The sequence below is a fragment of the Phascolarctos cinereus genome, unplaced genomic scaffold (genome assembly GCF_003287225.1).
Source record: "Phascolarctos cinereus isolate Bilbo 61053 unplaced genomic scaffold, phaCin_HiC Scaffold_1;HRSCAF=81, whole genome shotgun sequence".
In the NCBI taxonomy this organism is placed as follows: domain Eukaryota; kingdom Metazoa; phylum Chordata; class Mammalia; order Diprotodontia; family Phascolarctidae; genus Phascolarctos; species Phascolarctos cinereus.
In genome coordinates this window covers 205,809,391-205,881,479 of record NW_027555514.1, presented here as the reverse complement: position 1 = coordinate 205,881,479, position 72,089 = coordinate 205,809,391, and the positions used below count along the sequence as shown (strand labels likewise).

The window sequence follows — 72,089 nt, the reverse complement described above, 5'->3', positions numbered from 1 at the left end:
GTTAATTCACCCTTTACATTTCCCAACTTGATCACAATTCAGGACTGTGAAAAGAAAGGAAAGATCTGAACGATGAAGGCTGTGTGTAAACTCTCTCACTAGCACAGGCTTAGATCTACAAATCAAGTTTAAAATGTGCATCTGATTAAAATAACCAAGATCCCATCTCTTATCTGGCCAAAATATGTATTTTTTTCCTACAGTTTTTTCCAGTTTTTACCTAGCCTCATCTCTCAGGATTTTACTAGGGTCTTAAGGTTTGATTCCCAAGAGTTCTGCTCCCTCTATGTGTTCCCATGCAAATGCATTCAAGGACTTTACTCACCTGCCTTACACTGACACTGGCTTTTCCTTTTGTCTTCCTTTCTTTATGGACAAAAAAAAAAATCCCTTTTGCCAAGTGACTTTAAGTGGCTATTTAATTTCACTTTAGATGGTAATTTGCCAAAAATCAAAGGTAGCTTTCTCTCATCAGCCCATGCAGGCTATAGCTCTGGGCCTCTTGGTTGGTTGACTTAAGGAAAACTTATTTCAAGGAAGTGCTCAGAGAAAAAGAATCCCTTCTTTGATTCCGTTGATGGGGTATAGGCCCTGGAACTCTCCACCCCCACCCCCCAATTTCCCCATAACTCTCCCATGTGGCCCTGGCATTTACCTGAGGCTCATCTCAGTATAATCCTTTCAACTGTCTTTGCTTTGTGGCTTTGACCCTGCCTAATCTCCAATTCTCGGTTACAACCTCTAATGCAGCCCAGCCCTCATCATTGCATCATTCCTTAATTCCATCTAGATCCCTTTCCAGATCCCTGGAATTAGCCTGGGCACCGGGCCCTTCAGGTCCTTCTCGGTTACCTCCCACTCACCCAAGCTATTGGTCACCTCTTGATCACATCCATATCTTCCCAGTCTTTCTGTATAAGAGGTCCATCTTGCCTCCACTAAATTGCTCAGATACCTTAAGAGGCTGGCCCGGTTGTATTCTCATTACAAAGGACCAGATTCTTAAAAACTCGTCCACCTCAAGTAGTGTTTTAATAAACCTTGTTTAATAAGGAAACTGAAAGAGGCTGAAAGAGGGCTTGGGTCAAATTCATTCAAGGCAGGACCTACATAGGTTTGCCCTTGAATTTTGGGGTTCCCATGCCCATCAATTGGTGAATGGCTGAACAAATTGTGGTATATGAATATAATGGAATACTATTGTGCTGTAAAAAATGATGAGCAGGCAGAGTTCAGAAAAACCTGGAAAGACTTGTATGGACTGATGCTGAGTGAAGTGAGCAGAACCAGGAGAACATTGTACACAGCCACACTGTGCAATCACTAACTTTGATAGACTTAGTTCTCAGCAATGTAAGGATCTAAGACATCTCTGAAAGTCTCATAATGGAAAATGCCATCCATACTCAAAGAAAAGAACTATGGAATTTGAATGTAGATCAAAGCATACTATTTGCTCTTTTTTTTCTCTTCTGTTTTGTTTTATTTCTTCTTGTGGTTCCTCTTATTGGTTCTAATTCATGTATATGTAGTGTGTATATCAGATTGCATGCTGTCTTGGGGAGGGAGGTATACATAGGGAGGGGGAGAAAATTCAAAACTCAAGCTTATGGAAGTGAATGTTGAAAACTAAAAATAAATTTTAAAAACTTTGAAAAAAAGGGACAAGAATTTTGGGGTTCCCAGCACCCCTAGATCTCAACACCACCTCCAAAACTCACAATCAAAAGAGAGAAAGAGAACTCTTTAAAATTAAAATTACCCATTTTAAACTTCAAACACAGAGAGTCTGAAGGGGTCCTCACCCTCCTATATAGTGAATGCAGGCTATATCTTAAAGACAAAGACAGAAAAAAAAGGCAAAAACATAAAGAAATCAAAGTTGAGATGTAAAAGCTATGTTCCTAGTTTGGAAAACATGATCCCCAGGACTAGTAGCTTTTACGAGAGTTGGTACCCTCCCAGCTGGCTTCAGTTTAAACTCTACCTGCAAGAAGCTTCCAAGTCATGCCTACTTATATTAGGACTGAGGTACCTAGGTCATGACCCCAAAATGAACTCTGGACTTCCCAGGCAGTCACTTCTCTGCTGGATTACCCCATTCCCTCCTCCCTCAAAAAACTAGAGCTTCTCTCAGGGTCCTCTTTGGCAGAGGCTTCCCACAACTTGTGTGTACCTCAATTCACCCCGTTAAGCCTGGCTTGTCCTATCTTGGCTTAACTTCTCTGCTAACCTCCAATTTTGCATCTCCAACTGTCTTTCACACATCTCAAAATGGATATCCAGTAGACATCTTAAACTCAGTATGTCCAAAGATGGAACTTATCTTTGCCCCTAAATTTTCTCCCATTCCTAACTTCCCTATTATTATAGAAGGCAACATCCTCCTTCTAGTCCCTCAGTCTGGCAACTTAGATATCATCCACAACTCCTTGCTATCCAATCTGTCCCTTAAGCCTATTTTATTTTTACAACATCTTTCAAGTACACCTTCTTCTCTCCTCTGACACTGCCACCATTGTGGTAAAGGCCAATATTGATGAGGTAGAAAAGAGTACTTGAGGCAAATGGAGCAGACAGACCGTGAGCTAGGACAGATAAGATGCAGGATGTGACCAGCCAGAAAAGTCATCAAAGAAGACTACACACTGAAGTTCCTATGGTGGACTTCTCTGTATACTTTCACAAAGCACCCTCAGTTCCAGAAGAACAACTCCTCCCCTTCCCTTTCCTGTTCTCTTTGTTTATCTGTATGATAAAGGCACCTTCAGACAACCTGATAATCCCAGGCATTTTGGAGCCGTGCTTGCTCTTCCCATTCTCTTGTCCCCTTTCTCCTGTACCATAGAATTGTATTTAAACCACACTTTTAACCTGGCCAACCACCGTTGCCTATTATGGGAAGCAGGTGCTGCTCTGCTCCCTTAGAGGAGCAGGGCTTGTGGCCTATGCTCTGCTTTCCACATGGAATAGAGCCCACTGGGGCTCTGCCTCATGGGAAGCAGGCCAGCTTGGGTGCCTCACCCCAACAAATGCCCTTAACTTGGAGACTGAGTGAATTCTCATAATTTCAGGTCGCACGCCGACATTCTTGAGGTCCACCCTGAACTCATCACCAATGTCTACAGAGAAGATCTAAGTGAATTCTTTCATACCCAAACCGCTCTCCCGAAACTGACCTTAACAGTATCACCTTATACTTGGACTACTGCCATAGTATGCCTCAAATCTATCTTCATTCCAATCCATCCTCCATTCAGCCACCAAAGTAATTTTCCTAATGTATTGGTCTGACCATGTTACACACCCCCTACTCAATAAACTCTAGTGGTTTCCTATTGCCTCCAGGATCAAACACAAAATCATCTATGTTTGGCACTCAAAGCCCCCTCCTACTTTTCCAGACTTCTTACATCTTACTAGCTGCCATGTACTCTTTGTTCCAGTGACACTGGCCTCTGTACTATTCCACAAACAAAACACTTCATCTCGGCTCTAGGAAATATCTCTGGCTGTCCCTCATGCATGGAATACTCTCCCTCTTCATTTCCACTTCCTATCTTCCTTGGCTTCCTTCAAGTCCTAACTAAAATCTGACTTTCTACAGGAAGCCCTTCCCAACCCTCTTAATTCTAGTTCCTTCTCTCTCTAAATTATTTCCTTTTTATCCTGCATATAGTTTGTACATATTTGTTTGCTTGTTGTCTCCCCCATTAGATTGTAAGCTCCTTGATGGCAAGAACTGTCTTTTGCATCTTTTTGTATCCCTAGCACTTAGCACATTGCCAGACAGAGAAGATGTTTACTAAATATTTATTGACTGACTATAACACTGGGAAGAGGAGGGAATTAGACTCACAGTTTCACTCCATTCCTATATGGCATAAATCCCACCAAGTTCAAGTCCAACCTAACTCAAATGAAACAGACCAAAACTTCAAGCCTGTTTTTTGAGGGGGTACTACTTGGTCTAGGAAGAGGGAGAGTCAGCCCTTAGGTACTCTCCTCTCCCCATTACTACGTGGCATTACTTGATGTGACTGAATGAGTCCTTTATTCATGGGTACACTGGAAAAGTATACATATACACATGTGAGTATACACATTTTTCAAACACATACTCCACTCATTCTTTTCTGTGTGGATGGTCAGGCCAAACTCTTTTAAGTGGTTACAGATCTCTTTCAGGCTTTACAATATTCCAAGGCTTGATGTAACCCATCTCATCCTGGGCCATCACCAGTTCTCCTGACCTATGTCCTGCCATTTGCAAATCAAGATATCACTCTCCTGATGTCACTGGTCCTCTTCAAAAACTAAGGACAAACAACAACAACAACAACAACAAAACAACGTCATCTGCTGATCCTCAGGAGAAGACTTATACCCTAAGGTTTGGATTCCTTGAGATAGTTCTGATTTCAAGAAAATAAAAATATGCTTTTAATGATGATGTAGAAAAAATAGCATCCTTTGTCAGACCAAACATTCCAGTTTTAGTTTGGTAAACGGGTCTCATTTGTTTCTCCATTTGCAAACCATTCATTTTTTACCCGGTTGAATTCTCAGACTTCTACATCATGACCCAGGAAGCTCTTCATCCTGCAAGTTCATTTCATTCCTGTAACTCACACCTTTGTCTCTGGGGCTCCTTCTTTGCTCTCATTTGGAGGGCAGAAGCCTCTGGCTCCTCCCAGAACCTCCATTTAAGGAGCAGGCCAGGTCAGCCACCTATTTATCCAGACAGCTGCACTCTTTGGAACTCAGCAACCTCTTTTCTTCTTTCTTTTGTGTGTTGTCTTCCCCCATTAGATTGTTAAGTTCCTGAAGGAAAGGGACTCTATCTTTCTTTGCATTTCCAGGCTTAGCCCAGTGCCTAACACATAGTAGATGCTTTTGTAAGTGTTTATTGACTATTAGTTATTTTGTAAGATACCATACTAATATTCTACAATATAGTGAATCATACATAAGTCATAGCCTGTAATATAAGGAAAGGAGGACAACTGGGAGTCAAGACAGTGTCTGGAAATATGGAAAGTTCAGGAAAAAAGGAATTCTCAGGTAAAAGATGCAGGAGCATATTTGGCTGAGATTGTTTTCATATCCAGAGTTGCTGGACTCAGTCTTCCTAGTGGAATTTGGGGTAAATTAGTGATATTATAGACAAAGATAAAATTGAGCAAAGAACGATATAAAAAGATTTATGACAGCCATGAAAATATGCACCCAGGACTTATACAGTGGCCAATGCTGAGATAGTACCTTAAAAAAATGTATACACTCTAACTTGCAAATACGTTGTATTCTAAAATTCACAACACTCCAGAAGAAACCATACATATTCCTATAGAAAAAAATATTACCACTTGTAGTTAAGTTCTCAGGCCAGTCTACTAAAGCCTATTTATACTGTACATATACAGGGAGAAATAAGTTTTTCCCCTGCCAAAAGTTTTCCTGCTTATAGATATACATAACAGAGGAAAATACATGGACCACTATGGGCAGACAATATTAATCTTCTCTTCTTTCTTGACCTTTAGTTCAATCAATTGATTAACCTGAATTAAAGATTTTAGGCCAGGCACTGAGTATACAAATAAAAGCAAAACAATCCCTACTCAAAGAATTTACACCAGAAAGAGAGGAAAAGAGTTGAGTATTTGTTTTGGATAAAATTTATTCTGGGTAAAATTCAAAGCAAAGAAGATTTTGTGAATTTCTTAACCAGAATGAGCTTTCATTTTTTATTACATCATTTGGTATTCTCTATGTCTAACACTTTTCCATTCAGCTTCTTTTTGAGGAAAGTATTCCTTATGTGGATTCAGAAATGCTTCTGAGTGGATTACAAGCTTTTGGCTCCTTTCAATTTTTGGTACCAACATCACACCTATCAGATTGGCCAACATGACAAAACAGGAAAATGATAAATCTTGGAGAAGATGTGGGAAAATTGGAACACTAATACATTGTCGGTGGAGTTGTGAAATGATCCAACCATTTTGGAGAATAATTTGGAACTATGCCCAAAGGGCTACAAAAATGTGCATACCCTTTGATCCAGCAATAGCACGTCTAAGGCTGTATCCCAAAGAGATCAAACAAATGGGAAAAGGACCCACATGTACAAAAATATTCATAGCAACTCTTTTTGTGGTGGCAAAGAATTGGAAATTGAAAGGATGCCCATCAATTGGGGAATGGCTGAGCAAGTTGTGGTATAAGAATGTAATGGAATACTATTGTGCTATAAGAAATGATGAACAGGCTGACTTCAGAAAAACCTGGAAAGACTTCTATGGTCTGATGCTGAGTGAAGTGAGTAGAACCAAGAGGACTTTGTACACAATAACAGCCATGTCATGCAATGACTAAAATTGTTAAACTGAACCTTTCTCAGCATTATGAGGATCTAAGACATCGTTCCAGAGGCCTCAGGATGGAAAATGCTGTCCACATCCAAAGAAAGAACTATGGAAGTTGAATCGCTATAACTTTTTTTACCTTCTGTTGAGTTTTGTTTCCTCTTTCTGATGGTTCCTCCTATTGGTTTTAATTTTTACTTACAACTTCACTAATGTGACAATATGTTTAATAGGAATGTAAATGTAAAGCCTATGTCAGACTGTCCACTGTCTTGGGGAGGGTGGGGGAGAAAAATTTTCAACTCAAAAGCATATGGAAGTGATTGTTGATAAATCAAAATAAATTAATAAAATTTTTTAAAAATTTCAGTACAAAATCATGTTTCCCAACATAATTTTCACTTTTGCATTCAATTTACTTAGTTGTCAAGTTGTTGGGTGTTTTTTAAATTCAATTTGACATAAGCAATTGGTGGCAAAGTGGAAACCTGGGATCAGGAAGATCTGAGTTCAAATAACCCTGAATAAGTCGCTTAATTTTAACAGTTTTGTCAACTGTAAAATTTGGATTTTTTTTATGAGGCAATCAAGGTTAAGTGACTTACCCAGGGTCACACAGCTAGTAAGTGTCAAAGGCTAGATTTGAACTCAGGTCCTCCTGACTCCGGGGCAGAGCTCTATCCACTGCACCACCTAGCTGTCACCTAAAATGAAGATATTAATGGCACCTTCCTTACATATTTGTTGCAAGGATCAAATGAAATACTATTTCTAAAACTCCTTAGCACTCCTTACCTCGAACATAGTAGGTGTTATACTTTCCCCTACACCCTTGTTTCTGACTTTCTGGACTTCGAAACCATGCCCCTCATTCCAACTTCTCTCTCTTCCTCTCCCTCTTTAAATACAAATATAGAATTCAGTAAACTAAATGTAAGGACCTAGAAGGTATAAGTGCTGGAGATAAAAAGAAAAAAAGTCTATTTTCACCCTCTGTAGCAGATATTGGTGCATAAGCTGCAATTATCTGTACCTATTTTGCATCATGAGCACAAGGAAAGATTACCAAATATCCTATGTAATGATGTTTCTTTTTTTGCATTGGGTAGACAATGAAACCAACTAGAAAAATTGTCATACTGTGTTACACAAAGAGAACCTGTGAACCATCTTTCCATTTGGTCTATTTAAAAATGTCTTCTGGTTTCATTTATTGCTAAATATTGTAGTTGTTGAGCACTTTCTTTTTCTTTCTTTTTTCTTTCATTCCAAAGGAATATAAATTTTGATCTCTGAAATCTCACAAGATTTCTTTTTTTAAGGACCATGCCTTAAACCCAAATCACTCTGGCTCTCATTGACTGGCCAATAATAGGTTCTAGCTCAAGCCTCACTTGGCCATTGTTTGGGCCCAATTGCTTCAGAGTGAACGTAAATAGCAATTGTTTCTGTTTTCTGGGTGGGTCTTTCCCTCCCAGGTTGATTGTTTTGTTTTGTTTTCAGTTTTTGTTTTTTGATTAGCTAAAGAGGCCATTCTCTGCCTCATTTTTTAACCTAGTCTTAATCACTAAATGGGTGTTGCCTCAGTCAAACTGAGATCAGTTAAAGACCTTAGCTTAAAAAGGCCAAGGTCTCCCACTGCATCCAGGGCCATTTTTGGTTGTTCTGATCTATATTTAGCCACTGGACCCTGATTGCTCTGGAGGAGAAAGTAAGGCTGGTGATTTTGCACAGCCTCCCTTACTTAAATCCAATTCACTTGCATGTCATGGCATCACTTCCCTGATGTCATGGTCCTCTTTGAGAATGAAAGACAAGCCACAATTTCTAAATAAATATTGGTGTTTTTATTTTTACATTATAGTCTAGTTTCATTTATAGCAAGAATGTCAGTGCAGATGGAGTTTAAGTTATTTCATTAGTATGTTAACTTGTTAACATTGGGAAAAGATGAAACATTAAGAAAAATGGAAGTTTTTGTTATTGCTGAAGGGGACCAGGAGATTGAGGAGGGTTTTATATTTTTTTGTTCATTGCACAGGTAGCTGTGGTCACCCTTCTGGTAATGAACATCTTCACAACTGGCTAGGATACTAACTGAACTGAAAGGTAGTGGAAGGTGCTCACTCCCCTGTCCATATTTCCTAAATTACTAAATGCCCACTATGTACATGGCACTGGGATATGTTTGTTTGTTTGTTTGTTTATGGTTTTGTATATAAGACAAATCTAAGAGACATTTTCTCTCCTCACAAAAATGAAACAAAAAAGTCTTTGTCCTTACACTGTTGGGCAGAATGTTAAGGGTAAGGCGAACTGAAATCAAGTGAAGAATCATTTATTAAGCACTTATTAGGTGCTAAGCACTGTGCTAAGCTCAGGGGGTACAAAGACAGGCAAAAAACCCCCCAAACCAACACATTCCTTGTTCTCAATGAATGGGATGTCCCAGTGAAGACTTCTCAGTGTAATTAAGGTAATGAGTTCAGAAGGTAGTGTGAGAAATGAACTCTCAGAAGTGAAGGCTCCTCAAAGGGTCAAATAATTCTTGATTACAACTTTCAAAATCCTCCCCCACTCAGACCCTGTTTTTAAGCACTTAACAGAAAGAATAAGCCCTGCCCTTGGCGTCTGGCCTCTTTCCTTCTCTTAGAATGTAAGCCCCACCTCCCAGTTAGAATGTAAGCCCACCCCCAGTTAAGGGGGTAAGGGATAGTGGTGGGTGGAGACTTTTCATGGTGGGCGGAGAATTGCTTTCATAAGGTGGCCCCTGTTAATCTGTCTCTCTCTCTCTCTCTCCACCTGTATAGGAGGAGCAGACAGCCATCTCGGGAGATTGTAATAAAGGTAACCTTTGCTTTCCACCTTGAGAAGTCTCTGAGTTTAATTTGGGTTGGGGTCGCTGTCCCACACATCAAGGAGCTCACAAGTAAAATGGAAGAGCCAATATGCAAATAGTTATGAACAAACTATACAGATATATATAGATATATGGAGAGAGTGAGAAAGAATAATAAAAAAGAGGATAGAAATATGTAAAAGAGAAATAGAACAAAGAAATAACAGAAAAAGAAAAAATAGAAAGAATATCCAGAATGTCACAGTCAAATTCCAGAGTTTCTAAGTAAAAAAAAGAAATAATAATTATATATATATATATATATATATATATATATATATATATATATATATATATATTGCAAGTAGCCTCCCTCTCGCTGCTACCCTCTCCAATCAAAAATGTTCAAGTACCAGGGGACCAATAGTCAATATCACAAATAATATTTAAAAAGCAAAGGAAAAAAGTTTATAACAAAGAGAAACTTATTTGCAAAACTGCATATAATCATACAGGAGGAAAATAAACCTTCAATAAATACAGGACTTTGAAGCATTCCTGATCAAAAGACTAGAGCTTAGAAGAAAATCTGAAATGTCATGATAGGAGTCATGAGAAACCTAGAAAAGTAATTACACTCAAATAATTGTAAGGGTCCAACAACAACAATAACAATAATAAACTAGCTAACATTTATATAGTGCCTACTACATGCCAGGCAAGCCAATCTAATCCAATAAATATTTATTAAGCACCTACTATGTTTCAAGCACTGTGCTAAGAACTAGGGGTCCAATTAATAGAAAGGTAGCTTAATAAAGGTTTATTAAATTGAATTGTCACTTGATGCTAGATGATGTAATGACTTCAAGTCATATAAGGTAGTACTGTAAGTCAGGACTGTATATGTTTCCTTGGAAAGGGAGGTAGGAAATTTACTATCAGTAAATTTATAATATATAATAGGTCTTCTTGGTCTGTTGCTTACAGAGACAATTAGGTACTCATTTTGAGGAAGTAGTATGGGGTGATGTCTCCAGATGCTGTCTGGTAGGGACAAAATGAGCCAAATACTAAATCCTAGGGTAGCATTGTAGATTAGGAAGAAAAAAAATAAGTTACTTGGGCAGGTGAGGAATGCTGTAAGGGAAGATTGCTTGACCCTTTGACTTTTCTTGGGGAGGAAGCAGTGTTTCAGAGAGGGCACCACTATAAACCAGGATTCTATAGCCTACGGGAAAGGTGTGAGCTGTGGAGAAAGAGAATAAGTTTCCTAACTAGTGGTGAGATATTTAATGTCTCCGTTAGATCCTCTACAATTAGAGGCCATGTCTTTTGGGAAGGTGCCAAAATGCTAATATTCTCAAGCATTACTAGTGAAATTCTCAAGGTTTTCCTAAGTGGAAGCATAAGCCATAGGGATTTTGTGAGAAGCCTTCCCAATGATAAGTGGGACTGAAATCAGGTGTGGTGGACCAGGTTTGATCCATGCTGGTCTGGTGCTTCAGGTTTGGAATTGGAATGAAATAAGATACTTGTTGACCATCTTATAATTAACAAAAGCAGGTCTTACTTAGCATAGCATAGAAAGGATTTTCAACATTTATGTCAAATAGACGTAGGCCCCTTCAGCTCGATACAGAAATGTTTCTGGTCAGCAGGGCAGAGCAACTTGGCTGACTAAGGGAAATCTGCCAAGTCTGAAGGGCCCCTAGCTGCCCTGGTCAGGCCTCTTTTATGCCCTTAAGTGACCAGGAAACAGCCTACAACTTGTTCCCTCGAGCCAATTGATTCTCTTGGACAATTTCAATACCTTTTAATTAAAAGAACTATCTCAGCCCACATGGTGGGGTATGCTAGTAGATATTTCTTCTCCTGTACCCAAACTCCTGGTTGCAAGGTCTGAAAAGTATTCTAAGGAACAGTTTATCACCCAAATAGCTATAGAGCCATTACTGGATAAACAATATCAAGGAAAAGAGAAACCTGGCTTAGAAATCACTGGAGAAGGAAAAGAAAACTAAACCACAAAAAAGCAGAGCAAAACAAAACAAAACACCAGCCCCCCCGAAAGTCACTGAATGTGGAAGAAAATGAAAACCAGAAACAACAAGGTTTACGTCCCAGTTTTAGAAGTACCAAATCCTAGATCTCAACAATCTCATCCATGTGTTAGGTAATAATAAATCTTTTTCATTCATATGGGGTCTCCCAGTGTAAAGTAGTGACAGTCCTGTAAAGTAGGAACATTAGGACCATATTACATAATGAACTTCTAGCACTGTCACCATTTCTTTATCATGGGTTAGCTTTCCCAGAGCCAAGAACTGCCCTTGACCACCATTCATCAATATTCTCTGATTCACCAAATAGACATCCCAATCTGCCTATTTAGAGGCCTCTGCTGAAGGTCTACCCCCTTTTTCAAGGTCTGGATAAGGACTCTTCCCTCACCTTCATCCAGGAACTTATGATTATCACTAAGTCAGCTATGGGATCATAGTTCTACCCCTGGAACCCACTCAATGATTATATGCCCTTGGAAGAGTGGATGTTCCTGAGGGTGGCAATCAACTCTGAATGGTTAATTAATGAGAAAAATGAATATTATAATGATAGGTGGACCCATTTTAATGAGAGGCTGAGGGACTTTGATCTCTCTTGCTCCCAGACCATCATCAGCCTCAGACAATCTAGACAAAGGCTCTACTTCTACTCAAACCTGGCTGGTGGAACACCATGGGCTAGAATTCACCTTAGATTAAATTCTTTGTAAGGTTCTCTAGTTGGGTGGGGCAACAATTCCCATCTAGGATCAAAGGCAGGTACCCCAGGGACTTGGACAATCTCATCCATTAACAATGTCCTTCAGCTTGGCCTAGTAGAGAAATAAGAATGTAGAGGGGGGAAAAAAAACAAACCTGGATCTCCCCAATAATTGATTATTTAATAATCATTTCTCTCACAATCTAGGGCCTGCTTTGAGTTGAAGGGGGTGATTTTATCAGAAACAATGGTATAGGTAGGTTAGGGAATAAAAAAGGGTATGTTCTCCGAGAGTTTAGATGTCTGCTGTGGTAGTATACTAAACTGATACAGCAATGTCATATCCTGAATTAGCACCAACTGTAGAAATGATGGGGTGATGGAGCATGAACCCTGAATTTTCCATACATTTCAGTAGCTCAGCTCACTGGTGCCTCCACCCCAGCCCACCTTGATTACTTAATTAGCTTACTTGATACTCCTTTATCCTATCTAGATCTTTTCCATGTTGCCCAGGCCTACCCCAGGGTATTTACCATTCCTTAATCCCATCCAGATTTTCTCACTGTCTTTATATAAGTACCAATCTCATCCCTATTAAATTTCAGATTCATTAGAAACTCTGCTTGCTCCTATTGGTGATAACAATAGCAGATCCACTTAGAATCTAGCCCACTTCTATTGCAGTCACAAATAAACCTTGATATTTTGACTGAAAGAAGGCTTGAGTGGTTGAATTCTTTAGAGGCAGACTGCCCCTGTACCCTTGCACCCCAAACCACAGCAGAAAGTACAAACTTCTTCCTATAATATGTCAGAAGAGGACTAACATAATCAATTTTCTGGTCAAACTCAGATCAGGAATCACATGGGACCATGCCATACTGACCATTCAGAAGTGGGTGCTCCAAATGGAATTCATTTTAATTCTCTGTGAATTTCTGGTGTAATATATGTTTCTTATAATCAACAATTGTTTTACTCGACTTTCTAATCCATTGTACAACCCTCCTGTTTTATGGGTGAATTCATCCCACTTCCATTAATGATTATGCTCATTTTGTGTTTTCCTCTACCATTTCCTTTTATGCATTTGTCTTTTTCCTCCACCCCATTCTAAGAAGGAGGTCAGTAGCCAATAAACATTTATTGAATACCTACTATGTTCCCAGGCACTGTGCTAAGCACTAGGGAATAAAAGGCAAAAGCTAGTACCTATTCTTGAAGAGCTCACAATCTAGTAGGGGAGATGACATGTAAGCAACTATATATGACCAAAATATATATAGGATAAATTGGAAACAATGGACAGGAGAAAGGCAATAGCATTAAGAGGAATCATTAAAGACTTCCTATAGCTGGGACTTGAAGAAAGCCAAGGAAGCCAAGAAGAGGAGATTAAGAGAGAGATTATTCCAGGCACAGGAGACAGCCAATGAAAATGTCTAGAGATGGAGCGTCTTGTTTAAGGACACCAGTGTCACTGGATCACAAAGTATGTATGTATTTGGGTAATGATATATGATGTAAGAGGACTGGAAAGGTAGCTGGGGGCCAGGTTATCAAAGGCTTTGAATGCCAAACAGAAAATCTTCTGTTTGATCCTCGAGGTGATAGGGAGTATACTGGATAATAAAACTGGAGTTTATTGAGTAAGGGGGGGGGAAGCTGGGGGGCAGGAGGGGTAACATGGTAAGACCTATGTGTTAAGAAGATCTCTTTGATAGCTGAGTGAAGGATATAGACAGGAGTGTATATATAGACTTGTGGCAGGGAGGCTAACCAGAAGGTTATTATAATAGTCCACATATGAAGTGATGAAGGCCTGCATGGGGAAAAGGAATTTGTTGAACATTAGTATTTTATAATTGGAGTCATCCATTCCTACTCCTTTGCCCCTTCTCATCAACCACAGACCTTAATCACTATTTTTTATACTTTCTTTCTCTCTTTTTGGTCCTTTTCTTTATACTCGTCCATTTGAAGCTGATGTTTTGACTGTCTCTCTCCAAATTCACCCTCTTTTCTTTTTTCCCCTGACTTTATTTTCTGGTTGGTTAATGTATTTCTACACCAAATTGTGTTTGTGTGTGTTCAACCCCCTTTTATATGGTTCAGATAAAAGTAAGGGTCATGTGATATCTGTTCTCTCCAATCTTTCATTAAGGTCTTCTTCCTCTTCTCTAAAATATTCCTTGCCCTCCCTTCTCCTTTCTTTTCTTAAAACCAATAAAATAGAACAATGCCACCCCTGGTTCCTCTGTGTTTTTTTTTTAAACTAATTCTGTGACTCTTTGTGGTGGGAATAAGAATTTAGAATGAGCAACTTCATTTTGTTTTAAGCTTCCATTTTATGACTAGTTGTTATGACTAGTTGTTTTTTCTGTAAGAAGGTAAGCACTTGAGGTGTATAGTTTGTTAATAACATATGGTTCCCCTAAATATTTTAAACAACTACTAGTACGTGTCCCTCAAATCTGTAAACAACAGCATTCTTGTGTGTTGTGCCAGAACTGGCCTTACTCAGTACTGAGAGATTGAAGCATCTTAAGTTCACTTGAGGGAAGTTACTTATTGACCAAGATTTGCCAGAATGCCACCCCAGAGAGAGACTGAGCCTCCAGTTAGGCAAAGAAGAAACTTTGTTAAGCACGAGTATGAGATATATTTAATAGGACTTTTAGGAATTAGGTTGGTGGTTTGTTCCTAGTGGGGTTGATATTTAAATTGTTGAATAGATAATTACATACTAGAGATTCATAAATTTTGATAATATGCAATGATGATTGAAAGTCTTATTAGTGTATGGTCAACTTTAATTAGCATGGTAAATTTGTTTTGAGTGTGCCCCTCCACTGTAAGTTAAAAAGGACATCAATCTTTTCTCCATCATTAGAATGTAATACTTCATTGTTTGCCTCAATTTTCTCATCTATAAAATGGGGATAATATCACCTACCTCTCAGGATTGTTGTGAGGATCAAATGAAATTAATCCTTGTAAAAGCACTTAGCATAGTGCTGATGCATCCTCCTTGGCATCTGCATGTCTGCCTGGTTTCAACTCCATGAAACAAGATACCCCCTCCAGGTACACCCTAGTGTCCCATCTCTCCCCAACCTGCTTTCCTGCCTCCTTTTGTGTTATCTCCCCTTTTAGAGTGTAAGATACTTGAGGAAAGAGACTATCTTTCTATTAATTGGTTTTTTTCAAGGCAATGGGGGTTAAGTGACTCGCCCAGGGTCACACAGCTGGTAAGTCTCAAGTGGTTCGTCTGAGGCCGAATTTGAACTCAGGTCCTCCTTACTACAGGGCCAGTGCTCTAACCACTGTGCCACCTAGCTGCCCCCCATTTTCTCTTTTATGATTTTCTATCCCTTATTTCACCATGAACTTTTTCCTTATGTATAGATCTGCAAGGTAACCTTTTTTGTGTTCTTTTGGTTTTAATGTGATATTTATATTTAGGTCACATTTAAATCTTATCTTGGTATAAAGTGTGAGGTGTAGGTCTGATGAAATTTCTGACAGACTGCTCCCCATTTCTTTCAACAGATTTTTGTCAAAAAAGACCCCAGTAGCTGGAGTCTTGGGGTTTAGCCCATCAGGCTTCTTTGCTTTGGTACACTGTACATCTGATCTGTTCCTTAACCAATACTAAATTGTTTTGACAATAACTTTTATGAGGTACTTCATTTCCCAAGTGCACGCTTTTGGAATTCTGTGCACACCCCCAAGAACCTCATTATTCTGCATGATCACACCAGCCCTGATACAAAACCTTATCAGTACCCTCAGCTGTAGGGGCCCCTACTTCTCTTTGATTGGGGAGTGGAGATTGACAAGCTCCTCTCAGAACCTCCATTTCATGGGGGTGCCTAGATAAGCCATTTCCCATTCTGCTGTACTTCTTCGGTTTTCTCCATCATGCCAACTCCTCTTTTCAGCTTCTTTTTCTTTCCCCACTTAGATCACTGGCTCCTTATGACTAGGGACTGTTTTTGTCGAATTTGCAACCCCAATGCTTAACACAGTGCCTGACATTATAGTAGATGCTTAATAAATGTTTAATGACTGATTTCAGCTAGGTCTTCTTTCTTCCTAATTTTTCCCCCATTGAGATTCTTGAACTTTTGTTCCTTCAGATTTTCCCCTTAGCTCTATAGAGTAAGCCTTTGCATAGTGATTGACATGGCATTGAATGAGGCAATTAAAGTATTTTTTAAAATTGTATTAGCTCGGGGGCAGCTAGGTGGCATAGTGGATAGAGCACCGGCCCTGAAGTCAGGAGGACCTGAGTTCAAATCCACCCTCAGACCAAACACTTGACACTACGTGTGTGACTCTGGGCAAATCACTTAACCTTAATTGCCTTAAAAATAATAATAATAATAAAATTGTATTAGCTTGGCCTATGACTAACTTAATATTTCTCCAATTATTTAGGTCTGTCTTTAGTCCCACAAAATGTTTCATAGTTGTAGTCACATAATTCTTATATTTGTCTTGGTTAACTCCCAAGCATTTTATGTTTTGTAGTTTTTTTAAAGGGGATTTTTTTTTCTATCTGCTGTTGAGTTTTGTTGGTATATCTTGCAACTTTACTGAAGTCATACAGTATTTCAATTAAATTTTTTACTTCCTAGTATTTGCTAAGTAAATCATATCATCTGCAAAAAGTTATCATTTTGGTTGTTTTTTGCCTTTGCTTATTATATCAATTTCTTTTTCTTGTCTCATCTCTATAGCTAACATATCTAGTAATATATTAAGTATTAATAGTGGCAATAGAGATTCTTATATTATCCCTGATTTTATTACAAAAGCCTGTACATAATTTTGACTCTTAGAGACACTATTTATCTTTCCTAGTGCTTTAAAAAATGGAAATGGCTTAAGGTATTTTATCAAAAGACTCTTCTGTGTCTACTGACATTTTTTTGTTCCATTAAATTTATAATTTTCTTCATATTAAAACAATCCTGCACGGCTGGTATAAACTATATTTGGTCATAGAACATAAACCTTCATAATATAGATTATAGTAGCATTTTTGATAACATTTTGCTTAAAATTTTTGCAACAGTATTCATGAGGGATCTAGAATTTTCTTCGACCCTTGTTTTAGGTATCAAGACCATATTTGTATTACAGAATTAATTTCATAGGATCCCTTCTTGTCTTATCTTTGCAAGCAGTTTGTGTAATACTGGGATTAATTGTTCTTTGAATGTTCAACAGAGTTTGCTTATAAATCCAGCTGATCAAGGTTTTTTTCTTCGGGAGTTCCATTTTATTGCTTGTTCATTTGTCCCACCCCACCCCACCCCTGAAATTAGATTTAAATGTTTTTTTGTTCTGTTCATCTAAGTAATTTATATTTTTTCAAACTTGTCCTTTTTATTGGCATGCAGTTGTGCAAAAGTTTCACATTGTGTATTTTTAAATTTTTGATACTGGTAATTTGGTTTTTTAATTTCTTTTTAATCAAATTGGCTAATGATTTATCTATTTGATTGGCTTTTTCAAAACACTAGCTGCTATTTTTATTAACTTAATGGGCTATTTAAGCTTTCAATTTTATTCACTTCATTTTTCAAAAAATTAAGCTTTTAAGATTTATTGGTTTTCTAGTTTTTTAGTTGATTTGTCTAGTTTTGTGTTGATCTTCCATTCTCTTTTCTTGGTAAGTCTTTATGAATTGGTTCTATGATTTATTCTTCGGGTGACCAAGTCTTTAAGATAAAGCTATTTGGTCTCCAATTAATTTTTTAAAAATTTATTATTAATTTATTAACAATCACTTCCATAAGCTTTTGAGTTTTAATTTTTTTTCCCCCTCACTCTCCTCAACAGCGTGAAGTCTGATATAGGCTATACATATACATTACTACTAAACACATTTTCACATTAGTAGGGAAGAATTAGAACCAATAGCAGGAACCACAAGAGGAAACAAAACAAAAAAGAAGACAAAAAAAGCAAATAGTATGCTTCAATCTGCATTCAAACTTCAGAGTTCTTTCTTTGGCTGTGGGTAGCATTTTCTATAATGAGACGTTTGGAGCTGTCTTAGATCCTTGCATTGCTGAGAAGAGCTAAGTCTATGTCATCCCACAATGTGGCTGTTACTATGTACATACAACTTTCTCCTGGTTCTGCTCACTTCACTCAGCATCAAACCATACAAGTCTTTCCGGTTTTTCTAAAGTCTGCCTGCTCATCATTTCTTACAGCACAATAGTATTCCATTACATTCATATACCACAACTTGTTCAGCCATTCCCCAGTTGATGGGCATTCCTTCAATTTCCAATTCTTTGCCACCACAAAAAGAGCTGCTATAAAGGTTTTTGTACATGTAGGTCCTTTTCCCATTTGTATGATCTCTTTGGGATACAGCCTTAGAAGTGCTATTGCTGGGTCAAAGGCTATGCACATTTTTATAGCCCTTTGGGCATAGTTGCAAATTGCTCTCCAAAATGGTTGGATTAGTTCACAACTCCACCAACAATGCATTAGTGCTCCAATTTCCCCACATCTTTCCCAACATTTATAATTTTCCTGTTTTGCCATGTTGGCCAATCTGACAGATGTGATACGGTACCTCAGAGTTGTTTTGATTTGCATTTCTCTAATCAATAGTGACTTAGAACATTTTTTCATGACTATAGATGTCTTTAATTTCTTCATCTGAGAACTCCCTGTTCATATCCTTTGACTATTTATCAATTGGGGAATGACTTGTATTCTCATAAATTTGACTTAATTCTCTATTTTAGAAATGAGGCCCTTATCAGAGACACTGGTTGTAATCCAATTAATTTTTAATCCTTCCTTAGTGGCCCTTTCTCGTATGATGGGTTTTCTGTATTTGCTTGTAAAGTTTTTATTCCCTAAAACCTGGTAAAATTTTGTGAAGTACATATAGTTAAATGGAAATAGAAAAGAATACATACATGTGTATACACATATAGTTTCCATACACACATGTATCTATATATTCTTTTCCATTTCCATTCAATCATCACTAGCTATCTCCCATATCTAACATTTCTACAATTCTGTTCAGAGCCTTAATTTTAGATTTGTCTAGTTCTGAAAGGAACACATTTATGTCTACTATAGCTTTTTTTTTATAACTTTACTGATTTCTCCCTGTAATCAGATTAGCCCCTTCCCCCTGACACCTCAATTGGTTTAGGGTTATCACAAGAAAATGAATCAATTACACCTACCCCACCCCCACAAGATCACCACTAGTACCTTCATTTGCTTCTGCCCCTAGGACTATAGGGTGAAGGCAAAAACTCCTACTCTATTGCCTCCTTCATATTGTAGAGCTCAAAATCCCAGCCATCTCATTTGCCAACAGTTTGGCTTGGTTTTAACTCCATTATCATGCTCCACTTCCCTTTCAGCTTCCTTTGTAAATTCCTTGAGGGAAAGAACTTTTTCCTTTTAAAATTCGTATCCTTAGCAGTTCAGTGTCTGGTACATAATCAAGTACCTAAAATCTTTCTACACAACGCCATCCTGTGCACTTATGTTTAATCAATTTATATCTTGATGATGTTACTAGAAACATACTAAGAATGAAATAAATTGTGTAGTATACTCTAAATTTAATTTCACTTTCTTTTTTTAGGCAGTTGGGGTTAAATGACTGGCCTAGGGTCACACAGATAGTTGAATGTCAAGTGTTTGGTCTGAGGCTGGATTTGAACTCAGGTCCCCAACTTCAGAACTGGTGATCTATCCACTGCACCACCTAGCTGCCCCGCACTGTTTATCTTTTGTCTGTTTTTGATGTTGCCTCTTCTGAGATCATAATTGTTACTTTGCCCCACCCTTTCATCTGTGGCAAAATAATTTTAATCTCCAATTTCTTATTTATAACTGTCTTTACATTCTATTTGTTTCTTGTAAACAAGTGTTGGATTCTACTTTCCAATTCATTCTGCCATCTTTCACTTTACAACTCATTTATGATTACCGTATATTTCTTATTCTAAGTTTTCTTTATCCCTACTCTCTTTCTTTCCTCTTAAACCCCTTTTAGCAATCCCCTTTCCCTCTCCCCATTTCCTGGCTGTTGAATGTATGTTTACAGCTAACTCTTTACATGTTTGTGTTCTACCTTTTTTTTTTAGTTCAGATGAAAGTGAAGCTCAAGTGACCCCTTCTCCCTTTACCCTTTCTTTTTACTTGCATATCACAAGTGTGTCAATTAAGTTCCCCCCCTTCTTCCTAGTATGTGCTTTCCCCCTCCTTTTTCTTTTGACATAACCTCTGATGAGAGTTTTAAATAGACTTCTATAACATACCCCACTTCCCCAACCCCATTACAATGTTAACAGCTCATCCTTGCCAAGGTCCTGCGTGTTTATCTATATTTACCTTTTCATGTTAAATTTGACTCCTGAATTTTAAGCTGTTGTGAATGTAATGTGGTATACATAGTGTAACCCATGCTTGAAATTCCTTTATTTCACTAACAATCCACTTTCCCCTATTACATTCAGTTTTTTAGGGTAAATTCTTCTCGGCTGCAGTCATTGTATCTTTTACGTTTTGGAGTATTACATTCCATGGTCTCCACTACTATGATGGCAGCTACTAGCTTTTGTGTGATCCTGGTTCCTTGGTACTTGAACTCTTATCTGGCTGTTTGAAGTATTTTTCTTTGACCTGGAAGCTCTAAATTGTGGGATTTCTTTCAAGAGGTGACCGATGAACTCTTTTTTTTTGACCTCTTGTTTCAGTATGTTTGGGTAGTTTTCTTTCATTTTTTGAAATACGTTTTTTTTTTCATGACATTCAGGTAGTCCAGGTATCTTTTATCAACATTATAGAGGACAACTTTTAAAGTCTTTGAAAACTCTAATGAATGCAATGATAAACAGAGTCTGAAGGAATAAGAAATAAAAAATGTCTCTCACCTCTCTGCTAGAATTTAATTTTTTAAAAAGAAATCTGAATTGTGTGCAGAAAACAGCACAGCATGAATTATATCCCAGGATGACCTTATAGACAACATTGCTCACTTTTATTTTTTGGGAAATCATGGACAAATGTTAAAAAATGGGGTACTGGGGGCAGTTAGGTGGTGCAGTGGATAGAGCACCGGCCCTGGAGTCAGGACAACCTGAGTTCAAATCCAGCCTCAGACATATAACACTCACTAGCTGTGTGACTCTGGGCAAGACACCTAACCCCAACTGCCTCACCAAAAAAACAATAAATTTAAAAAAAAATGGGGGACTGGCAAATATCATGATTTTCAAAAAATGTGTAAGAACTATGATTCAATGACTTTGATGTTGATCTTTTTTGAAGTTCTAGAATATTAATACTGCCTTAATGACATTCCTCTACTACCAGTGTTTTTGTGAGGGACATCCTTCTGTTCTACCATAACTGGTATGATATACATAAACACACACACCCCCAAACAGAAATTTATGTTGGGTAGATTCTTAACTAGTCAAGCACTAGTCTGAGTACTGATTAATGGGATTACAGGAGAAAAGTAACTAAGAAAATGGTTCAGCAGGAGAACACTGCCTAGTAACAGCAAACTGTGTGATGATCAACTATGATTGACTTAGCTTTTCTCAGTAATACAGTTCCAAAGGACTCAAGTTGGAAAATGCTGTCCACACCTACAGAAAGTTCTGATGGAGTCTGAATGCAGATTGAGGCATATTATTTTTACTTTCTTTATTTTGTGTGTTTTCCCCCTTTTGTTCTTTTTCTTCTTTCACAACATTGACTTATATGGAAATATTTTCCATGATTGCACACATATAACCTATATCAAATTGCTTACTGTTTTAGGGACAGGGGAGGGGAGTGAGCAACGGAGGAAATTTGGAACTCAAAATTTTATTAAAAAATGAATGTTAAAAATTATACTTACACGTAACTAAACAAATACTTCTACTTTAAAAGAAAAAAAACCTGAATGTGCATTTCAAGCAATTCTGCCATTGGTTACATTAAAAAACATATGCTTCATTCTATACTGAAATCATGGTTGGTTGTCTTTATAATGGTTTTGTTATTGTGCAAATAGTTTGCCTGTTCTGCTCAGTTCTCACTCTGTATTAGTTTGCGGAAATCTTCCTAAGTTTTCCCCAAATTGTCCCTTTTATAATCTGGATAGCATAATTTGTTCAGTTATCCCTAACTGATCTGTACCCTGCCTTATATTGTTATCTTTTGATGTGCATGTGTCTTATTCCCTCAATTAGACTATACGACCCTGTAACCATGCACCATACAGCACCTAGCATGGTATTTTGCAGTAATGGCCACTGAATAATTGTTTCCTCTAAAATAAGACAAAACAAAACAAAAATAAAGAAATGGTTCTATCCTAGTCTGTGCCCCATTTAACAATTTCATAAACCCAAATGAGATAACTGACTTAGATGAAGACATATTTACCAATTTTGTGGGTAACAGTGCTGGGAGGGATAGCTAATGTGTTAGATAACAAAATCGAAATCCCAAATCCAAGTTATGCTAAAACAATGTTTTGCTAAAACAAAATTCTGAGCTCAAATTTTTGAAAAGTCAATTGCATAAGTATAGGGAGGGGAGAAATATCCTGACAGTAGTTCTCAAAAAAAACCAACCAAACAAACAAAGAAAACCTTAGGGATTTAAATTGACTGCAATTTCAAATTAGTGGAAGAAGAATGCCAAGAAGTTAGTACAATCCTAGGCTGCATTAATGAATCATCAATAAATATATAAGATGTGTTAATAGATATGTAATATATAGCCCTAGTGTACTTTGGTCACACCATATATGGAACATCATTTTCAGTTTTGAGTGCCACATTTTAAGAGGGACATTGACAAACTCAAGTGTGTCCAGAGGAAGGTGTGAAAGGCCTTTAAACTTATGTGAGAAATGGTTGAAGACACTTGTGTTTTGCTCGGGGATGAAAAAAACCAAAAATATTTCTGCAGCTAGAAGGAACCTTAGAGATCATCTAGGACAATCAATCCCCTGTTTGATAGATGAGAAAACCAGGGCAGTAAGAAGTTTAATGACAGAAATTTTCAAATATTAGGAGGAGTCTCACATAGAAGGAAAAGATTTAAGACCACACAACACAAAGAATGATTTTTTAAACAAAGTGATCCAAATAGTAAAATATGTTGCCTTTTCTTGCCTATCTTTCCTCTCTAAATAGAATCCTTCCATTTATACAGAATATAAGGTCCCCTCCACCTCTAAGATTCCATAGTTCTATGAATTCAGTGGTTAATTCCACTTCTGTTAAATCTAAAATGGAAATGACCATGGGACAAAAAGGATGAATAGCATATTCTTCAAAAATTCCAAGTATATATTTCTTAAATTGGTTGAAATTCTAAATCAAGAGGGAAAAGAAGTTCTTCCCAAGACAACATGTTCAGTAGTGTGTGAAAACAGTACCATCTTGTGGACAGTCATGAAGTAACAATGTACCCTGAAAATTTCACACAGCAAAAACTTTCTAGTTCCATGGTAACTTTCTTTATAAACTTTCCCTTCTCCAATCACATCAGCACCCCTCCCTCCCTCATTCACTTTCCTATGGAATGAATAGTAGATATATGTCCAATACTTTTCACCTCATCAGAAGAATTAAAATCTTCATTAAAATTTGGCTTTTGTGCTTATATTGCAGATCTCAGAGGTACAGGAAAGGCTATAAGACATACTCCAAGAGTTATTCCAATTGCTATCCCATTTGGAACCACATAAACTGGGTTTATTTGGCAAAGACTTTGGCTTGGCATTTAAAACCCCTACCCCACCATGGCCCTCACCCTACCTTTCATTTCCTATTTCTCTCCATGTATTTTCTGTTTTAGCTAAATAGATCTGCTGGCTATGACATCTATTTCTCCTCCAAGAGGTTCCCTTGGAACCCAGTCTCCCTCATTACCTCAATCCCTTAACTTCCTTCAAAGCATAGCTTAGATGACATATCCTATATGAACCCCAAAGTTGTTACTGCCCCCCCACCATGCCTTATCTGTATACATACTGTATTATCCCAGTGGAATGTAAGCTCTTGAAGGCAGATATTACTTCATTTTTGTCTTTCTATCTATTCTTAGCACCTAGCACACAGGAGGTATTTAATGTATATTTAATTGAATTGAAAGATAAGGGGCAAAAACAAACCTAACTGATCTTCACAAATCAATCTGATTCAAGTTGCTAAATTTGAAAAAGGTATTGGGCTTGACATAAACTTCATAAAGTTTGAAGAAAGTAAACCTGGCTAACTTCCTAGGTTTTGGTGATTCCCTAAATTGTAATACATGCATATAAATGCAGACATTTCTAGTTGTCCAAAATACTTTCCACTGCATCCAACGGATTCTCATGCCTCTGGAAGTACTGACGTTGAGGACATTAGCTAAAAATTTAATTCCCCCTCTACTTAATTTTTGCCAATTTATTTTTAGGTGGAGATGCACACAAAGAACAAATCAATACAAGGAAAATAATTTCCAATTAAACACAAGCATAGATTTCCAATTAAATATAAAACTAGAGTGTAAATTTGAATTGCCATAGATACAGAGCTGGAAGAGACTTCAGAGGTCATGGTCCAACCCCATCACTTTACATGTGAGGAAGTCACAGAGGCAGTAACTATCAGATGAGAAATATGAATCCAGTTCCTCTGACTCCAGTTATGGCTTTTCCCAGTGAACCACACTGCCTCCCAGGGACTATCATCACACACTTGTCTTCCATAGAGAAGTTATACATAATAACTTAAAACTTTCAAAGCCCTAGTCTTGAATCTATCAGTGACGTTTCAAAGGTCTTGTCTTCCATAGAGAAGTTATACATAATAACTTAAAACTTTCAAAGCCCTAGTCTTGAATCTATCAGTGACGTTTCGAAGGTCCTGAAGTGTATTCGAGTCAATGCTTACTCACATACAAAGCTCTAATGTTGAAGTTGCTAGGATAAGAACACCAGGCTGAGTCAGAAGACCTGGGTTCAAAACTGGCTTCAGACACTTACTAGCTGTGTGACCCTGGGTAAGTCACTTCACCTCTGTTTGCCTCAGTTTCTTCAACTGTAAAATGGAGATAACAGCACCCACCTCACAGGGTTGTTGTGAAGATCAAATGAGATAGTAATTGCAAAGCACTTACCACAATGCCTGGCACATAGTAAGCCCTATATAAATGTTAGCTGCTGCTGCTACTGCTACATAAAGATATGCTAAATACTCTTCCTCATAAGGTCTGTTCTTGAACAAATTAAGAGAACTTTGAGAATCATTCTGCTTTGCTTAGCTGAACAAAAAGAAATGCAACTCTGAGCTGAACGAATATTCTTTCTATCTGAGAACAGAACAAATAGCAGACTTTGAAAATAAATGCTCTCCAACCCACTAAGTATAAGTTAAAGCTCTTTACTTGTAAGCCGGCAGTATGAACCTTGTGTGAGTTATAATAATGGAGTTCCTACTCAGAGTGTGAGGCATTTGATCCCAAGGTTTTTTTGCTCACAATAAAAAACCCAGCTCCATATACAGAGATACTGTAAGAAAAAAAAAACTTTAGGTCTTTTTTGGAGAGAAAGCAAACAAAATTACCCATTAATGATATATCTATGTTTAATCCCAAAGAATCTCTTTCTCATTCTTTCCCAGTTCACTAAACATCATACACTGATGATCATCAAGATACTATCCTGCAAGCCTGGAGTATTAGGAAACTGTTGTAAGGCCACAAAGCAGATTGGTTTCACTGAGGACTTGAGCAATAAATCCTTGCTTCTGCCTTGAGTTCCTGTTTCACAACACTCCAGTGCCTTCTAAATCAAAAACTATACTTTACAAAATTACTGACGGATTCTAAATCTGAAAGGCCTTAGAAATCATTTAATCCATCTACTACTTTCATTTTATAGAGGAGAAAACTGTCTGACAGCAGTTAAGTGATTTGCTTAAAATACTACAGCTAAACAGTGGGGTCCTTCTCACTGGAGGTCTTCAAGCAAAGGCTGAATGGACACTTGTCAGGTGTGCTATAGAGGGGATTCTTGTCCATCTCAGATATAGGATGGACAAGTTAAACTGCTAAGTTCCCTTCTGTTATAGCAGAAGGAACTTCCAATGACCTGAGTCTTTGATTCAGGATGATTGAGTCCTGGCCTATTATCACTTAGTAGCAGTGTGAACTGATAGAGTTATTGAATTTTTCTGGGCTTGAATTTCCTTGTCTATAAAATAAGCATGGCAACACTTTAAACTAAAATGGAGCCAAAAAAGATGACACATACCAGCTTCCTCTAGGTAACACTGCCAGATACAGTGACTTAAAACAAAGTAATGGCCCCATCATTTGCATATAATAGTTGAGAGGGACTGCAGGAGACAAAAGAATTATTTTTCATAAAGTCAATTTCAAAGTTTGTATTTCTCCCATGGCTTGATATATATACTGTGAAGACCAAGAATACTAGTTGTTGTGTTTTCTAAATAAGACTAAATTTATTCAATATCCTAGGAAAAGTTTTGATTATAAGTATATGAACAGTATAAAAAGTACAAAACAGATTGGAAGGTTTCTAATACATTAATACAAAGTGCATGACTACATACATTACATCCTACAGGCAAAGGAATAGGTGGAGGAGGGTGAAAATGACTGTGGTTGAGGTTCAGCAATAAATAAATAAATACAGAAGTAGAGATGATCTATATTATAGTATATTCTACCATACTGCAGCCATTAAAAATGTACAAAAAAACCCATTTCAAAATAACTCAGGAAGAAAATGACAATGGCTAGGACTCATGCATGCACTTCAAATACTGTAGCTCCACACAGATAATATATCCATTTTATCATATAGTAACGTGCATGGAGTGAAGTATGTATCTTTTTCTTCAAAATGAGGAGTGTATTGACTAATGTAGGACATCTAAAAAACTATAGGGGGCCCGTAAAAATGGCTCACTCCTCATTCTTATGTCGTTTATACTATCAAACTTACAAAATCCAGTCTTAAAAATAAGCACCACATCATGGTACAAGATAAACAAAACACTCCTCTTCTTATCTTCACTTTCTGCACTGATTTGGTAGAACATGTCGAATTTTACCCTCAAAATTTGGAACACTCTCAAAAAGGTTTTTGTCAGTGTGATGAACATGCAGTGGATTCAAACAGGAAATGTTTTTCTTGAAACCATTTTAGAACCGAAGGACATCATGTGCAGCATTTATTTTATCCTTAACATCGCAATGTTTGGAAAGTTTGAATTAGAAACAAAAAACAAACCCATTCTACATCCCAACACCTTTTCCTTCCTAATGGAAGTTAATATTAAACATAAAAAAAAAAAGACAAACTTGTAGCAGTGCACTGCAGTACATCCCAAGAGGTTAAAACAAGTTAAATGCCCACCTATGTAGGTGAAACCTTCACAAAGGTCAACTGAAATAATCCAGAGCTAAAACTGAATCATGCAGGTCTTTGATGTAGTCACTAAGCAACCTATAGATAAGAGTTATATATATATAATATAGAAGAAAAATGTCAATTATTTACAGATGTGAAATTCCCTAGGAAATGTGCCCAGAAGCATTAACCCTTGTGTTTTGCATAATCCTGGAGATATGCATAATTGTTTCATTAAGGTGGATCACTACTTTTAATAATCAGTATATACAGTGTATTCTCTACCCATGCAGTGATGCCTCCATAGTAAGATACAGGAAGAATAAGAGCCTAGTCATTCTTCCCAAAGACTCGCTACATCTCCAGGAGGACCTGTGGCTTTATTTTTAGCAATTCCATATAAATTACTATTTTCTTAGACTACTAAAAGAGGGAGGAAGCAATACACATAAAAAAGGTCTCTCTCTGTCTTAAATTTAAGGAATGCTTACTCCTCCAAATTATCTGCACTAGAAGGTACAGTCTGTCCTGCTTAATCACTCAGTAGTACAGGTTTGAATCATCATAACCTTTGCAAGACTTTTACATTTCAGAATTGTTTTCAAATGCCTCTCTGGTATTTAAGTCCTTTTCACTGATCTGTCAGATTTCCCTTCACAAAGGAAAACAAATGTTATCACTCACTTAAAAATGCCTAATCACTGTTTTTCAAAAGAGAAAGACTAAACTACATATTGTTTAATGTACAAAAAAAAATCCCATTTCTGCCTTCTACACCACCCTCAATGTTCATTAAGAAGGGATTAAAAAAAAAAACACAACTCAAAGAGCATTTTACAGCAGCATTCAGCTTTCCTATCAAATACGTAGTATCTTAAATATTATGTACAATCTTTTTAGTAAGATAGACACTGGCTTCAGAGTTTGTTGAAGTAGAGAAAAAAATGAAAACAAATAAAACCCACTTAAAACCATTCTAGAAATTGTCTTTTGGCAGGATAGCAAGTGTCCAAGTGAAATAAAGAGGGTCATTTTGTTGCCTTTCCTATACTAATTTTCAGTCCCCCTTCTCAAGAAACATTAGAGTCACCATTCCTCCTGATTGGAGACAGGCAGAGATTCTGGTCCCTGCTCCTCTGGTTTTTCTGCAGCTGCTTTCTTATTTCCACAACAGGGCTTGAATAGATGTGTGTCTATTAGAACTTCCCCAAAACGCCCTTTGTAGATAATCCCACAGCATACTTTCTGTCTGAGGGGAAAAAAAAACCAAACCCAAAATCATAATTAATCTGGGAACATACGTACACAGAAGAACAATTTGCCAATAACCAGCACCATAAGCCCACAAGGTCCCACTTCCTCAGTCTAATTATAATTCAGGAGAGTCTTTCAGCAGTATCAATTGGCTAAGTAAAAGGTTATAATAGTTATAAGTTTTGGTTTTCCTTTTTCAGATGGAAAACCATACAAAATCCCAAATTTCTACTTTATTCACGGATTCCTATATAAGCTCTAGCTATTAGCCAAAAGCCACTTTGTTGCTAAGAAAGTAGGAAATAGCGGCTTATAATTTAGATGGTGTGCAAGTTGAGATAAACGTTTCACCTGGCTCTTTACCTTTTCCAGTATGTGAGATCTAAAAAGGAAAAGACTGGTGTTCTGCTAGACCCAGAGCCGATCTCCATATCTGAGCCATCATCAGATTGATTACTGTAACAAGGGGACTGAGCTGGGGAGGCACTTGAGGTGGTGCTATGAGCATCAGAATCTATAAAGGAGAAGGAAAAGTTACAATTAGAGAACAGTGCCATCCTTCCCAAAGAAAAACGGTACATAATTTCAGTATGAACACTATGAAGAAGTTGGCAAGGTAACAACTGCTTAAAAAATAAACAGAAAAAAAAATTTCATAAGACTTATTCCCAAGAAATTTCCTAATCAATGTCCCATCCATCTCATTTGTTAACACAATAAAGAAACTACTGACTGTACTAAACATTTAACTTCCAAAAATTCCAGGAACTACTATTACATTTTGATTCAGCAATTCAGAATGCTGCATTCTTTCCTCATGCTTTTCATTCACGGAGCACTTTTATTTGTGCAACTCAAATCCTCTACCTCCACTAGGGATGGCTTGGGTCACACTGTCCTATGATTTTTCACATTTGTGATTCTCCAGGAAATTACACCTTCAGAAAGAAAATCCTTAGTGACCAGGATTAGAAAAGGTATACCACTACCCTTAATAATTAGGGTACTAAACTGTTTGTATAGGTTAAAGAGGTGCAGGAAAAGCCATTTTTCCCTAGCCCAACTATCCTATGCTGGACCTTAGAGTGTGCTGTTATTTCACAGTCAAAAGGGGAACCAGTTCCACAGAGCTCTATCTCACTAAGCCTCAGCCTGCCATACATCAACAATGAACCTGTTCTCTTATCTATACTGTAAATACCTGGCTTTGCTACTTCTGATAGGGTTATTATGAAGCTCAACTGAGATATCATTATTGTATTAATTAGTAATAAAAAGCAGTAAATGACTAGTGCTAAATTAATGCTAAGAGGAGAGCTTATTTCCAAATAGAACTGTCTAGGGTTTCAAATGGAAAGAAAGATATCTGTCCCAGCTAGCCTTTATAATACAGCCAAAATAATTTCTAAAACTCTGCTCAAAAAAGTTAAGAAGGCGCCGATTGCCTACAACAAGTAAAGTCTAAACTCTTGGCTTGGCAGTCAAAACCCTCCATGATACAGTTTCCATCTATAGTGTGACATGGTGGACTTTTTCTCAGATGATCTGGGTAGGTTACAAGCCATGTGACCTTGAACAAATCACTTAGTTTTCTTCATCTGCAAAATCAGTGTGTGGCAGGGAGAAGAGGTGGGGATCCAGGGTGCGCAGGAGTTGGACTAAAATCTGCCAGTACCTTTCTATCTCTAAATCCTATGATCCTACCTTCCTCAACTCCCCATTACACTGCTCCATGTATCATGTACCATATATTCTAGTCACAGGCACCCTGCATTTTCCCACCTAGCTGTTACTTCTGCTAAGAAGGCCCTCAACCACATGCACAAATCTCACCCATTATTTCAAAATCTGAAGAGTACTCATTTTTTCCTTCTCTTAACTCTCAGAGCATATTCTCCCTTGTATTAGAATTATTTATGTAAATGCTTTACTCATCTACCATATTCAACACACAGTAGGGACTGATGTTCGTGAATGAAAAGAATACACAGGGAATAAAAAAAAATCAAGAATAAATGCATCAGGCTTCAAATTTCATATAAGTAAAATATTTTCTCTACCATCTTTGGATACTAGTAAGTTTAATGGATTACACTAAAAGGGTAATTCATCCATTTCAAACTTACTGTGGCGCTTGAATTCCTTTTGCAATTTGTTGATCTGGTTACTCTTTATTCTACTTCCAGAAAGAGTTTTCACTTTCTTTGGCTTTAATGTAGTCTTTAGACTGGGTCCAGCCCTTGCATCTACCACCTGAAAGAAAATGTTGTATTTTTACTACCATCTTTAAAAGGAGCTCCTTGTTTTCCTAGACTTCTGTCCCATGTACTCAGGAAAGTGACTTTAAACACCTAAAGCATGACTCCCAAATCGGAGTATACATCTGAGCACAAAGTAACTCTTTTATTATTTCTGAAGCAAGGAAGGAAAACTCAATCACAGAATGTTAGCAGTCACATTATATTTCTACTTCTTTACATCGTGGTTAATGAAGGTTTCTGAAGATCTACAATCTAGACAAGTGCAAAATGAGTTTGGATAAATATGGAGGATTAACAATAGGCTACTGAGAAAAGTCAGACACGCCTGGGGTCAACGATTCCACCTTTGATGCTTACCATCTCTGTGATGTTAACAATGTATGTTGAGGGTCAACTACTATGTTGTTCCAAAGACACCTGGTACAAAGATAACAACTGATATTCTACTGTTCTGAGACAAAATACTAATTTCTTATATTTAACGTTCCCCAAACAATGACTGATGGAAAAATAAGCAGTGCTTTCAAATATTTAAGTCCAAAGTTAACCTGCCTCAAGAAAAGACCTCATAAAAAGAAACTCTGAGTTCTAGAATAGATACACAATTTCAAGTCCAGTTCTGGAATATGTAGCAAGACAGTGATAACAATATACCTTGTCTCCCCAGAGAAATTGAGGGTGTTGGTGAATAGAGGCAGTAAACAAAGCTTCGCAAACAAAATTTCTCCCTACTTTAAAAGGAGTTTTTTTTAATATCCTATAAGTGTTCTACAATTTATAACAGCTATAAAAGAAGAAAATCAAACAAGCCTCAATAGCATCACTCTGAAGAACTGTAAAAGAACAATAACTAGGAGAAGGAAAGGAACTAACATGATTCCAGTTTTTTTTTGATCCTGCTGGTAGCTTTTTCCATCTTTTCACCAGAAGCACACAAGCATTACAGATGTCTCCTGAACGAGTCTCATGCAACCTGATAATAGGGAAAAAAAATAACACCTTGATTTTACTTCTTTAAGAATGTAAAAACATTTATTAAAGGACAGTCTACATATATCCCCTTAAATTGCAATTCCAGACAATCTCTACTTTCTTTGCCCCACAGAATCTACATTTCTAGAATTCACATTTAATAAACATTCTGGAAAGCCTACAACATATGTCAACAGGTAGCCAATTACCAAGTGCAGCCCAAACCAGATTCAAATGTGATTGGGAAATGTTTAACACAATAAATAAAAACAATATAGATAATGTTACTTTGTGATTTCTAATTTAATGTGACCTGCAGAGATACATTTCTATTTCAGTTTGACACCACTGGTCTACAACATATTCTATAATTTAGGAATTACATAAAATGAAGTTTTAAAAAAAAAGGCAATAATAAAAATATCACTTTGAGATTCACTGATGTTATTATTCAAAAATGTCTGCTGTCAATGAATTTTACTATAGTTTTATAAGCGATTAAAATTCAACATATAAGTATCGTATAAAGTTTCACATAAACAACACAATTAAAACAACATAATAAAAAATAGAGGGACTATCAACAGAAAATACAGAAAGCATAATGTTAATACAATCCCAGGTGGATGAATCAGCTTTATCCTAACCTTTTTGAGAAACTTATTTCTGTCTCTATTTTAATGTACATGGGTTGAGAGAGGAATGGAGAGGCAGGGAAAAAGTTTATACAATGAAACAAAGAAGTAAGAGAAGACACTAAGCCTGGCTCTGATCAGGATAAATGAAAAATCCACTAGCTCAGTGTTTCCTAAACTCATTTGGCTACTTAACACTTTAGGGGTTGGAAACACAATCCACAAGTACTAGTTAGTCTAGGAAGCATAGAATAGCTCTGGGATAAAGTGGGCAATCAGGTATGGAAGAAAGACAAGTGCGTAAAAAGAGAAAATCCAGGGTTTAAAAAAAATACAGAAAAGTTACTGTACCTAATCTGACTTCAAATTTAATATGGGTGTAGGGTGGGTAATATTACCAGAATAAAAATCTTCTCACTTTTTCAGAATGCATGGAATATGAAATAACAGGGCTCTACACCAATTTAAGAAACACTGTTTCAGCAATTCCCAAGTCACTTCAACTATGGCTTAACAATAAACGGCAAATGTGTTAAGGAACAAGCCCACACAATTAATTACTAGCATGAGAACTGGAACCATACTGTTAAAGTAAATACTTAAAACTCTGAAGATTTTTGATGTCAGTACTTCTTCCACTGATGCTAACCAAACCATAATTTTCATGAACTATGGTAGTCAAAAATATTGTCACTCCCATCTTCCACGAGGCAGTACAATTTAAGAGAGATTGTGAAATAGTTCTTGAAAAGTCTAATAATAATAATAATAATAGCTAACATTTTGTATAGTGCTTACTATGTATGACACTGCAGTAAGACTTTGCAATTATCATCTCATTTGAGCCTCACAATAACCCTAAGATTAGATCTTTCTGAAACAATAATGACGAGTTTCCTTGACCTTTTATTCCTACTCCCAAAGACCTAGCTTACCAGGCAATGAGGAAATGTCTCTCCATCACATTTATGCCCTATACTTGTCTACTGACTCTAGCAGCATGGTGTGAGGGCTAGTAACTCACTAATATTGCCTTAGGTCTTAACCATTATCTTCCACTCACCAATCAGAGTGGAGAGCACTTACATCTCTGGGAACCCAATAACATCTCAGTGAAGTTGTTTTTTGTTTGTCTGTTTCTTTTGGTTAAAATCCACTGGTGACATCATTGTGAAATAATGAGTACCCTCATATAGGGTATATGAGCAGCTAGGTGGCTTAGTGGATACAGTGCTGGGCTTGGACTCAGTAAGACTTATTTTCCTGACTTCAAATCTGGCCTCAGATACTTACTAAACTATGACCTTTAGCAAGTCATTTAACTCTGCTTGCCTCAGTTTCCTCATCTGTAAAATGAGCTGGAAAAGGAAATGGTAAAACACTCTGGTATTTTTGCCAGGAAATCTCCAAGTGGGGTCACAAAGAGTTGGACATGACTGAAAAACAACAAAATACAGGCTATGTAGCATTCTTAATACCATTCTGTTACATAAACAAAAAAACAATAAAAGGAAAAATATGAGAAGTCCAAATAATGCAAAAAAGGAAAAATATGGTTGAAAACTTTCAGAAGTGACATGGATTTGAATGTCACATTCTGACAATCACATGCTGCATGAGCAAGGAAAGGCAAGTCACCTAACCACACTGATCCTCAGTTTCTTTATCTTGAATATCTCCCTCAAACTCTGGTAGTGAGGATCAAATGGGAAAGTAGAAGTACTATAGAAATGTGAATGATTATTAATTATTTGACAAGGTAGAAAGAGTCTTGACTCTTCAGAGTAAAGAACTTTAAAAACTCTTTCCACACCTTTTCAAATAATTGATTATCCAGCATTTCTAGTGCTTATGATTTTTCATATGAATTTCTAATAATGCTATGAAAACAGATTCAGTACTATTAGTAGCACATTAATCAGAGGCTCACTGCGAGGTTTTATTGCTGTATTCATTTCATAATGTGGGAATTTTCATTCAATGAAGAAATTTACAAACTGTCATTCACTTTCAGATGATCTTACCCAAAGCAACTCTGGAAATCCTTCTCATAACGCTTACTGTCAGTGAAACGAGAACTGGAAGACTTGGCTCTGCAAATACAGCAGCCTTCTATACTTCTGTACATCTTTGGTTTGTGGAAACCAAACATTTTGTCTTCTTTGTGGTAGCCTGTAAAACAAACAGGAATTGACATAGCTCTGTCAAGGTATCAAGCTGCTCAGACAGGAAGAACAAACTAACTTGTCACTGGACTAACATATTCTCAAATATCAAAAAGCATTTAAAGCCATAACTACGTGTAATATATTGTACTAAGGATTGTGAATAAAAACTGCAAAAATAGTTCCTGCCCGTAAGGGCATACATACTAATAAGTGTGTGTACAATACATCCTGAGTGGAAGGAAAGTAACCTAAGAGAGGAAGTGGTCAAATGGCTGGGGGGACAAAGAAGGCTTCCTGCAGCAGGTAACACTACAGCTGAATCTACAGAGAACCCATGGATGTCAAGATATGGAGGTGAGTATGGAGAGCATTCCATTCCATATTGCCATTCCTAAACACAAATACATTTTACGGGAATACATTTATGCATTTTCACTTTCCACTGCCAGTTCAATGACAAGTAGTATGTCACTTGAGGACATTTAAGATATATCTTCATTACTTTACTTCTCCACTAGGAAAGACTTAGGCAAAGTAGGTGAAAAGTAGGAGATAAAAGGACAAAAGAATATTTAACAAAATATTGATGATACACAAAACCATAGGTTTAGAGTTATATATAAAAGGGACCTTAGAGTTTATCTAGTCTAATCCCTGTATTTTATATAGAAGGCAACTTTGATCAACTGCAATAAAGTGACTTGCCCAGAATATTGAGCCTAGATTAACCTGGGTGTTGTGAATTCAGAATATCCCACTCTTTAGCAGAACCACTAAGTCTACTCATTATTCAGGCTGAATATGTCCTAACAAACATGAATTAGAGTTATAAAAGCAAAGTAAGCCTTTTAAAATAGACCTAGATATCTTTTTAACAGCAATTTACAATAATGAGCTCATTCTTAATGGTTTTCAGATACTTGCTGTTACAACCATTATTAGGGATGGGGGATTTTTTTTTTACAAGGTGGCAAATATGTCTAGATCAATACACCCATGTGCATGCTGGGAAAATTGAAGTGATTTTTAAAATGATAAATAGGAAATTCTAAGCTGACAAGTTCTTCACTTAATTGAAAGGACTAAAAAAAGTTTATAAAGATTAAGAAAAACTCAGGTTTGTGTTTTTTGTTTTGTTTTGTTTTTTTGGGCTAGGCAATGGGGTTAAGTGACTTGCCCAGGGTCACACAGCTAGTAAGTGTCAAGTGTCTAAGGTCATGTTTGAACTCAGACCCTCCTGACTCTAGGGCTGGCATTCTATCCATTGTGCCACCTAGCTGCCCCAGTTTCAGTTCTTCTTAAGTGTTAAACCAAATAAAGAATAAGATCAATTCATCCACCATTCTGCTCCTTTGACATTCTATGTCTCTGTGGCTATTCTGCAAACTTATTTCACAAAAATTTATTTAGTACATTCTCTGAGAAAGCAAAAGAAACACATTCTAGTCAAAGAAGAACAAAAGCACAGGAGGTAAAAAGCATAGAGAATATCCAGAAACCCAGTTCAGCCAGAATATAGGGCTGGTGAAGAACAAGGATAAAGACTACTCAGGAGGTATGATGGAGTCAGAATGCGGAGGGATTTAAATGCCAGATTAAGGAGTTTGTGCCTTATTCCATAGGCAATGGGAGCCTGTGGAAGTTTTCTGAACTGGGGTATAGAACTGTGCAAATGTATGAATAAAGGATTGGTCAGAAGAAAGTGGTGGCTCATAGGCTCAGAACCAGAAGGGACTAATCTAGCCTAATCTAATCCAAAATCCTAACTTTATGCAAGAATAACTTGTTCAAGGTCACACAAGTGGTAAATGGCAGTGCAGAGATTAGAAAAGCCCTTTGACTCTAAATTCTGCATTCTTTTTCTTGTACTTGCCTTCATCTCAGAAAGGGAGAAACAGGGTGGGGGAAATATGAATAAAAACATACTTCTGGTTAAGATGGCAAGGTGAAAGGTCAAAGGAGCCCAACTCCCCCAAGAAAAGATCTAAAAGGAGCATCAGATTGAATAAGGATCAAGAAATTCACAGAGAAACAGTAGTTAGTGTCTTCAGTCAGCCTGGCACTGAGCAAAAACCTGTAGGCACCTAGAGAAGGCACTGAAGAAGAGCCTTCCAGTGTTCTGATATGAGAGGACGCAGGGGAACTGGAAACAAACCAGAGCTCCAAGTGTGGACACATCAAAGGATATGGAAGCTAGTGGAAGGAGTCAGGGTCTAGCCACAGCACAAAGTCCAAACCAGGAACTGATGCTGTAGACACAAGTAAACAGAAGATATCAAATAAAATAAATCATTACTACAGGTCTAGAGAAGCACAAACAAAAGGTAAAACCAGAAGAGTAACTTTACATCAACTACAAAAAACCGAAAAACATAAGAGAAAAAGAGACTTAGCCATGAAGATTACAAGAATGGATGAAAGATTTATAACAGAATTCTATCAAATATTACATAAACTGCAAAAATAAGAAGTGTTCCTATTAAGTTCCTCCCATAATACAAATATGACCATAATATATAAACCAGAGTTAATATTAAAATAGAGAAAGAAAACCAATGATTAACATCCTTAATGCAATCTGATGAAAATATTTTAAATGAAATATCAGCAAAGAAGCTACAGCAATATATCATAAAGATTATACATTATGACCAAGCTGGATTTATGCCAGGGAGGCAGGGTTGCATTAAAAAATTAAACATATAGCCAGCAAAGTTGGGGATATAAAATAAACACACAAATCATTAGCATTTCTGTATATTACCAACTAAACTCCCAAGAAATAGAAAGGAATATACTAATACAACTACAAAACTGTAGAAAAACAAGAGTTGAATAATTAGAGAAATATTAGCTGCTTGTGGGTAGAATGAGCCAATATAATAAAAATGACAATATAATCTAAATTAATTTCTTTCAGTGCCTCACCAACCAAACTTACTAAAAATATTATAGAGCTAAAAAAACAATTGCAAGAAAATTCAAGAGAAATAAAAAGTTGAGAAGTGTAAGTGAAGTAATGGAAAAAACAAAACAAAACAAAACAAAACACAACCCCAAAGTGAGAAGGAGACCTAGCATTACCAGATTTCAAACTATGCTACAAAGCAGTAATCATCAAAAACAATTTAGTACGGGTTAAGAAACAGAGAGGTCAATCAATTAGAATATATTAAGTACATATGATATAGAAGTAAACAAACCTATCAACCTGGTGATAAACTCCAAGAACCCAAAGACTAGGTAAAGAGTATTTGACAAACACTACTTGGAAAACCGTTCAGCAATACGATAGAAATATGATTTAAACCAACGGTCAGTCCATACCATATACAAAAATAAGCTCCAAATGGACACACGACCTAGTATAAACATCATAATATCATATGGCAAACACCAACAAATCAGAGGAAGAAGTAAGAATTTACCTTTTGGATCTAGGTATAACATAAAAGTTCATGACCAAACAAGAAACAGAGAGGACTGCAGAAATAAAAATGGACAATTTTAACTAAATAAAATTAACAAGCTTTGCACAAATTCAATGCAGCTAAGAGCAGAAGAAAAACAGTTAAATGTGACAAAAGTCTTTACAACAAGCTTCTCTGATGAATGTCTAATATAAGGAACTAATTCAAATGTATAAGAAGAGCTATTCCCCAAATAATGGTCAAAGGATGTAAATACATAATATACATTTATATTTAATATATCTTTAGATAAAATTCATGCTATTGATATCTATATTTTAAAATGTTCCAAATCACTAATAAAGAAATACAAATTAAGGCAACTTTGAGGTTTATCTCATATTAATCAGATTAGCAAAGTTGAAAAAAAGTAAAATGACAAATGTCAAAGGAACTGTGAATTCATTCAGGCAATTGGAAAGCAATTTGGAACTATGCCCTCAAAGCCAGTAAGCTATGAATACTATTTGACCCAGCATTACCACTAGTAGGCTCATATTCTAAAGAAATCAGAAGAAGGGCAGGTAGGTGGTGAAGTGGATAGAGCACCAGCCCTGGAGTCAGGAGGACCTGAGTTCAAATCAGGCCTCAGAAACTGGCTAGCTGTGTGATCCTGGGCAAATCACTTAACCCCCATTGCCTCAAAAAAAAAATTCAAAATAAAGAGGGTAAAGACTCACATAATACAAAAATATGGCAGTTTTTGTTATAGCACAGGAAATTAAGAGGGTACCCTTCAATTGGGAAATAAGCAAATTATAGTACAAAAATGTAATGGAATACCATGTTATAAGAAATGATCAAAGAGAAGTTTTCAAAGAAACTAGAGAAAACATGAATTGATAGAGAAACAGGGCCTGGAGAACAATTTATAATATAACAGCACTGTAAACACAACCAACTTTTAAAGACTGAAGAACTCTGATTGATGAAATAACCAAACATAATTCCTGAGGATCAAAGACAAAGCATACTACTCAGCTCCGGCAAAAAAAAGTGATGGATGGAGTCAGGATACAATGCACAAATTTGTTTTTGCTTAACTTTGCATGGTTACGATGAAGTTTTTGTTTTTTTTGTTTCTTTTGTTCAATGGAGGGATGAGGAAGAGAAGAAAGGGAAATGGAGAGAAAATGTTTTTATTGAAAAGAGAGAGAGATCTCTTTGCCCTCTCCCTGCTATTATTTGATTTAATTCTAGAAATGCTAGCAATAGCAATGAGAGAACTAAAGTCATGAAGATGGGTAAACACAAAACTATCTTTATTTGGGGACCTGGTGATTTACTTAGAAAAACAGGAAATCAGACAAGAAACTAATTTAGACAATTTAGAACTTTGGAAATGCTGCAGGCTACAAAATAAAACAATTCTAGAGCAGATCTATATTAAAGAACAAGTTTCAGGAGGCAATAATAGAAAGGGAAGTCCCATAACTATAAAATGCATAAAAAGACTCAATCTACCAAAGCACATTTAATACTAGTATAGATTCAATTAAAAAATGCTGCAAATAAAGAAAAATATAAATAGCTGGAGAAACATTCAACGTTCATAGATGGACATATCAATATAATAACAGCGACAATGCTACCAAAGTTATCTAACAAGATTTAATGCCATACCAATAAAACCACTAAAGAGATCCTTAATAGGGCCTGAGAAAATAATAACAAAATTCATTTGGAGGAGCAAAAGATCTAGACTATCAATGGAAATGATGAAAAAAGGGGTTGATATATAAGATAAATAATAGAATAATATATTTATAAATATACAAAACAATGCAATAGATATACTACATTCTTTCCAATTTTTAAAAAAAATTATTCCCTTGATATTTTTATTATACTGGCTTAGTCTACCCACAAATATTTCTCCAATTACTATGTTTATAGTTGTCCTAATATTGAACCAACCCTGAATTTCTGGTATAAATCCGGACTGGTCAAAGTGTATGATCTTCATTATATGTTGTTACAATCGCCTTCCTATTTATTGATTTTAAAATTTTGCATCAATATTCACTATGGATATTGCTCTACAATTTTCTTTTATTTGACAGTTCTTGGTTTAGGTATCAAGACCATATTTGTGCCATAGAAAGAATTACCCTTCTTTACCTATTTTTTTCCAAACAGTTTATGTAGTATTAGAATTAAATGTCCTTTAAATGACAGAATTCATTTGTGAATTTATCTGAACACCTGGGTCCCCCCTCCCTCTTTTGAGAATCATTTATAGCTTATTCAACTTATTTTTCTAAGATAAGGTTTTTAAGTACTCTACTTCCTGTTCTATTAATCTGGACAATTTCTATTTTTGTAAATATTCATCCATTTAATTTAGATTGTCACTTTTACTGTCATAGAGATGGGTAAAATAGTTGCTAATTACTTTTATTTCTTCTTCATTGATTTGGATTCACCTTTTTCAATTTTAGAGCCATTTTTTACAGGTATTTTGGAGGGGTTTGGGGGAGTAAATAAACTTCTATAACTAGAGAATGTAAACTCAGGTCCTACTGACTCCAGGGCTGGTGCTCTATCCACTGTCCCACCTAGCTGCCCCACCTTTTTCATTTTTGTTACTGGAAGTTTGTTTTCTTTCTCTAATCAAATTGGCTAATACCTAATCTATTTTATTTTCCCCCCTTCCCCCAAAACAAACAAGCTTCTACTTTTATTTTTTTTCTTGTAATTTTGTTAATCTCTCCTTTGATTTTCAAGACTTCTATTTTGGTGTTTAATTGAATGTTTTTAATTTGTTAGTCAGTTTTCTAAGGTTTTTTTTTTCAGTTGTATGCCCTATTCATTGATATTATTTCTCTTTTATTGATAAAAGTTTAGAGAAATAAAATTTCCCCTAAATACTGCTTTGATTAGATCCCTCAAGTATTGGTACATTGTCACACTGTTGTCACTACCTTTAATGAAATTTTTTCTTTGAGTTGTTTTTTGACTTTTTTCTTTGCTTCAAAGACCTTTTACAAAATGTAATTTTTATTGCAATACATTATTTCTACTTTTATGCATTTGTCTGTACAAAAACCATTCCACAATAAATAGTGAAAAGAAAGGAACAGTTCTCAAAAAAAGAATTGCAAACTATTAACAACCACATGAAAGAATGCTCCAAATGACCAGTAATTGGAGAAATGCAAATTGAAACCCTAAGGTTTTTACCTCCTGCAGCAAACTGGCAAAAATGACAAAAGAAGGGAACAGGCAGTGTTGGAGAGAGCACGGAAATACAGGCACTGCGATGCACTGTTGGTGGAGTTGTGAATTGATACAACCTTTCCGAGAGGCAATTTGGGTTTTTAAAAAAATTTTATTAATTTATTTTGATTTATCAACAATCACTTCCATATGCTTTTGAGTTGAAAATTTTTCTCCCCTTTCCTCCCCCTCACCTTCCCCAAGATGCACAGTCTGATATAGGCTTTACGTTTACATACCCAATAAACATATTTTCACATTAGTGAAGTTGTAAGTAAATTAAAACCAATAGGAGGAACCATCAGAAAGATGAAACAAAACTCAACAGAAGATAAAAATAAAAGATAGCGATTCGACTTCCATAGTTCTTTCTCTGGATGTGGACAGCATTTTCCATCCTGAGGCCTCTGGAGATGTCTTAGATCCTTGTAATGCTGAGAAGGGTTCAGTTTAACAATCTTAGTCATTGCATAACATGGCTGTTATTGTGTACAAAGTCCTCTTGGTTCTGCTCACTTCACTCAGCATCAGACCATATGAGTCTTTCCAGGTTTTTCTGAAGTCAGCCTGTTCATCATTTCTTATAGCACATATACCACAACTTGCTCAGCCATTCCCCCAATTGATGGGCATGCTTCCGAGAGGCAATTTGGAAGGAATTAAGTAATTGAAATGCCCATGGCTTCTGACCCAACGATTCCACTGTTAGGTATATATCCCAAAGGGTATATACACTGACAAAAAGAAAGGCTTCATGTGGAACCAAATATTTACAGCATTATTTTTTGTAGTATCAAAGAATTAGAAACAAATTAATTGCCTACTGAATGAGGACTCATTAAGCAAATTGTGATATATGAATGAAATAGCCTATTACTGCTATAAGAAAGTGGTGAGCATAATGAATACAAAGAATCGTGGGAAACTTATATGACCTGCAAAGTGAAGTAAGCAGAGTCACGAAGATAATAAATATAATGACTATAAATGAAAAGGAACAACTACCACAAAACAATCAAGAGACCGATTTGTAGAAGTAGGGAGTCCACAGGTACGGAATATTGAATGTGTCAGATTTTGCTAAATTTTTCTTTTTCTTTGGAAAAAAAAATTCTTGGTTATAAAGGATGGGGGACAGGGAAGAACATTAAGAGGAAATGTGTAGGTGCTGTAAAAACAAAAATGTTAAATGTAAACTATTTTTAAAATAAAGTTACATGTTGAATTTAATACTTCAAAGGAAAAATAAGCTCCACATAACAGATTTACACTTTCACATATAATCCTTTCCTGTTCTACTTGGCATAAGAAAAAACTTATTTTATTTGGTGTTGGTTAACTTTAGGATAACCGTCATCAACAATAATAAAAGGAAGGTAGGGAACAAAGAGAAAAAAGTGTAAGGGAATACAATCATAATCAAAATTATAAATATGAAGAGAGAAAGGCTGAGCAGTGATCATAGAAAGCAGAATCTAATAGTGCTATTTACAAGACACATTTGAAACACATTCATGACAAAGCTAAAATGAAGGGCTAGGGCAGAATTTATTATAATTCAAATGAATAAAAAGTACAAGGAGGGAGAGGAAGGCCAGTTTGTCTCATTCATACAGAGTATGATTCAAATATGGTTACAATAATATTTCATTTCAGTGAACATCAATGTTACATACACTGGAGATAGACAAAAACAAGTAATCCCTGAATGTCAAGAAGCTTACAATACTACCATCTTCCTCAAATAAAACAAACAAAAAAGCAAAACGTTTTTGATTTGAGCCACAGTTAAAATAGTCCACAAAAATTCCAAAAGAAGCAGGGGAAATCAGATGGTTCCTACCATATGTCACAACCTCTAAAGTTCACTGTGACAAAAAGATTTGACTCCACCCCAAGCTGAGAGGAGCTCTGTGACTTTTACATAATTTGCTTACAATCCCCCTCCTTTAGGGCATCCTTCAACTGGGAGTAAACTCTTTCTTTCTTTCCTAACTCAAAGCAAATAGGATACCTTTTAATAGTAACTATGTTAATCTCTTTCCTGACACAAAAATTCTTGTCTACTAGAGATGAACCAAGGGGGAGGAGAGAGGGGGGGAAAGGAAGAGAGGAAGAGAGAGAGAGAGAGAGAGAGAGAGAGAGAGAGCACGAGTGAGAGAGAGCGCGTGCTCATAGAAACAGTTTCAAACAATATACTTATTCCTATAGCTATTCTCTATCCATAGTAGAAAGGACAGTCAAATGTGATTATATACAGATCATAAACAACCCTAAATGGACAGCCTGCAACTTCAGCAACCTATTATATTTTTTTCTGAGCATATAATTTCCTTATTTGAAAAGCAGCCGGGAATCTGTAGATGATACGATGCACATGGGTTTCATTTTGGGGGTTTGTTTAAAACAATCCAATTTTAAGCCATTGTTGGATGTTTTGGGGATCCTGAGATTAACTACCAGCATTTTCATAAGATATACTGAACTCTAGGATATAAATAAAACATTTGATAGAAGTCTAGAACACAAATGGCTTCTGAAATTGGGTCTTTTTTTATTTGTCTATCTGGTATGAACGTGGAGACTGTCATTTCAAATATCTTTTCTTGTAGTTTTTGATTCAATTCTCATGGGCATTACCTTCCAGTCTAGCTGTGTTTCGAAAGAGAGAAGCTAGTGCCATCTGCTTTCTAACTGATGAATGGTAACAGATGATGCTCCTATACAATCCCATCAGTGTGTGAGAGAGAAACAACAGGAAAGTTACACTTTCTTTTCAAGTCATGTCCAGTAACACCTCCTATGTGCTATGTATACTTTATACTAAGTGCTGGCAATAACAAGGAAGGCAAAACCAGTTCCTGTTTTCTACGAGATCACAGTCTAAGGGAGAGAGAACATGTAAACAATTACGCACAAACAGACAGAATAAACTAGAAGTACTCGGAAAGAAAGTACTAAGATAAAGGAAGACTGTGAAAGATTTCTTGCAGAAGGTGGGACATCAGCTGAGATTTGAAGGGATCCAGGGATGCCAAGAGGTAGAGAATTACCAGCATGGAGGATAGCTAGTCACTGAATCACAGAAAAGGGGAAAACAAGGTATAAGATTGGAAAGGCTTTAATAGTCAAAAAAGATTTTACACTGGATCCTGGATTGGATATCTGCATCCAGGGAGCAACGGGAGTTTTTTCTTAGATAAAGAAAAAAATTAGAAAGTATTTCTTTGACAATTGTCACCAAATGATAAGTACTCTTATATATAGTCTTTGGTGCTGAAATACTTTGTTGATTGTTTATAATAAACAAGATAAGCCATATCAAAAATTCCAGTTCAGGACAAACATGTATCTTATCCCCTTCACCCCAGCTCCACCACCGACATTTATATAGCAATAAAGCCTTTACGTTATAGTATTTCATTTGATCCTCATGACCCTGTAAAATAGGTGATATGAAGAAACTAGGATTTTGGTTCCAGTCTGTATTCAGTAACCAATTTAATTACTTATAGTTAATACTTAAAGCACTAGGAATTGTTGAAGGGTAAAATGAAAATCAGAGACTAAAGTAAAGAAAAAACTAAATTTTAAAAACAACATTTAGAAATAAAAAACTATCACAGATTTTGTTTTTCATTTTAAGGTAATAAATGACGGGGGGGGGAGATCTATGATTTCATTAGTATAGGAAAATTCCCAGGTGAGGAAGAAACTTCTTCACAGTCTTAGAGAGTCACCTTAGGCAACTTAGTTGCATGGAAAATTTAAATGACTTAGGCACAGCCCCCTTAGCAGTATGCATGACAGGAACTTGAACTCAGGCCTAGCAGCCTCAGCTATGTACTATAGGGAATCTCTGTGAAATTAGGGGGTTGGCTTAAGCATTATTTTGAATATAAAGAATGAGATACTCAACTAGATAAAAAGAATGCATTGCATTGCAATGACACAAAAGGCAAAATTTGAATCCAGGGAGAGATTAAACCAAAGAGCAAAAGTCTAATTTTGTGCAACTTTTGGTCTATTTTGAATCTGTTTTAAAATCAGTGGTTTAAAGTATAGATTTTTACTTAATCAATAAACTTTTAGGCATAGGGCATTTCTACAAAGTAATTTTTTAAAAACAAACTTTTCATAAGTTAACAATATAGAATTGTCAATCATGAAATGCAGAGATATAGCAGCTAGTCAATAGAGCAAGTCACTTAACCACTACCTGCCTCAGTTTCCTCAACTGTAAAATGGGGACAATAGTAGTACCTACTTCCTGGAATTTTTGTGATGATTAAATGAGATATTTGTAAAGCTCAGTGCCTGGCACATAATAAGTGCTTAATAAATGCTTCTTTTTCCTTTCCCTCTTCTTCCCCCAAAACTTTAGTACTATTTTTGTTGAGAGGCTTGGAGAATATGGAGGACTTCATTATTCCTTAACCTATTATTTAGGTTCACACTCCAGCTTTAACATTTATGAAAACTGCATCTCTACAGCTTGTGGAAATGGGGGAAGAGTAGGAAAGAAACCTACTTCATCTCTCAAATTATATATAACATCTCCCCACTCCATGCTATGTCTTGCAAGGCCTGAAATTTCACTAGTAAGAGAAATCTATCCCTTCACAAGGTATTTAAGCATCCCAGAGTTGCTATTAAAAAGCAAATATTTGGATTCCCTTCCAAACAGACCTGTTGTGTGCTACATTGTTGTATGCCTGTGAAACCTAGCCAATATACCTGTGCCATGCCAGGAAACTGAACTGCTTCCATTTGAATTGTTTTAGGAAGATTCTGAAGATCACCTGGCAAGATAAGGTATGAGACACTGAGGTCCTTTCTCAAGCTGAACTGCCAGGCATGAAACCCTACTATCTTGCAGCTCTTGACGGGCTGGCCACATCGTTCAAATGCCAAATGTAAATAAATGTACATTTGCCTAAAAGACTTATTTTATGGAGAACTCACACAGGCAGGCATTCACACAGTGGTCAGAAGAAGTGATATAAGGACACTCTCAAGGTCTCTGTGTAGAACTTTGGAATCAATGGGGTGACATCGGAGATACTGCCACAGGACTGTACATCAATATAGGGGCTGTGCTCTATGAATGAAACAGAATTGCAGTAGTTCAAAAGAAATGAGATGTGCAAAATTTAGAGACCATCTCCATTCCAAATGTTCCTATGAACTGTTTATATCTGAACTGAGGTAGAGCCTTCTGAGCTCATACTGGTCTGAACAGGCACAGTTGGACACACTGTACCTTGACTCCAGCACAATGAAGTCATTTTGGCCTCTTCGAGAACGAAAGACAACAACCAATCTATTCTACAGGACTAAAAAATGTTTTTGTTCCCCCCCCCCCCATTACTCAAAGAGTCGAAACTGCCTTTTAGCATATTGGGTCCCTGTATACTTTGTATACCCAACTAGGAGTCACATTTTTTCCTTACTTTACTGTTTTACTTCTAATTCCAACTCTATTTTATTTGGGCAAAAGCTTTTTTAAAATTTAAATTTTCCTGTTTTGCTTTGTTTTTGTTTTTTTCCACATTGGCTATCAACCTTTGATGGCTTTAATCAATGATAAATTACTTTCAGTTATATAATATTAAAATGCCACAAACTAATAAGGCCTACTTAAGAGCACTTCAGCAAAGGATGAATTGTGTTCTGGTCTCCTGTAAAAGAACCTAGTATTACACAGGATATACCCATCCCAACCCCTAACATGAGAACTGAGTATTTTCAAGTGGTTTAAAATTAAAGCACCAAAAAGATACGGTATAATTATGAATAGCTTAGTGGATAATATTTCTTTCAGTACCAGAATACATTTTGAAGCATGAGTGATTTTTCTCTCTCATAAGAGGCAGCATGGCACAGCTAACTGAATTAATGGATTCAGAGCCTGGAAGATTAGATTTGAATACTGCTTCTCAAACAGTAGCAGTGCATGCCAGTAACATGGGTAAATCAATCAATCAACAAGGATTTATCATACACCTATTATATAATAACTAGCATTTATGTAGCACTTAAAGGTTTTGCAAAATGTCTTCTATATGTTATCTTATTTGATTCTCACAACCCAAATTAGATACTTTTATTACGGCTATTTTACAAAGGAGGAAATTGAAACAGAGAGAAGTTGAATGACTTGCCCAAGGTTATACAGCCAGCAAATATCTGAGGCAGAATTTGAACTCAGGTCTAGTTGACTCCAAACCCAACACTATCCACTTTACCACTTGGAAGTCACATCACCTGGACCTCTAAGAACCTCAAGTTTCCTCTCTATAAATATTTTTTAAAAAAATATAAATTTATTTATTTGTAGTTTTCAACATTCATTTCCACAAGTTTTTGAGTTCCAAATTTTCACCCCTTCTCACCCTCCCCCCACCCCGATGGCATGCATTCTGAATATCCCTTCCCCTAGTCTGACCTCTTTTCTCTCTCTCCCCCCTTCTCTTTCTATTTTCCTGCAGGGCAGGATAGACTTCTGTACCCCATTCCCTGTATTTCTTATTTCCTGACAGTATGTGAAAACTTTTCTTTTAAACATATGTTTTTAAAACTTTAGGTTTCAAATTTTCTCTCTTCCTCCCTCCCCACCCACCCTCATTGAAAAGGCAAGCAACTCAATATAGGTTTTACATGTGCAGTTATGCAAAACACTTCCATAGCAGATATGTTGTGAAAAACTAACTCTATTTCCTTAATCCTATCCTGCCCTCCCATTTATTCTATTCTTTCTTTTGACCCTGTCCTCCTCAGAAGTATTTACTTCTGATTACCCCTTTCCAATCTGCCCTCCTCTCTATCATCCCCCTGCTCTCTTGTCCCCTTCTCCCCCTATTTTCCTGTAGGGTAAGACAGATTTCCATACCCAATTGAATGTGTATGTTATTCCTCCTTAAGCCAAATCCTATGAGAATAAGATTCACTCATTCCCTCTCACCTTCCCCGTTTCCCCTCCACTGTAAGACTTTTCTTTTGTTTTTTTTGTGAGATAATTTACCCCATTCTACCTCTCCCTTTCTTCTTCTCCAGTATAATCCTCCCTCATCCCTTAATTTTATTCTCCAGATATGACCCCTTAATCTTCAACTCACCGTGTGTCTTCTATCTATCTATCCACACATATAATTTTTTTCCTCCAACTACCCTGATACTGACAAAGGTCTCATGAGTTATAAATATCATTTCCATGCAGGAATGTAAACAGTTCAATCTTAATAAGTCTCTTATGATTTCTCTTTCCTGTTTACCTCTTCATGTTCCACTGGTCCTGTATTTGAAAGTCAAATTTTCTATTCAGCTCTGGTCTTTTCATCAGGAATACTTGAAAGTCCTCTATTTCACTGAATGACCATTTTTTCCCCTGAAGGATTATACTCAGTTTTGCTGGGTAGGTGATTCTTGGTTGTAATCCTATCTCCTTTGCCCTCTGGAATATTATATTCCATGCCCTGGTCCTTTAATGTAGAAGCTGCTAAATCTTGTGTTATCCTGATTGTGTTTCCACAGTACTTGAATTGTTTCCTTCTGGCAGCTTGTAATATTTTCTCCTTGACCTGGGAACTCTGGAATTTGGCTACAATATTCCTAGGAGTTTTCCTTTGGGGATCTCTTTCAGGAGGAGATCTGTGGATTCTTTCAATTTCTATTTTGCCCTCTGGTTCTACATATCAGGGCAGTTTTCCTTGATAATTTCTTGAAAGATGATGTCTAGGCTCTTTTTTTGATCATGGCTTTCAGATAGTCCAATAATTTTTAAATTCTCTCTCCTGGATCTATTTCCCAGGTCAGTTGTTTTTCCAATGAGATATTTCACATTGTTTTCTAATTTTTCATTCTTTTGGATTTGTTTTACAGTGTCTTGATTTCTCATAAAGTCACTAGCTTCCAATTGCTCTATTCTAATTTTTAAGGAAGTATTTTCTTCAGTAATCTTTTGGACTTCCTTTTCCATTTGGCCAATTTTTCTTTTTAGGGCATTTTCTCCTCATTGGCTTTTTGGACCTCTTTTGCCATTTGGGTTAGGCTGTTTTTTAAGGTGTTATTTTCTTCAGTATTTTTTTGGGTCTCCTTTAGCAAGCTGTTGACTTGTTTTTCATGATTTTCTTGCATCACTCTCATTTCTCTTCCAGTTTTTCCTCTACTTCCTTACTTGCTTCTCAAAATCCCTTTTGAGCTCTTCCAAGGCCTGGGACTGATTCATATTTTTCTTGGAGGCTTTGGATGTAGGAGCTTTGACTTTGTTGTCTTCTTTTGGTTGTATATTTTGATCTTCTTTTTCACCAAAGTAAGATAATATAGTCTGACTCTTTTTGCACTGCTTGCTTATGATCCCGGCCAATTACTTGAGTTTTAAACTCTTTGTTAACTGTGTCTGCTTCCAATGTGGAGAATGTACTGTCCCAAGCTTCAGGGGTTTGTACAGCTGTTTTCAGAGATATCTGTAGGGACCTGTAAATTTTCAGTTCTTCCAAGGTGGTATGATAAGGGGCAAGGTGCTTACTCCTTTCCTGGCCTGTGACCACAAGTATTCCTTTCTGTCCCGTAACTGTGAGGAGGGGTTCCTCTGCACAGCCACTACAGGTTCCACCATGCCAGCGTTCCTCCTCATCCCAGCACCGCCACCCAGATCCAAACACGTGCATAGCAAGAGATTCCTGCCTCAGCACTGGCAAAGAGATCTCCCAATCCCTCTCTGATCAGCCACTGGATTCCCCCTCAGTCTGTGGGCCAGAAGCTCGGGAAGCAGCTGCCCCTCCCCCCCGCCCCGTACCATGCTCTTGGGGAATGAAGCTGAGACCCTGCCTTCCTTTCTCAGCACTGACAGAAACAGTCTTTTCCCACTGACCTTCTAAATTGTCTTTGGCATTAGTGGGTTGAGGAGTCTGGAAACCTCCACAGCTGCCCATGATTCACTCCTCTGAGGCCTGCTCCAGCAGCCTGCACACCCACGCTGCGCTGCATTCCCAAGCCGGGCCCGATACACCTTTCTGATCAATTGTCCAGGTTGTCTTGGGCTGGAAATTTGTTTCACTCTGTCTTTTTGTGGGTTCTGCTGCTTCACAATTTGTTTAGAGCCATTTTTTATGAGTATTTGGAGCGGTTTGGGGGAGAGCTCAAGCAAGTCACTGCTTTCACTCCACCATCTTGGCTCCGCCTCTCCTCTCTATAAATTAAGGATATTAATATCTGTAGCACCTATTTCATAGGGTTGTTGTAAGGCTAATAAGTATGTAAATTTGCTATTTCAAAGCCAAATGTCATCAAATTCAACAGCTATGAGGTGCCCTATACGAAGTACTGGGGACAAAGATGGGGCAAAAAGCAACAAGTCCTAGTCTTTATGGAATTTACAAATTGGGGAGGGAGGTAAGGTTTGTCAGGAGTCGACAAATAACTAATAATAGAAGTTATAAAATTTAAAAAATAAAGGAAAAAGACATCAAAACAGGTTAGGTAAGAGACAAGGGACAGGAGGGATCACTTGATCACTTCTACCTTGTATTGGTATGGAGATGAATGATAGTGGAAGAAATTAGGGAATATATCCTGGAGAATGTGGCATCTAAACTAGGCCTATTAAAAGGCAGAGCTAGAGAGGGCGGAAGGGGAGTCTCTTCCTGGCATATGCAAAGCAGAGTTCTTAAACTAGGGAATGGCTGGTAGTTCAGTTTGCCTGGAGAATAGGATACATGCAAGGGGGTATTGAAATAAGGTTAGGAAAAATAATCAGCAGTTAGGTGGTCAAAGTCTTTGAAAGCCAAGAAATAAGGAGTTAATTACAGCAGTGGTGAAATGTACGGGAAAGGAACAAAAAAGATCAGTTAAGACTACACTAATAAGTGACCGCACTAAGACAGTAGCAGTGGTAGCAGAAAAGAGAAGATGAATGCTTCTGATTATTTCTTCATTCTTCTTCAGGCTCCTCTCTTGACTTGCCAGTCTTAGTCCAACACATGCCTCAACATGGTTATTTGGAGTCAAGCGAACCTAGGTTCAAAACTCATCTTTGCTTCTCTGGGCCTTAGTATCTTCATCTGTAAAATGCAGGCTTGGGCTTACTAGACTGACCTATAACATCCTTTCCAGCTCTAGGTCTATGATCCTAGGGGCCCTGGATATCACAAACTTTTTTTTTTCTTTCAGCCAAAGACAAGGTTTATTAGAACATCTGTCATATTGGGCAGACTCTTAAGGAGTCTGAACATTAGCAAGCTACTGGCTAGATTCTAAGAATCTGAGCAGAGGCTAGATTCTAAGAATCTAAGCTGATAACACAAACTCTTAAGAAAACACAGAATAATTTTTAATATCCAAGAGAATGAGAATACCAAGAGCTATGAACCTCAAGTTGAGGGAATTCTTTTCTGACTAGTGACTGACTGAATCCCTTTCCTAAGCATCTTTTCTTTAATCATTCTCTGCATTCTTTCCCCTGAGCTCCAGCTCTTCATTTATTTTACTTTTTAATTTAATTTTTCAATTTTAACTTTTGTTTTCATATTACCTTTATTTATAACAACCCTCTTCATCTCCCCAGCAAGACTGCCTTTGCAAAAAAGATTTTAAAGTGAGGAAAAAAATAATATTACATATACAGTCTTCTGCCTTTTCAAAGAAGGAAGGGTGGCTGCATTTGCTTTCATGAAAACAAAATTCTTGACAAAATGGAAATACCAGTTAGGCAGTCAATAAGCATTTAAGTGCCTACTACTGCCAGGCACTGTGCTAAGTGCTGGGGATATAAAAAGAGACAACAGACATTTCTTACACTAAAGGAGCTCTCAATCTGAAGATGGAGACAAGAAGTAAGTACAAATAGGAACAAAAGGGAAGGCACTAAAATTAAGAGGGATTAGGAAAAGCTTCCTATTGCAGGTGAGGCAGGGAGATAAAGGAGGACAGATGATAATTAAATTAAGTGAAGTAGTATAGAGGAAAGGAAAGGGAAAGGGAATAAGCATTTATGTGGCACCTACTATATGCCAGACATTAAGCTAGAGGGTTTAGGACAGAGACCCTGCACTACCTAAGTCAGTGAGTGTGACCTGGATGAAATTGGGAAGAAGCAATCAGACAAGTAGGAAGGGGGGAGGGGGGAAGAGGGGGAGGGAGAGAGAGAGAGAGGGAGAAAGAGACAGAGAGAGTGAGTGAGTGTGTATTTGGAAAGAAAGGGCTTGAACTCCTGGATCTTTCTGTGGGGTTTTTTGCCCCCCGTTCTTCAATTTACTTATCTGCAAAATGGTGAGTCTGACTCGATGACTTCTAAAGTTTATTCAAATTTTAATACAATGAAATCCCATTCCTTCTAGGATCCAGTACAGGCAGAATCTGACAACATCTGAAACTACAAATGTGAATGAATACAAGATTCACACTAGACTCTCTGATGTGACCACATTTTCTTATTTACCAACAAGGATTTGAGTGAAAGAAGTAGGATAAAATATAAATACATTTATGACCAGAAGGTGGTGAAAATGAGAGACAACAGATGGACAGCGCTATATAGCAGTACCCTAGAGATATCAAAGGAACCAGCAGAAGGCCTCCAATGTGGTCAAGAATCACACAGGCAAGTACAGGCATATTAGTCTGCACTGGTAAAAAGAAATGTTCTATCCATGTATCCAGAGTATGATACCCTCAGGAAATTCAACAAGGAACAGCTAGGTAGGGAGAAGAGAATAGATGACAAGTAAGCAGAAGGCGGTGAAGGAGAGTACAGAGCCAGTGCTTAGCATATAGTAAATACTTAATAGATGCTTACTGGTTGATTTATAATGGGAGAAGAGCACCCAAAAGAAAGGTTATATCAGAAACACAGGTGGAGCAACAGGAGTTCTTACAGAGAATACAGACTGCATATTTAAGTTATTGTACGTTCCACACAAAGTACTTTTTTGCTAAATTTGGTACTAACTATAAGGTAATGTGGGGACATTGGCAGAGAGACCTCAGAGTCTGAACCTAAGAACTCTCCTTACAAAGATACTGAAATACACTGGTGAGAAAAGTGTGATGCAGGTTGTAGATTATAATATATTTATTGTTGGGGCATTTGCTTAATATAAATACCTGTATTATTTCTTTTGGCTAATGTTTAAGTAAATAGTTATATTTAAGATCTTAGTGTCATAACTGTGAGTAGTTGATTTTGTATAAATGGAAGAATATTAGTAGGGGCTCTAGAGTTAAAGTGTGGAATAGGGGAGTATATTTTCCCAACAACAGGGAACTCTAGGACTGAGAGGGTTTGAGTGAACAGCATGGCTGTGATTCTGCTCTGTGAATCTAGATCTTTTAGTGTTAGAATAGACTGGACTGAGCAAGTCAGGCTGGAGTGAGCAAGCCAGGACAGAGAGTAAGAGTAGGAGTCCACATACCCTTTGTGAGAGTTATAGATGCTGCAATGTGACATTCCATGTACCTCTTACATTAGGCAGGAGCTCCAAAGAACAAAAAAATTCGTGTATAACCATGGTGTCCAACTATGCTCTGCAAACAGCCCCAGGGAGAGAAATCCTGGGCAATTCCTTTGCTGACTCTTACAAGCTAGGTTGCAAGTTGGCAAGAGGGGGTTGAGATACCGAGGGGCTAACACCATTGCTCCTTCCTTTGGTGCTAAAAGCCCTGATCTTAAACAGCACACTTCCATCCTTGGCCTCTGACCAAGGCCAGTGCTCATAATTTTTACCTTAAATTAGAAATTACAATACGCCTCCTTTGGACTGCATCAGCACTTGGCAAGTGGAAATTGAGACAGCAAAACCCTAAGTTTGATGTTGCATGTGTCTATCATTGTTAAGAACCCCTTGGACTACACTGTAGAAATGTTCGTGGGGGTATTGTCCATTAAACGGTTTAAGAAATGTTTGCTTAGTGACTTCCAGACAAAATAAATCAAGTTTCCTACTTTATTCTCCCTACTGTCCTGAGAACTTTCTTTGTGGAAAGTTAATAGTCTGAAAAAGCCTTCTGCTGGATATTATGGTCTTTCTACTAGGTTGGATTCAACTTACTCATTCACTTGTTTGAATGAGGACTTTTTTTTCCCTTCTAAAATAAGAAGTTTGAAAATAATATATACTAGGGAGGAAAGTTTAGGTAGGGACTTAAGCTTCATTCTTCTATTTCCAGCCTCAACACTAAAGTCATTATCACAACACCGCCCCTCCCATACCAAACTTCTTTAGGGGGAGAGAGAATACCAATATAAAATGTTGTAACTGTTGCAGGGAGAACACATTATCAAATGAGATAATATATATGCACAGTGTTTTGTAGACACTAAAAAGCTATACAAATGCTAGCCATTATTTATTACTATTAAAATTATAATGATTATTATCAATTGCACTGTTGGTGGATCTGTGAATTGGTCTAGCCGTTAACTCCGGAAAGCAATTTGGAAGGTCTATACCCCAAAAAAGATCAAAGAAGGGCCTATATTCAATAAAATATTTTAGCAGCTCTTTTGCTAGTGGCAAAGAACTGGAAAATGAGAAGATGACCATAACGTGGGGAGCAAAGGACTACTGTGCTTTCAGAGATGATGTAAGGGATGGTTTCAGAGAAACCTGGGAAGACTTACACGAAATGATGATATGAAGTGAAATAAGCAGGAAAACAATCATACAACAACACTGGAAAGACAAATAACTTTAACCAACCAAGATTCCAGAAGACCAATCAGACAGGTGATGGACTCATGGTGCAGAATGAAATATGTTTTTAGACCAGTAAGTTTTTCTTTTGCTAGACTATGCATATCTGTTAAAAGGATTTTATACTTTACTAATCAATCAAGGGTAAGGTCGAAGGAAAAGAAAATAAATTTTTGTTATAAAAGATTTTAACTCAATTTAAAAATTCCCATATGAGAAAAGCATTCAATTTCCTAGGAGAAAAAAAAAGATACACATTAATTTAAGAAAAGTGTTTCATGCTGAAAACTCTAACAGAACTGTTTTGCTAGAAAGTGGATGGAACTAGAGAGGTTCTTGTCCTGGGGTCTGTGAACTTTTGAAAATATCCCGATAACCATATTTCAGTATAATTGGTTCCATTTGTAATTACTTATACAGGTAATACAGCACATAGTAAGTGCTGGATATATGCTCACTGAACTGAATTTGAGGAGTAAAGCTTTAAAGGACCAACCAGCAGGCAAAAGAGGAGAATTATTCTAGACATAGGGAACAGAGAGCTTTCTTAAAGGAAGAGAGGCAAGAAATCATAATGTTCCAGGAGTGGTGAATGCCAAGCACACAGTGAGTATAGATACCACAAATGCTAGCAGGCTATTTTAGAGTGAGTATAATGTGGAGAGACTGAAATGTGATATGAGACCGAGAGTGGAGGGTGACACCAGATTGCAGAGATCCTTGAATGGAGGTAAAGAGAGGAATTTGCTTTTTATGGTAGGAAGAATTGAAAACAAAGTAGATTCCTCATAGATAGAGGAATGGCTAAACAAACTGTTGTACATGAATACAATGAAAAATTACTGTTCTGTAAGAAATGACCAGTGTGGAAATAAAAAAGTAACTCCATTTCAGAAAAAGAAATTAAACAAGCCATAAATGAACTCCCTAGGAAAAAATCTCCAGGGCCAGATGGATTTACAAACAAATTCTATTAAACATTTGAAGAACAATTAATTCCAATACTACGTAGACTATTTGGGAAAATAGGTGAAGGAGTCCTATAAATTCTTTTTATGATACAAATATGGTACTGATACCTAAACCAGGAAAAGTCAAAACAGAGAAAGAAAATTAGAGACCAATTTTCCTAATGAATATAGGTGCAAAAATTTTAAATAAAATATTAGCAAAAAGATTACAGCAACTTATCATGAGAATAATACACTATGACCAAGTAGGATTTATACCAGGAATGTAGGACTAGTTCAATATTAGGAAAACTATCAGCATAATTGACCATATCAACAACAAAACTTACAGAAACCATATGATCATCTCAACAGATGCAGAAAAAGCTTTTGACAAAATACAACACTCTTGTTAAAAACATGGAAAGCATAGGAATAAATGGCATCTTCCTTAAAATGATAAACAGCATCTACCTATAAAACCTTCAGTAATTTACTGCATTATATATGATGGGGATAAGCTAGAAGCATTTCCAATAAGATCCGGGGTGAAACAAGGATGTCCATTATCCACCACTGTTATTTAGTACAGGCAAAGAAGAAATAAGGCTATCACTCTTTGCAGATGATATGACGATATACTTAGAGAATCCTAGAGAATCAAGTAAAAAACTACTTGAAATAATAAACTTTAGCAAAGTTGCAGGTTCTAAAAATAAATCCACATAAATCATCAGTATTTCTATATATTAACTGACAAAGCCCAACAGCAAGAGATAGAAAGAGAAATTCCATTTTAAGTTACTGTAGACATTATAAAATATTTAGGAGTCTACCTGCCAAAAGAAACCCAGGAACTACATATATGAACACAAAACACTTTTCACACAAATAAAGTCAGATCTAAATAACTGGAAAAACACCAGTTGCTCATGGGTAGGTCGAACGCAATTAGGGTTACAATTCTACCTATTAATTTACTTATACAGTGCCATACCAACCAAACCCACCAAAAAATTATTTTATAGAGCTAGAAAAAATAACAACAAAATTCACCTGAAAGAACAAAAGGTCCAGAATATCAAGGGAACTAATGAAAAGAAATGCAAGGGAAGGTGGCCTAGCTGTACCACATCTTAAATTGTATTATAAAGCAGCAATCATCAAAACTACTTGGAACTGGCTAAGAAATAGAGTGGTGGATCAGTGGAATAGGTTGGGCACACAAGACACAATAGTCAGTGACTATAGTAATCTACTGTTTGAAAAACCCAAAGATTCCAGCTTCTGGGAGAAGAACTCACTATTTGACAAAAACTGCTGGGAAAACTAGAAAACAGTATGGCAGAAATTAGGCATAGACCAACATCTTACACCGTATACCAAAGTAAAATCAAAATAGGTATATGATTTAAAGGCTAATACTATAAGCAAAATGGGAGAGCAAGGAATAGTTTATCTGTCAGATTTATGGAGAATGGAAGAATTTATGACCAAACGAGATAGAGGACATTATAAGATGCAAAATGGATAATTTTGATTATGTTTAATTGAAAGGTTTTTGCACAAAGCCAATGCAACTAAGATTAGGAGGTAAGCAAAAAATGGCCAAAGAATTTTTACAACAAGTATCTCTGTCTGATAAAGGTCTCATTTCTAAAATAGATAGAGAACTGAGTCAAATTTATAAAAATACAAGTCATTCCCCAATTGATAAATGGTCAAAGGAGATGGACAGGCAGTTTTCAGATGAAGAAATTAAATCTATCTACAGTCATGTGAAAAAACGCTCTAAATCACTATTGATTAGAGAAATGCTAATCAAAACATCTCTGAGGTACCACATCACAACTATCAGACTGGCTAACATGACAAAATAGGAAAATGATAAATGCTGGAGAAGATGTGGGAAAATTGGAACACTAATGCACTGTTGGTGGAGTTGTGAACTGATCCAACCATTTTGGAGAGGAATTCGGAACTAGGTTCAAAGGGCTACAAAAATGTGCATACCCTTTGACCCAACAATACCACCGCTAGGTCTGTATCCCATAAAAAAGGGGAAAGGACCCCATGCACAAAAATATTTATAGCAGCTCTTTTTGTGGTGGCAAAGAATTGGAAATTGAGGGGATGTCCATGAGCTGGGGAACAGCTCAACAAGTTGTGGTATATGAATGTAATGGAATATTATTGTGCTGTAAGAAATGATAAGTAGGCAGACTTCAGAAAAACCTGGAAAGACTTAAATGAACTTATGCTATATGAAGTGAGCAGAACAGGAAAACACTGTACATGGTAACAGCCACAATGTGCCATCACTAACTTTGACAGACTCATCTCTCAGCAATGCAAGGATCCAAGACAACTCCACAGGACTCATGATGGAAAATGCTGTCCACATCCAGAAAAAGAACTATGAAGTCTGAAGGCAGATCGAAGCACATTATTTGATCTCTCTTTTTTTCCCCTTTCTTTTTGTTTTGTTTCCTCTTTCTGGTGGTTTCTCCCATTGGTTCTAATTCTTTGCAACATGACTAATGTGAAAATAGGTTCAATATGAATGTATATGCAGAGCCTATATCAGACTGCATGCCATCTTGGGGTAAGGGCAGGGGAGACATGGGGAGAAAATCTGGAACTCAAAATCTCATGGAAGTGAATGCTGAAAGCCAAAAATAAATAAACATTTTTTTAAATAAAGAAATGATCAATGTGATGAATACAAAGAAGCATGGAAAGACTTTCATGAACTGACAATGCAAGTAAAGTTAGTCACAAAATTAGAAAAAAACAAGCATGGCTTCCAGGAAGAGATATGAGAAGACACCCCCCACTTCTTTGGAAATATGTGTACAGAGGAGAGGGGTGTCCACAGGTGTGGAACACTGCATATATTTTTAGATTTTTTTTATTGTTGTGTTAATTGATTTTGCTAAGTTTCTCCCCCACTCCTTTAAAAAAATTTAAATACGTTTATTGTTAAATAGGCTAGCTCTGTAAGGGGACCAGGGGAACAATAGCAGGGGAAATTTGAACAATACAAAAAGAAATTATTAAAAAAAATTTAAAAATAAATGTAAACTTTGCTCTTCAGACAAAAAATAACAACTTGAGATTTTAAATGGTAACATAACCAGATAGCTATATAAGAAAGATTTTTTTTTGGGAAGGAAGGATGTGTACAATAGAAGCAAGAAGTTTAAGTTGGTGATAATAAGAGTTTTATTAGAGTGGTCATAGAAGAAATAGAAAGGAGGGAATAGATAAAATAAATGTTATGGTTCTCATGACTAGTTCATTAGCTGGATATGAGAGGGGAGAGAGGGGAAAGAAACAAAGATTATCCCACAGTTGCTAAGATAAAAGACTCAGTGATGTTGCGGATAGAAACTATCAAGTCATAAGACGGAGCAAGTTTTAGTGGAAATTAAGTACAACCAGTGTTGACCTCTTCTCTCCTCTGACAGGGACACCGTTTTGCCATAGGTGCTCATCACCTTTTATCTGGACCATCTTAAAAGTCTGCTTGGTGATTTCTCTGACTCAAGTCTTCCCAACTTCACTCCATTCTCCTCTCAGCCATCAAACTGATCTTCCTACAATGTAAGTCTAATAATTCTGCTTTCTCACGTCTTTAAGGCTTATCTGAAACCTGAGTAACTATCTTAGCTATCTATTTAATCAATGCCAGTGGCTTTCTTCCAGGATCAAATATATAATCCTCTGATTGGCTTTCAAAGTCCTTTATAACCTGGTTCCTTCCTACCTTTCTAGTCTTCTTATACTTTATTCTCTTCCATACTCTATGATCTAGTGATACCAGCCTTCTTTCTATTCCTCACACAAGACACCCCCCCCCATAAATTCCTGGCATTTTCACCGTCTGTCTCCCATGCCTGTAATTCTCTTCCTCTTATCTCTGCCTTTTGAATTCCCTGGCTTCTTGCAAGTCTCAGCTAAAGTCTCATCAGCAAGAAGTCTTTCCTGACTATGGCCAAAGGGCTATAAAACTTTGATCCAGCAATATCACTACTAGGTCTGTATCCCAAAGAACTCACAAAAAAGGAAAAAGGACCTACATGTACATATTAAAATATTTATAAGCAGCTTTTTGTGGTGGCAAAGAATTGGATTTGAGGAGAAGCCTATCAATGGAGAATGATTGAAAAAACTATGGTATATGAATGCAATGGAATACTATTGTTCTATAAGAAATGATGAGCAAGGGGATTTCAGAAAAACCTAGACTTACAGGAGCTGATGCTGAGGGAAGTGAGCAGAACCAGGAGAACACTGTACACAGTAACAGCAACATTGTGTGACGACCAACTTGGATAGACTTAGCTCTTCTCAGCAATATAACGATTTAAGACAATTCCAAGGGACTCATGATGGAAAATGCTGTCCACATGCAGAGAAAGAACTATGAAGTCTTAATGTGAATTGAAGCATACTACTTTCTCTCTTTTTTCTTTCTTGTAGTTTTCCTTTTTGTTCTGATTTTTCTTTCACAACATGACTAATGTGGAAATGTGTTTAATGAATGTACATGTATAACCTATATTAGATTACTTACTGTCTTGGGGAAGGGGAGAAAAAAAATTTGGAACTCAAAATCTTATAAAAATGATTGTTGAAGACTATCTTACACGTAATTGGAAAAAATAAAATACTATTAAGTGAGGGGGAAATTAAGAATATTTTTTTAAAGAGAAAAAAAAGAAGTCTTTACTGGTCCCTCTTTATTGTAGTTCCTTCCCTCTGAGATCATATCCAATTTATTCTGGATATATTTTGTTATACATATATTACCTCTCTGATTAGACTGTGATCCTTGTGAGCAGGGACTTTTTTGGCCTTTCTTTGTGATCTCATCACTTAGCATGGTGGCTGGCAAGTAATAATAGGAATTAATAAATGCTACTTGATTTGATAAGTGACTTAACTTCTCCCTAAGATTCCTCTAGTTTGCAGAGCAGGTGCTGACAAGCATAGAACCACTTCTGGGAGTAGAAGGGATAATGATAACAGGAAAAAAAAAAGGCAGGGCCACTAATCTTATTTTGCTGCCTTTTACCCCTTTCAAGGAGGACAGGAGGGACTAAAACAAAACAAAAAGGCTGATAGGAAGCTGAAACCCAAGATTAGTGGGTTTAAGCACCTAGCAAGCCTTTGATAAATGTTGGGCCCAAGGAACTATAATATATGGCCCACAAAGCAGTAGCAGATATAATGAGTGAGCTACAGTTAACTGATTTTTAAAATACTGTGGAACAGTTCTCCCAAGAATTGTAACCTATTAAAAACCAAATTTTAAAAAATGTTCTTAATCACTAAGAAGAGAACTGCAAATCAAAACTATCCAGAGGTTTTACACTTCACTCAGCTAACTGGCAAAGATGACAACAGGTAACAGTCAAAACTGGAGGGAGTTTGATAAGACAGGCCCACTAACTGCATTATGGTTGGTGGAGCTCTGAATTGGCACAACCACTCTGGGAAGCAATTTGGAATTATGCAAATAAATTATGCAATAAAGTCCACATTCTTTGACCTAGAGATTCTACTGCTAGGAATATATCTCAAAGAGGTTACTGCCCAATAGGTTCCATAACAACCATACTCACATGGTAGTAAAGAACTGACAACAAAGTGGATGTCTATCAACTGAGAAATGGAAAAAAAATTGTAGTACATGACTATAACAGACTATTACTGTGAGGTCAGAAACAACAAACATGATGAACACAGAGAAGCATCAAAAGGCTTATCTGAACTGATGCAAAGGAAAACAATATATACAATATCTGCAACAACGTAAATGGTAAAAGCAACTACTAGAAAACCATCAAAACTGAATGTTGGTATAAAGGGAGGATGGGCAAGGAACCAAAGAAGAGATACAAGACACTCCCTTCCTCTTTACAAAAGTAAATGGGGAAGGAATTCCATCTATGTGGGATACTACACATAAAGTCAGGGTTTTTGGATGAGTTTTGCTTAATTTTTTTGTTCTTTTTCTGGACGAATGGAGAAGGAAAGATATAAGGAAAAAAATCTGGGTTCTCAACCAGAAAAAAAAGATGCCAATAAAAATCTATTCTAAAAAAAATATAATAAAGACAGATACCACCAAGGCCAACTTTTTTTTTTAAAAGATTGTGAAGAATGGGAGAGCAAGACTGGAGAATAATGAAATGTCTCACTTTCAAAAGGAGAAAGATTCTGTAAAACCAATGAATTCCTTACAAAAAAAAAATTTTAAAGTAAGGTATGGTCACGCAACATCCAGAAAAAGAGAAGGGGACTACAACAAGCCTCCATGGCTTTACACCAGAGTAACCTCATTTTCTCATCCCCAACCTAGTAGATTAGCAAAATGATATAGACATGGTTTACCTAGATTTTAGCAGAGCATCTGACAAGATCTCTTATGCTACCCTTATGGATAAGATAGGGAGATGTAAGCATGACAACAGCAAAGGTCAATAAGAATTAGAAGTGGTTCAACTCTGCTGGACCCAAAGAGTGGTAATTAATGGTTTGATGTCATTTTTGAAGGACACTACTGGAATGTTCCAGGGAGTCTATGTCCCACCAAGGGCCACTTAACATTTTTGTCAGTGACTAAAAAAAAAAAATCATAGTTGTCACACTTACATTTGCAGATAACACAAAGTTAGGAAGAAAAGCTACAACTATGTGATAGAATAAACATCCAAAAAGGCCTTGACAGGACAGAATGTTTCAATAAAGCTTTTAAGGCACAATTCAATTGGAATAAATGTAAAACACTTAGCTTAAAAACCAACAACAACTAGGCCCAAATTTACAAAAACAAGATGAGGAGAGATATGGCCACATAGCAATTTATCTGAAAAAAGATCTGGAGATTTTAGTACTACTAATTCAATATCAACAAGGTGATACTGACGCCCCACAAAAAGCTTTTACAGACTTAGCCTACTTTAAGAAAGGCATAGTAGGCTCCTTGAAGGAATTGACAATCCTACTGTTCTACCCTTGTTAGATCTCATCTTGAGTATTAATTACCTTCAGTTCTGGACTTATTTTAAAAAGAATATTCATGGTAAGCTATTTATAAGGACTTTGCAAATTCTTTTTTCTTAAAACATCCAAAGGCTGAACAAGAAATAGATTTCCTGGGGTCACTTTATATTGTGGTACAGATGAGAAGTATTTTCAAGGACACTATCATGAAAATAAGTGTAGCTAATAGCGAATATCAGTTGCTGAGAATGAAGAAGTAGAAGTCAACAAAACTCTTCAAATTAAGTCAACATACTCTCTTTGATCCTTAGTGACTTCAATGCAAAGGTGGAAAAAAGTGAGAAATAAATGGGGCAAATCATATTTGTAAAAAGATGCAAGGATAAAGAAAAAGGATAAGCAAAGAATAATTGTAAAAGGATAAAGAAAATGAAATCAGAAGCCAAAGGTTTGTAGACTGCACAAATGCCTCACTCCTATACATCATGAATATTGCTATGTAGTTGATGAATGTCTGGTCTTCACTTTCAGACAAACATGCTGTCATCCTCAGTGTGGAATTTAATTACTTGAAGAAATTTGAATGGAGGAAAAAAAAATTAGTCACCCTAACAAGTATGTGGGCAAAGTTTTTTCTCTTATTTTGACAGATCTTTTTTCTTCCTTTGAACCTGTTCTTACTTTTCCAGGGAAAGCAGGTAATTTCTGGTTTTATCAGTGTCTTATCATCTCCACTGAACTGGAATATTATCCTAATATAGGAATTTGGCTAGATGTTTTCACATCAATGAGTGAAAAAAAACTTCTCTTTTATTATTTACACAAGTTATGTGTTTTTGTAAGTAAATAAAGCTCACCAAGAACTATAAGCCAAATCAAAACTTTTAATAGGGGACACACCAAACAAATCTGGAAATTAATTCTTGTGTCCAATGTCATGTTATCAAACATTATTACTTTATGATATATAGCACATGAGATGGCATGCTGGCTTACAAAGCATAGAAATTATCTTTGAAATCCAGCTGTTTTCTTTTTGATGAGATGTAATTCCAGGTTGCTTTTATCACCTAAAGGTTGCAGAATAAGACAAAACCCTAATTTTCAAAGCTATCAGAAACTAAGTCACAAGGTACTAAAAGATTATGTCTGGCGCCTAGTAAAGGCTCTCTCCTGGACATGTGTAAAAAACGTAAACAAAAAATGAAAGGAAAAGGCTGACACACAAAATTATTGACAGTCTTTCCAGCATAAGCTTCAAGAAAAGTGCATACATTTTAATAATGTATCAACAAGCCCTTATTAAGTACTTACCATTTACGCTGTGCTCAGTATTGGAGATAAAAAGAAAAAAGCAAAAATAATCTCTGCTCTCAAGAATCTTACATTTGAATAGAGTAGAAAACACGTACATACAAGATACATATACAGAGTGGATGAAACATAACCTGAGAAAGAAAGGCACCAGCAGATAAGGAGACCAAGAAAAGGCCTCCTACAGAAAGATGATGTCATGTTGATGGAGCTGAGTCTTGAAGGCCCCTTAAGGAGGAGGAGAAACCATTTCATGGGGGAGAGCCAGAGCAAAGGCACTGGGAAAGTTTGAGTAACAGTCAAATAGGTCAGTGTGGTTAGCCCTTAGAGTTTATGGAGGGGAATAATGTCTAAGAAGATTGGAAAAGGGCCAGTTTATAAGGGTACACGTTATAAAGATGGATAAGAATGCAAGCTCCTTGGGGACAAGAACTATAATTTTTTTTTGTCCTTGTATTCACAGAACCCAGCACAGTTCACAGCACATTAGGAATTTAATAAAGTATATTTTGTGATGAATTTAAAGTGGCAAGAGTGGCAACTGATTGGCATATTATATATAGGCATTTTCATAGCTGTGATTTTATATATGTTTCACTCACCAGCCTTCCAAACCTGACTTGCTTCTCAAGGAGACTTTTCTACCATATGTGAACATTGCCCATTATGAGTTATTAAATTTTGGTACAAACTGTCTTGTAGAAGTTTCTCCTAATTAATTTTCTTTCAAGGCCTTATCTTTCTAAGGATAAACTAAAAGAACCCTCCACTTAGCCCAGACAGGGTAAGAAATTAGTTCAACATAAAAATCTACTTTCTTTTCCCTAAATAATCAAGTCCCAAGTTGTAGAATTTAGTTACAGTTTCCATAACTGTTACCAAATCCCACTAAAACAAAATTCAGAAATCCCCACAACTAATAAAATGGTAAGTGTGCTAGAAGACGCTAATGCTATGTGCCAAAAGTAGTATCACTGAAGTTCTCTTGTCAAAGATACAAAGTGTTTCATGAAATTTACTTAAATGATTTTTTTCCAAGTCAATTTTACAGACTTTTATACTAGTAAGGACCTTCAGTGTTAAGTACCACCTTCTCATTTTACATATAAGGAAACTGAGGCCTAGAAATGAAAAGCTGACCTTTTCAAAGTCAAATTAGCTCAAGGCAGAGCCAGGACTACAACTCAGGTTTCTAGCCTCTACTACACCACACTGCAAAAATTTGTTATTAAACAGGTCAACTAGGACCTCAGTGATGTCAACTCAAATTAAAATAGCGGCCACTAAACCATAATAAGGATCCCTGTGGGTCACATATTGTACAAAATTACTAACATCATCTACATTTTATTGCATTTTTATTTTGTTCAACGTTTGCCAATTACATTTTAATTTGGTTTGTACTGCACTGAGTGTTGTTATCTAGCTGTTTGACACCTCTGCTTTAGCTGACCAAGTAACATATAAGGATAAGTGAAAATAACCTAATAATTAAAAGCATACAATGTATTTTAAATCTATTCACAGGCACATTAACCAAATAACATTCAGAACCACTTTTGAAACCATCTTGGTCAAACTTGTATTGAGAAACAAAAAGAAATCAGGAATATCTAGAAAAAAGGCAAGCTGACTTGGTGCTGCTTTAAGATGTCTAGACTGTAGTCTACCCACAAAAACCAAAGAACCCTTTTTAAACTTGTACTCAGGGTCACACATAAAAACTAAGTTAAAAGGAAAATTTAAGAATGAAAAGGGAATGATAAAAGGGGTTCAATCAGCAGCAGCTCACAAAAACTGGAAAAAAAAGCCAAGAGATGTTATCAGCACCCTTTTTCATGAATTCCAAAATCATCCTGCATGATAACCAAACTGACAAAGCTTGGCTAGCCCCAAAATTTTAATACCAACGGAGAAAATAAGGGGACTATACCCGTGATTTCACTAACATAGTGAAGAGTAAACTTTACCAATTTAGGTCCATACAATTCATGCAATTTACAGACTTAAGAGTTGTCTGAACAGAGAGAAGCTACTTGCCCAAAGTCACACAGTCAATTATGTGTAAAAGGTGGGACTTGAAGCCAGTTTTTCCTGGCGCTGTGGCCAGCTTTCTATGCATCATTAAGCTGAGGCTCTTCAGAAAAACATTCTAACAAAAGAGGGAGACTTTAAGTTAGATAAGGGAGCAGCCAATCTAAGTATATTCAATCTTACAAAATAAACCAATCTAATTACAACCAATTTCTGACAATTTCTCATAATCAATACAAACAGGTATTTTCCTTTGGGGGGGGGTGAGAGGGCGTGGCAAGAGAAAAAAATCACTAACCTCATCCAAAGCAAATACTTTTAAGGAAGGTGGGGGAAAATCACTTATGCAGCTTTGTCTTTGTAAGGGCGAATAATTCTATATTTAACAATCTTCTAATCTGCTGTGTGCTCCAGAAAATATAGGAGGTTAGAAGGCACAGGAAGAAAATACAAACAAAGAAACACAGTTTCCTACTGGCTAAAACTTTCAGTCCCCCTCCTCAAACCCAACCTAAATAAAAATGTCAACCCTCCAATCTTGGTCTCTCCCTGGTGCCCTGGTGTGTACACACACACACACACACACACACACACAGAGTGGAATTCAGTTCCAGTACTCACTTCCCTAGAGCAGTGACAGTGGGGACCATTAAACTTCCTCATGGTTATCTGATGAGGTAGTAGTGGCAACACAGATGTATACGTGTGAATAAAGATACCTAGGGCTGAAAAGTCTGTAACAGCAACTAAATATACTTCTCTATCCTCCTTCATTACACTCTGAATTCTCCTACGTACCTCTTATTAGATAACAGATTTCAATGTATTTAGTAGAGAAGAGGGCAATTTAGTAGAAAAAATTGCACACCCCATATAAAAGCCATAATGTATAATGCCCCTGTATTTGAATTAAACAAAAAAAATCCTAGGAACTTTTAAGTTACTCTTCAGCCCTTTCTCCAACAGCCGTAAGAGGGAAAAGTAAAATTCTTCTCTCTAGTTCTCCTCTCCTCACCGAGCAGCTCCGAATTTGGGTTAACTTCATGTTACCTTTCCCCAAGAGCCGATTCTAGTGCAGTGCCCTAGCCACTCCAAACCCCACTCCGGCATCTGTGCTCATGGAGTCCAACAGGCCGTTCCTTCATCTTCCACTGTACTGGCTGTGCTGTGCTGCGCTGCTAAGACTTGTTCCTCCTCATGGCTTTACCCTGACGTAATTCAAACATGGCAACAGTTCGACTTCAAAGGCAAATCAACAGACCTCCCAGACACACGCACACAGATCCGACGAAGCAATGGTAGCAATCTAAAAGAACCTTTTTAAAAGGTATGAACGGAAACCCAAACACAACCTTAGCCGCTGCTAGAGTCTGCTAGCTCCTGGAGTTATATTTAAACGGAGGACTGGAAAGCTTCCTTCCTCTCTGCCTGAAAGTAAAGCCACACACCTACTCCTCTCCATGCACCCAGTATGGCACCTTAGAGTAAGTAGTGTGTGCAGCCAAAGTTTCCCCACGAGAGGGTGGGGGAACAAAAACCTTGCCAGAAACTAGCCTTCAACTCCAGCAGAACAGCCCGAACAAGAACCCGGTCCCTTCGCCCTCCCTTGCTGGATCTTGCACCCAGGAGCACGAGCACATGCAGCCCTCTTTGTTTTCTGTCCAGCCAGGCTCTGCCTACGTGCAGCATCTGAGATGTCGGATTGTTTTCGCAGGGAAGGGGGGGGGCCTGCGGTGGGGGGGGGCGCGGAGAGAACAGGGACGCCTATGGAAGGACACATGCATCCCTGTCCCTTGTTCTCCCTCAAGTTCCCTCAGAAGGGAAGAAAGAAATTTAATCAAAGTTTTGTTACATCGTTGATAGAAATACCAGGACAATCTCAGGCAAAGAAGCTGATAGTTAAGACTTTCACTATGCTTTTTAAACTAGCAAGACGCCATCGCCAAAAAAATGAAAATCAAAAAAAAAAATCACACTGTCCTGTGAAGAAGGGATCATCTACCAAACACTTAATTACTAAAAGATTTTGATTACTGCAACTAACATTAAAAACTAAAAAACACAAGTGCAGCTTGGAGCACGTGTCATGTCAGGTTTTAGATGGAAAATGAGTCCCTTTTCGGGTTCACTTAAATCGTTAGGTCAACTGAACTCCCTTCATCTCAAAGTCAACTGGGGTTTAAATTATCATTTTAAACTGCAGAAAAAGAACGTCCTAGAAAAACCCCAGGTAATGGAGCTTTGTCGTTTGTCCAGATCAAAGCTACAAGTGAATAATTTGCAACAAAACAAATGCTGCAAGTATATACTGGAACACGGAACCTTGGGGGATATTCCAAGGAGAATTCGGGTTTGGATTTGGAGCTATTTTTAAACGGCCGCGTGTTCTGTCTCATTGTCGCATCCGCAGCTCTCCAGAGTTTAGCAAATAACGCCATGCCGCGTGCTAACTACTAATCTAAGCAATTAGGGAAAAAAGACCAATTTTAAAATCACCCGATACTAACTCTCAAAAACAAAAATGTTTTCCAGCCGAAATGCATATAATTGCCACACAAACTAAGACACGTGCTCACAACTGGGGTGGAGGGGGGAGCCTAAAAGCTTAACGACCCCAAAGCGTTTGAACAACTCCAGTAGCAAGCCAACGACTCTGGGGTATGGGACTCCTCCCAGATTATTCGCTGATTAAGTTTAGGAAAATGGGCCTTTTAGTCGACTGGTTTGTTTTATCCAAGCAAACACTGCAGCTAGAAAAAGTCATTGTCACCTTCAAAGTGAGTCTGTTAACTCCAGTTACCCCTCACTTATTTGCACGCTTTACTCTTCCAGTCTTTTTAGTTTGCCTTACAACAAAAGCAAGTAGCACGGACACATAAAACACGTGTATGTCAAATTGGAAGATTTAGTATTAATTTAAAGCAGCGCTCCCGGCACAACTAACTTCGAGACAAAACTTCCTGCATAGGAGAGAGTATCTAGAGCAGGCGGGTTGAGTGGAAAAGAAAATTTCGAACTGCCTAGAGAAACAGTTTTTGGATAAGGATAAGAGTTACTCACCTTCCTAGAGCAACTCTCCGCGCTCAGTAAGGAGTGCGAGGTGTAGTGTGCCCTACAAGTCAATCGGGCCCACGTCTTCCTTAGCTCGCTCCTCCTGGTCTGGAAAAATTGTCTACAGAAATTCAGCAGTTGTTACCTCGGGCCGGGAAGGTGTAGATTTCGATTTCCCTTTGCGCATGCGCTGTTCCTGGGACAAAATTCTCTTGAATCGAACTCATTTGCATGTGAGCTCTTGCGCACAGAAGAGTGATCGAGGGTGGAAGCCCAAGCGGTTCCGCGCGCCCCCGTAGCCTCTATTGTCCTTTTAAGGGGAGACGCGCCGCGCGGGAAACATGGCGGGCAGGACCAAACCGAGAAGAGGGCGGGGGCTGCTTACTACAGCAGAGACGTCACGTAAACAAACGCCCCCACGGGGGAAGAGGCGGAGCAGGCAAGGAATATGCTGCTCAGTATATGGAGCCGCGGTATGTTCATGAAGTTCTTCGTCGTGAAATGTATTGAGAAAAAAGTGACTTTTTTTCTTTTAAGCGTGTGGCTGAACAGTTCCTTTTCTTTTTTTCAAAAGCTTCATTTTGCCGGGCGCCCACACCTGCTGTAAACTTGAGGTCCAAGAACGATGCGGAGGCGGGCCTGAACTTAAACGTGCTCTCATTCACCTCCGATGTTTTCCCAAGCCTTTTCTTCTTTGGGGCATAGATTTTTGCTTTTCTTGTCTTTTTAGTGGGACATTTTTAAAAGCTTCATAATAATAACACTCTTCTTCCCTCCTTCCCATGCCTTGTTTTATTTTGTTCGTTTCTTTTTCATACCAGTTTCTCCTGCTTGGTTTAGTTGAACGGGTTCTCAATTTCTGTGGCAACAGGGTAGCTTCCCCAAGGACTTGAAGAGGATCATTTGAAAGCCAGCAACCTGGAAACCTGCAAATATATCCTTCAACTGACTGTTGACCCGTGTTCTATCCATTTAGAAATAATACCAGCCTCGGGAATTGCAAAGTGTGTGTGATGACAGGAGGAACGGGATCCAGTAGGCTAGTAGCAGTTTCCAGTGTGTGATATAAAAACTAATCGTCCTAACCGTTAGCAAAAATCGAAGCAATTTATTAATTTCAGTTTGCTACAGAATGAAGAAAATAACAGATGCATCTCTCATCCTGGAGATAAATTCCATAGCTTCATCTACAGTATACTTTGTTGGTAGTTCCTAAACGAATTAGTGTGAATATAAACAGCATAATTGAATCACTTTTTGACGAATTTTCATTGTTTACTATTGCAATGTGACCATGCAGCTAAACTGGAAGTCTGGAACTAAGGTGTTATCAAAATCATCATCATCATCATCATCATCATCATCATGGAAAAATACCTGGAGCGTAATATTCCTGCTAAGGTGTGTAAAATTAAAAAAAAAAAACTTAAAAAGAGGAAGGATGTTATTGGCTTGGATAAATGGGCTTATTTGCTTAAAAAAAAGAGAAAATAATGGAATATAATTAATTATTGTTCCATAGGAGGATGTATTTAAATATGTCATCTAGCAGAGGGGTTTCTTAATCTTTGGCTGTAACCTTGTTTCTTTGATCTTTTGATAACCATTTCAATATAATTTGTTTAATTTTTAATCCTATGTATTTTATTGTATGCATTTTAAAACATTCTGATAATGGATCTATAGCTTTATCAGACCAAAGGAGTTCATGACACATGAAAAAGTTAAGAACCTTTGATCTAGCCAAACCTTCTTATTTTACAGATCAAGAATGAGAGGCCTACAGAGGTTAAAAATGGAGCCCAAGATCATTCAGGTACCAAGGAGCAGAGGCAACGTTTGAAACTATGTCTTTTGACCTCAAATCTGACTCTAAATCTACCCCAGTCTACCTGTCATCTAAAAATAATAGAAAATCCTCTTAGTTTGAAAATGTAATTTAAAATGATGTTTGAGATGCAGAGAAAGAAGCTCTGAATAAAGATAACTGGCTGCAATTCTAACTTCACAATTTATTAGTTATGTGACCTTGGGAAAATCACTTAACTTTGCTAAATGTCATATTTTCTAACTTATAAAATGAGGATGATAATGCTATACTCAAAATCATAACTCACAAGTCTGACAACAATTTATTTTCTTTTAGAGTAATCCAAGGACACAATTCTAAGCAAAGTCATCTAATAAAATAATATAGTAAGGAAAGTAGCAAAGAAACATTTCCAATAAACCTGAAGCACACTTTCCCACAAATACCTCTAGGATTCTTGAATTCAAAGCACAAACCTCTTCCACTCCCCACCCTCTGAAAAGTAACAGATAATGCCAAGCCCAGAGGACAAGTTCATAATTTCCTACACCAGCTTAGTAGCATTCCTAGTTTTTTCTTGGGCGATGAAGCCAAAAAAGAGCTGAAAAGGGATTTGAATCATACTCTTAATATTCCTTTTCTGGTATAGGTTGTACTAGATGGCCTCTGAGATCCTTTCCAGCTCTAAAGTTTTGTGAATCCGTGTTTCTTACTTACCTTCCACATGTGTGCTCTGGCCACACATGCTCCCTACATTAGTATAGCTGTATGTGTTCACTCTTCCCACTGTTGGTATGAGTATTTCTGGGAAAGTATAGCCCAGAT

At 37.1% G+C, this 72,089-nt stretch overlaps 2 protein-coding genes across 3 annotated transcripts; one reads left to right on the top strand and one right to left on the bottom strand.

Moving 5' to 3' along the window:
- Positions 1-27,225: 27,225 nt before the first annotated feature.
- Positions 27,226-69,699, bottom strand: SINHCAF (SIN3-HDAC complex associated factor). 2 transcript variants are annotated; one of them, XM_020975820.2, is made up of 6 exons: positions 69,464-69,699; positions 34,568-34,715; positions 31,810-31,909; positions 30,802-30,928; positions 29,039-29,189; positions 27,226-28,670 (listed from the first exon to the last, which is right to left on the bottom strand). In XM_020975820.2, exons 2-6 carry the CDS (start codon positions 34,693-34,695, stop codon positions 28,508-28,510), a joined length of 669 nt encoding a protein of 222 aa, XP_020831479.1. In that variant the 5' UTR covers positions 34,696-34,715; positions 69,464-69,699; the 3' UTR covers positions 27,226-28,507. The 2 variants fall into 2 exon arrangements, with proteins under 2 accessions (XP_020831479.1, XP_020831480.1); XM_020975821.2 differs by lacking the exon at positions 69,464-69,699 and adding an exon at positions 67,454-67,606.
- A 96-nt stretch (positions 69,700-69,795) lies between these two features.
- Positions 69,796-71,451, top strand: LOC144457863 (uncharacterized). The gene is made up of 3 exons (XM_078156638.1): positions 69,796-69,927; positions 70,755-70,855; positions 71,219-71,451. The coding sequence occupies exons 1-3, from the start codon at positions 69,796-69,798 to the stop codon at positions 71,295-71,297; spliced, it is 312 nt and encodes a 103-aa protein (XP_078012764.1). The 3' UTR covers positions 71,298-71,451.
- The last annotated feature ends 638 nt before the right edge of the window (positions 71,452-72,089 follow it).

Coding starts and splice junctions, on each gene's coding strand:
- LOC144457863 (XM_078156638.1), top strand. CDS start 69,796: ATGGCGGGCAGGACCAAACCGAGAAGAGGGCGGGGGCTGCTTACTACA. Junction 69,928..70,754: donor GCTCAGTATATGGAGCCGCG/GTATGTTCATGA, acceptor GTGACCATGCAG/CTAAACTGGAAGTCTGGAAC. Junction 70,856..71,218: donor AGCGTAATATTCCTGCTAAG/GTGTGTAAAATT, acceptor CTTATTTTACAG/ATCAAGAATGAGAGGCCTAC.
- SINHCAF (XM_020975820.2), bottom strand. CDS start 34,695: ATGTTTGGTTTCCACAAACCAAAGATGTACAGAAGTATAGAAGGCTGC. Junction 31,910..34,567: donor GATTTCCAGAGTTGCTTTGG/GTAAGATCATCT, acceptor CCCTATTATCAG/GTTGCATGAGACTCGTTCAG. Junction 29,190..30,801: donor AAAGGAATTCAAGCGCCACA/GTAAGTTTGAAA, acceptor TCTCCTTTATAG/ATTCTGATGCTCATAGCACC.